General features: G+C 41.7%; 2 protein-coding genes across 2 annotated transcripts; one reads left to right on the top strand and one right to left on the bottom strand.

Annotated features, from left to right (window-relative positions):
• Positions 1-17,321: 17,321 nt before the first annotated feature.
• zfp64 (zinc finger protein 64 homolog (mouse)) lies at positions 17,322-40,754 on the bottom strand. Its single transcript, XM_055652459.1, has 6 exons — positions 40,312-40,754; positions 32,445-32,678; positions 26,157-26,327; positions 23,018-23,080; positions 20,567-20,818; positions 17,322-19,533 (listed from the first exon to the last, which is right to left on the bottom strand). Exons 1-6 carry the CDS (start codon positions 40,352-40,354, stop codon positions 17,921-17,923), a joined length of 2,376 nt encoding a protein of 791 aa, XP_055508434.1. The 5' UTR covers positions 40,355-40,754; the 3' UTR covers positions 17,322-17,920.
• An 11,069-nt stretch (positions 40,755-51,823) lies between these two features.
• Positions 51,824-71,422, top strand: LOC129707428 (1,25-dihydroxyvitamin D(3) 24-hydroxylase, mitochondrial). The gene is made up of 12 exons (XM_055652457.1): positions 51,824-52,126; positions 52,352-52,542; positions 53,551-53,644; positions 55,029-55,125; positions 56,313-56,404; positions 58,057-58,168; positions 62,873-63,018; positions 64,788-64,954; positions 65,596-65,674; positions 67,118-67,315; positions 67,421-67,533; positions 70,352-71,422. Exons 1-11 carry the CDS (start codon positions 51,905-51,907, stop codon positions 67,529-67,531), a joined length of 1,509 nt encoding a protein of 502 aa, XP_055508432.1. The 5' UTR covers positions 51,824-51,904; the 3' UTR covers positions 67,532-67,533; positions 70,352-71,422.
• Positions 71,423-72,089: the final 667 nt, after the last annotated feature.

Here is a 72,089-nt window from a genome sequence, read left to right as displayed (position 1 = left end):
GACTAACCCAGAATGTTAACTTGGTCAACATGTTTACAGTGGGTCAAAAAGCCTGCTTCTGTGCTAAATAGCTCTATCGCTCTATGACCAATCTGTACAGGGTCAAATGTTCATTAGAAAATTTGTACATTTTCCCCTTGTTAAGCATTGCTCATTTCAGGCCATTCCTCTCCTCGCTGCTGTCACTGGCAGGTGTGAACCTGATGGAGTGGGACTTCACATAAGTCTGAAGGCCAATACCACCAGGTTCAGGAACAACTACTTTCCTACGAATGTCAGGTTCTTGCACTGACCCTGATCTCACCTCAGCAACAGAGCACGATGAACCACCTTTTGCACGACCATAGATATGTTTCCTAATTGTGTTTTCCACTAATGTCTGTTTTTGTGCTTTTTTTTCTTTTCACTGCATAGAATTTGTGTAATTTATGCACAATTTATGTAAAAATTGTGTATAATTTAAGTATAATTTATATTTTGCATGTTGTCTGAGCCTATGTGCTTGTTGCTTCAGGCAAGATTTTCATTGTACCTGTATCTCACCGTACTTGTGCATATGACAATAAACTCAACTATACTTGACGATGTGTAGGAAGGAACTGCAGACGCAGGTATATACCGAAGGTGGACACAAAGCACTGGAGTAACTCAGTGGGTCAGGCAGCATCTCTGGAGAAAATTTCGGGTGACATTTCAGGTTGGGACCCTTCTTCAGACTCAAGAACCTCAAGACTGAAGAAGGGACCCGAACTGAAAGGTCACCCATCCTTTTTCTCCCGATGTGCTGCCTGACTCTCTGAGTTACACCAGCACTTAGTTCAGTTTCAGTTTAGATTATTGTCACCTATACCAAGGTACAGTGAAAAGCTGATTTGTTGCGTGCTAACCAGTCAGCAGAAAGATAATACATAATTACATTTCATAAGGCACTTTGTATCTAACTTTGGTAAACTTGACTTGACTTGCTGCCTCTAGAAAAAATAAAGCCCACTCAACAATCTAAAGAGATTGCATTTCCACAGTTAATAATGGTATCTCCTTTACCCATAAACTCTAAATTGTTAATCACATCTGTCTATAGTATAGTGTCCGGCACTAGAATGCAGGGCAGCGATTTATCTGGTTAGATGACATAGTTGGAGCTATGTAATGTCATATTCGTGCTATACTTGAGGCAATAAAGCAACTTGCATTTGTACACAATCTTTCATCTCCTTAAATCCTTCACAGTACTTTTAAACCGTTGACAAAGAGAAAAACAAATTCATTTTAAAAAGATCTCACAAAGATTTAAGGTGAAGGGGAAAAGATTTAATAGGAATCTGAGGGGTAACCTTTTCACACAGAAAGTGGTGGGTGTACGGAACAAGCTGCCAGAGTAGGTAGTTCAGGAAGGGACTATCGCAATGTTTAAAAAACAGTAAGACAGGTACATGGATAGGACAGGTTTGGTGGGATATGGTCCAAACGCAGGCAGGTGGGATTAGTGCAGCTGGGACTTGATCGGTGTGGGCAAGTTGGGCCGAAAGGCCTGTTTCCACGCTGTAAGCCTCCATGGCTTCAAGAGCAATTAAATAAATAATAAATCAATGTTTTCCTAATGTTGGCTGAGATACACATGAGTCATGGTACAAAGCAAAGTCTTTTTTTCCCCCCACATAATATAGAGGGACCTTCTCTATCCACTTGAACAGGTTGCCAGGACATTAACTTAACAACTGATCTGAGAGATGATAATTCTCAAAAATGCAGTAACTCTCTTGAAGGAACACTGAACTATCACTTCTGGAAGCCCTGGATGTCATCAACTTCTTCAGTGAAACTTTAACTGTGGAAAACACAGGTGGAAATATTGCTACTGGGGAATAGCAGCATTGAATAAACAATTGAAAAATGTTTCTCCCTGCTGTAGAAATTATTTTTTTGTAATTAATCAATATTGGGTTCTCCATTTTAAATTTATCATTTGCAGATTGTGCCTGATTTTCCTGTGTCCTTAAATCACCTTTGCCCTGTTCTTTCAGTGCAGGTCCTGTGAAAAGAATTCTCTCGGGGGGGGGGGGGGGGGGGGGGGGGTTTCTTAAATTCCACGAAATGAACAGATTTAATAAATCACCAGCTTCATCAAATAAAAGGTTAATTTTTAACTTTCCGAGAGCTTTATGCCATTATTAGGATAATTCCCACTCCGGAGACGTAACCTGATGAACAAGTCTAACACGACAGCACCATGCAGTGGCAGGTGATGGATCTGCAGCCATGATCATTAACCCATTGTCTCACGTAAGAAAGCAGGGACAATTTAAAAGCAATTAATCTTCAGCTTGGGCTATAGTTCATAATGCTACAGTTTTAGCAGCATTAGTAGTGGTTGCCACATTGTTGCCACAGTAGCTTCAGTCAAAGGGTTAAGAAAGAACTTCAGATGCTGGAAAAATCGATGGTAGACAAAAATGCTGGAGAAACTCAGCGGGTGAGGCAGCAACTATGGAGCAAAAGAATAGGCGACTTTTCGGGTCGAGACCCTTTTTCATCTGAAGAAGGGTCTCGACACGAAACGTCACCTATTCCTTCGCTCCATAGATGCTGCCTCACCCACTGAGTTTCTCCAGCATTTTTGTCTACCTTCAGTCAAGGGTGGTAGATATTTATATGGAACAAGCTGCCAGAGGACATATGTGTAGAAAGATTTATACCGAAGATAGACACAAATTGCTGGAGCAACTCAGCCGGTCAGGCAGCACCTCGGAAAAAAATGGATGGGTGACCTTTCAGTTTGGAACCCTTCTTCCGACCAGAAATATCACCCGTCCAGAGATGTGCCTCGTCCTCTGAGTTGTTCCAGCACTTTGTGTCTTTACTTTGCATCCATCACAGCTGTGATGAAAGCAGGTACAAAAACAGTGTTCTCTAAAACTGCACTCTGTACAGATGTCAGAGATAGTCAAAGCCCCCGGCTAGAGATGACGATAGGCCAAAAAGCGGCAAAAGGAGCACACCGGGTCTTGATGTTGGAGCCCCCGGCGTGCACCGCAGAGTCCCGCGGCCATTCCAAGCCGCGCGGGGGCGGTGAGACAGGCCCCGCTCCAGGAGCTCAACCCCGCAACTCGGTGGGGGTTTGCAGGAGCCCTGAAAAGCGGTCTCCCTCCAGGAAAGCGGGCTCTTGCTATAGAAACCATACCCCGCAGTTGCAGCCTCCGAATTCCGGAGGTCGGGCCGCAGATGCAGCGCTCCATCACCACTCCCCCGATCCGGAGGCCAGTCCGCGACGGGGCCACACCAGAGTCCCCGAATAAAGGGAGGCCGCTCCACATTGCAGAACCGTGAGATGAGAGAAAAAGTTTTTCACACAGTTCCCACCCCCCAACCATACACACCCCCAACAAAAAATAACAAAAAACTACATAAAAACATGGGGAGGGGGTAATAAAAACGGGGGGGGGGCCGCTGCTGACGTGAGTCGCGCCGCCTACCGGATCCTTCTTCCGACCAGAAATATCACCCGTCCAGAGATGTGCCTCGCTCTCTGAGTTGTTCCAGCACTTTGTGGTCTATCTTTGCCAGAGGAGATGGTTGAAGCAGGTACAATAACAGTGTTTAAAAGACTTGTACAGATACATGGATAGGAAAGGTTGAGAGTGATATAGGCCAAACGCGGCAAATGAGACTAGGGACGATGGGGCATTTTGGTCAGCATGTGCAGGGCCCTGGTTAGACCACACCCAGAGTATTGTGGGCAGTTTTGGTCTTCTAATTTGAGGAAAGATATTCTTGCTATAGAAACATATAAAATTATTAAGGGATTGGATACGCTAGATGCAGGAAACATGTTCCCGATGTTGAGGGAGTCCAGGGGCCACAGTTTAAGAATAAAGGGAGGCCATTTAGAACTGAGATGAGGAAAATGTTTTTCACACAGTTCCAACGCAACCCATTCCCCAACGCAATATGGGGAACACAGCAGGGCGGAATGTGGGGGGAAAACATTTGGAGGGCCCGCGGGCACATGGGGGGGTGTGGGGAACGGGGGGGGGGGATGTGGGGGGATGGGAGTTTGGCAGATGCAGCTCACCCCGCACCTTCAGGCCTTACGCACAACTCCCGGTCCCACTCCGACTTCAATCGGAGGCTTCCAGCTCAACTTGCTCTCTGCCCGCATGAAGCTCACAAACTCAGCCCCGCCTCTGGGACTTTATTCTCCGTGGGTGCCGGAAGGGTGACTGACAGGCGAGAAAACCAATCTGCTGATCTCACGATTTTTTAAACATTAATAACTTTTTTATTATTTCATCGATCGGAGAAAAACTTGGAGCGGTTGAGGGAGAGGAGGACGGTGAGTAAGATGGCAAAAAAAATCATAGCGATATAGGGTGCCATTTTTTCTAAAATATATTTAGAACGTAGACAGGAAGTGGTCAAGATGAGACTTTTAGTAATAGTATAGATAGTAGATAGATAGACGAACGTATTAAGCCGAGGTGTCTGTTTCCGCGCTGCATAATTCTACACAGTGAAATGCTTTGTTTTGCATACAATCCAGTAAAATCATACGTAAGGAAAAGAATGCAACAATTTCTCATACATCTAAGTCAGAAAGTTATCAACTTGACCTATTTGAGTACATAACCCAGTGCATGCAATAACAAGTTAATTAAAAATGTCATCTTTTCACTGATGGCATGGATCAGATTGTCACAGCTTTTAGGTTTACGTTAAAGATGCACTGATACTTTTCACTGGTGAGGATAAACAGTCAATTGTCAAACAACATTCCTCCCTTAAATAAAGCTACAAAACAAAAAATTCCCAGGTTTTACTGCCATTTGTGGGAACTTGCAATGCGTGATCTGAATACCTTTGCCTTCATAAAGGTGACTGCATTTCTTGGGGAAGTGATGACCGCTCACACAACCACAAGATCCTCCTCGTTCTCCTAGGCCATTCACTGGTGAAGCTGAGGGTTGGAATTCACTGGCCACATGGGATGTATAAATCTACAAACAATGTACAGGAGGACTGAAGGAGGACTGGCATCCATAAATCCAACTTTAGCTTCAGGCAAGAAGAATGGAAAGAAATCTAAAGGGAATCATCAGAACTGTAGCAAGGTATCAAATATAGGAAAGTACCTGATTTCAAAAGAATCCTCGTTTCAACATGCTTTTAACATGAAAACCCTTCAGATTAAAATTTTGTGCTTTATGAATAAGGTTATTTTTTATTTAGTAAATAGGTCAGAAAGCACTCCAGATTAACCTGGAATGTGTCTGAATGCTTCCAATATTAGTGCAATGTTATCAAATGCTAGTATCTAACTCCAATAAGATTACAGGCTGGAGCTAGTCCACATTCCTGTACTCGAGAAGCTGCACCATTGAATGTCATCAGATACATTTTTTTTAAAAATTATCTAAATTTGGTACATTTATTGGCTCTGGTGCATTCTTGATATTTTGAATCATATTGTTCAAGTTATTCTTGCATTAATTGTGACAAAAATCCACGGCCCACAAACCCTTCTCATTACTGTACTACGGAATGCAGGAAGCAAAAACTTCAACATTGACCTCAGTAATTGCTGGTCATTAGATGAGGAATTAGTTGGTGTTTTCATCACCAGGGAAGGTGAAACATCTAGAGGAAGCGCATCATCTTGGATCAGATAGCATCACATCCTACAACTCGTAATGTCGTTTTCTACAAGTTTAACAGGCTTATCTGATGTAATTCATAATGTTTCATCGGTCCTGATTTGTGGTAGAAATGGCAGGGAGGCTATCAGTGCTGGTAGTTGTTAAGAAGTAAATCATTAATAATTTATCCCTTCCCTCCTTTAATTCCACCTTCTCTCTCTCTCCTCACTCTATTTTACTTTCAGCGTATAATATTATTTAAATTGACCATATTTATAACACTTGCTAGTGTTGGGGATTTTTGATTCAAATTGTCTCTTGCTTTAATCACACAAGAGCCAGATATCCTGTTATGAGTGCTGCATTGTTTCAAACTCCTGAGGACTGCCAATTTGCTCACCATTGCTCACCATTGACCACAGTAGGGCAGCACGGTGGCGCAGTGGTAGAGTTCCTGCCTTACAGAGCCAGAGACCTGGGTTCGATCCTGATTACGGGTGCTGACTGTACAGAGTTTGTACCTTCTCCCCGTAACCGTATGGGTTTTCTCTGTATGCTCCAGTTTCCTCCCACACTCCAAAGACGTACAGGTTTGTGGGTTTATTGGCTTCCGTAAATGGTAAATTGTCCCTAGTGTGTAGGATAGTGTTAGGGTACGAGGATCGCTGGTCGGTGCAGACTCGGTGGGTCGAAGGGCCTAGTTCCACGCTGTATCTCTAAACTAAAAAAAAGTGTTTGAACCATTCACTTTGTACTATGTAAATGACAAACAAGGCAGTATGAATGTGTTGTGAAAATGTTCTGCAAAATGGGCTGCATAGCATTGTTTTCTCCACAATATAGCTACTGATTCACTTTCAACCTATTGTTCATATTGCAACTGCACAGCATTTGAGTAAACTTGTGCAAATCCACAAGATTAGATGACACAACAGCCCATGTAACAGGTATGACACAAAATGTCACCCATTCCTTCTCTGCATGAAGCTGCGAATCCCCCTGAGTTACTCCAGCATTTTAAGTCCCTGCAGAGAAAGCAGCTGTCTGAGTAAGGGCCCCGACCCAAAACGTCACCTACCCCTAGTATTCCATTGCTTCTCCTGATCACTGATTGTTATATTAGGTGGCATTCTGATGTATCGAGGCTGCCTCTTTCAATCTATGGGTGTAATGTGGAAAGGCCTAAAGCATGGACATGGACATGGTGCTGTGTGGTAAACCTACAGTATGTCTATCGACATTGCAAGCAGTCCACTAACGTCAGGATGCCTGTTCATTTTTATTAAATTATTTGGCATACCAGTTCTAACCACATTGTTTTGTAACTGAGGGCTAGTATCATGAGTAGCTGGCTTTATTTAATGTTTTGGGCTGTTTAATTCTAGTCTGCACCTCTCCCACACAGGGCAGCAAAGAGTTGCTGCCTTACCGCGCCAGAGACACAAGTTTAATCCTGACTACGGGTGCTGTTTGTATGAAGTTTGTATGTTCTCCCCATGACCGTGTGGGTTTTCTCCAGGTGCTCTAGTTTCCTTCCCACTTTCCAAAGATGAACAGGTTTGTAGGTGAATTGATGTCTATAAAATGATAAACTGTCCCTAGTCTGTAGGATAATACTGGTCAACATGGTGATTGCTGGGCAGCATGGACTTGGTGGGCCTGTTTCTACACTTTTACTGCTAAAGTAAAGTAAACTAAAGCACTTCAAGTTAAGAATACTGAATTGCAGAAGACAAATATTGGTGGGTTGAGAACTGACCTTGCTTGTGCAACAAGAATTAAAGATGTGAATGCAAATGTATTTGACGACTAAAGTGGAGATAATATCAGTACAATTTAAGTCCAACTAAAGCCAGAGCTCCCACGAAAACAAAGAGATAGGGAAGGAAAGAAAGCAGAAAACTAGTGTATGTTATTGAAGTCAGATAGAAATATGAAGAGGGAATGTGAAAATAACTTTTAAGCTAACATAAAAGAGTCCAAAAACTTTAGACAGGCATGTAATGGTAAACGGTTAGCCAGAGTGAGAGAGAGAGAGGAACTGTTTTGGGACCAATATGCCAAAAGCAAATTTTGGGATTAGTGTAGATGATGGCTTGATGGCCAGTGTGGATTGGCAGGCCAAGGGCCTGTTTACTCTTTGGATCCAAACAGGGCCATCTACTAATGGATGTAAAAGGTATAGATGAGTACATGTATTTTGAACTTAACTTCATCAATAAAGAGGCTGACTAAAGTAAAAGTGGTAGTTGAGATGCTGAGTGGGCCAAAAACTAATACAAAGGAAACATTAGTAATGCTGACTAATTACATTTAAAGTCTAAAGTCATGCCAATTGTTAACCTAATTTGTAACTCAAGAGGTTTCAGAAAGGTAATTTGAAACATTTTATGCAGCCGATTAGCAGGTTCTTTTAAATTATTAAAACTTTTTCAATGCCTGAAACAGATCCTGAAGAATCTCTACACACCTACGTTAATCCATCACTATTTAAGTACTGCATCAATCATTTATGTTCCCTCTCCTCCCCTGGTGTCTGTTCCACTTGATGCATTACTGATCTATCTGATCCTCTTGTGCTTCATCCACATCAAATTCTTCATGTGCGAGCCCCAATAGTGAGCATCGATGAGTTGTTAGTAGATCAGTGAGAAAAATCACAGATAATGTAAGTCCTGTCGCAATGCAACATTCACCCATTTGTTTTCCAACACGATTGAGATGGACAGTACGGGTAAGAACAACTTACTCGTCAAAAATGCTTTTGTGCACTTTGGCCTTCATCAGTCAGACTATTGAGTATAGAAGTTGGGAGGTCATGTTGCAGTTGCATAAGACGTTTGTGAGACCGCAATTAGAATATTGTGTTCAGCTCTGGGCACCATGCTATAGGAAAGATATTGTCAAGCTTGAAAGGGTTCAGAAAAGGTTTACAAGGATGTTGCCAGAACTAGAGGGTGTGAGCTTGCAGAGGGTTAAGTAGGCTGGGTCTCTGTTCTATGGAGCGTAGGAGGATGAGGGGAGATCTTATAGAGGTATACAAAATCATGAGAGGAATAGATCGGGTACATGCACAGAGTCTTTTACCCAGAGTAGGGGAATCGAGAACTAGAGGACATAGGTTCAAGGTGAAGGGGAAAATATTTAATAGGAATCCGCGGGGTAACTTTTACACACAGAGGGTGGTGGGTGTATGGAACAAGCTGCCAGAGGAGGTAGCTGAGGCTGGGACTATCCCATCGTTTAAGAAACAGTTGGACAGGTACATGGATAGGACAGGTTTGGAGGGTTACAGACCAAGCACAGGCAAGTGAGACGAGGGTAGCTGGGATATTGTTGGCCAGTGTGGGAAAGTTGGGCCGACGGGCCTGTTTCCACACTAATACAAAAAGAAAGAAAAAAGAAAAAAGAAAACTTAAACACACATTTTCCCTTTGCCCAGGCACACCAAATGTAGAGACTTTGCAACTGTTTCAAATGCAAGTGGTCTTCCTTGGTACTTACAGCTCAGAGGCACAAAACAAGTAGGATTCCACCTACAGCATTTATGCAATGTCAGAAAGGCAACTGGCAGGTTAATGGCTAGTGTGTAATATCCAAAGCAAATACTGGTAACAGCAATTATGTGCGGCAAAGTGGTGCAGCGGTAGAATTGCTGCCTTGCAGTACCAGAGACCTGGGTTTGATCCCGACTACGGCTGCTGTGTCTACGGAGTTTGTACATTCTCCCCATGGCCGCATGGGCTTTCCCTGAATGCTCCGATTTCCTCTCTCATTCCAAAGACGTGCCCTAATGCGTAGTACAGAACTAGTGTACATGTAATCATTGGTGGACGTGGACTTGGTGGGATGAAGGGCCTGTTTTCACTCTGTATCTCTAAACTAAACAATGAAGATGCAAATGAATGAATATTTATTTCTAATTTATACGATGTTGAAGGGGGGGGGATTGAAATCAAAGGATAATTTACAGTAAGAGAAGCCTCAGAATCAGTTTGCAGTCAATTTGGATGTGATTATTTAAGTGAGCATTTGCTGTACTTTTTGTTGGCTGCAACTGATTGCTGAGCTGAACTATTTTCATATCTGAAAATTTGCATTCCAAATTTTGAAGCGCAAAGCCATAACTCTTTGCGCACATATCAAATTATTTTGCAGAATTAGCAACTTTACTGCCATTAAAGAAGTTGCACAGGCAAATTGGCAGCAACCCCAGCAGCAATTATATATATTAAAATAAAGCAACATCTACAGTCTAGTTTAGTTTAGTTTAGAGATACAGCGCGGAAACAGGCCATCCTGCCAACCGTGTCCGCACCAACCAGCGATCCCCGCACATCAACCACTAGGGACAATTTCTACGTTTACCATGCCAATTTACCGACAAACTTGTACTTTTTGGAGTGTGGGAGGAAATCGAAGATCTTGGAGAAAACCCACGCAGGTCACGGCGAGAATGTACAAACTCCGAACAGAGAGCCTCCGTAGTCGGTATCGAACCCGGGTCTCCGACGCTGCATTCACTGTAAGTCAGCAACTCTACCGCTGCACAACCATGACCACCAACATCGTGCAGATCAGACACGGCCTGCAGCTGCAAGGAGCACGGAGCGTTGGTGGAAGACATCAACCTCACCTGACCCGTCCAACCCCTGCAACCACGACCCAGTGCCACCGCCAGGGCAACAGGTCTTTATGTCCAAGTTACGACTCCACATTTTTAACAAGACTTGAGTAATACAAGATGGCATCAGAAACGTGGCGACACTTGTATACTGTTAGAGCGACCTGCGATTCTTAATTCTTGTACTCAAGTATGATTGAACCAAAGTAAAGTGTGATTTATGCAATAATGCAATAAAGTGTGATTATGCAATAAATTCCACTCTACTAAGGTACATGTGACAATAAAATACCATTGAACATGCAGTCCAGGTGCACTCTAGGTGTCAACATGGTGCAATTATTTTAAAGCATCCACCAGCATGTTTGCAATACAATGTCTTATGTGATACGTACCAAAGAACAGAGAGAACGTTCTGATCAAATTATACCATGAAGGTTTGAATACAATGTGCACTTTTAATGATTGAAGCCATAGAGAGAGTTTTTAGGAGACACGATGTCCCTAGCTACACAGGGAGTAAGTGAAGTGGGGTCAATACACGTAAAATTATGACTAAGAATGAGAAGGAAGCTACAAAGAAATGAAGATAGTGAAGATAATGAAGAAGAAAACGAAGAAAGACCTTCTTTGGATTGAAGGGTCTCAACCCGAAACGTCACCTATTCCTTTTCTCCAGAGATGCTGTCTGACCTGCTGAGTTACTCCAGCTTTTTATGTCTATCTTCAGTTTAAACCAGCATCTGCAGTTCCTTCCTACTATCTGGGCTACAAAGAAATTGTTCTATAAAGAGAGAAGTCAGAGCAGAGAACAGGTTGCCTGGGGAGTTAGCTGAAACCACAAACATGCAAAATAAAACCATTGAACCATCAAGTTCCATCTGCTCCCACCTCTCTCTCTTCCCTTTCCAAGACAGTGTATACATTTTCCTGGAAGAGGGGGGAAGTGTTTCTACATCTAACCAAATAGCTAATTTAGGAAAAAAAATCTTAAAGACATACATCTGGGTTCCCTGAAGGCAATCTTTCAAAGTTCAGGAAATTGTGGTTACAGCTGCTCTAGTTCCAGTTAAACATAGAAACATAGAAACATAGAAATTAGGTGCAGGAGTAGGCCATTCGGCCCTTCGAGCCTGCACCGCCATTCAATACGATCATGGCTGATCATCCAACTCAGTATCCCGTACCTGCCTTCTCTCCATACCCCCTGATCCCCTTAGCCACAAGGGCCACATCTAACTCCCTCTTAAATATAGCCAATTAACTGGCCTCAACTACCTTCTGTGGCAGAGAGTTCCAGAGATTCACCACTCTCTGTGTGAAAAAAGTTCTTCTCATCTCGGTTTTAAAGGATTTCCCCTTTGTCCTTAAGCTGTGACCCCTTGTCCTGGACTTCCCTAACATCGGGAACAATCTTCCTGCATGTAGCCTGTCCAACCCTTAAGAATTTTGTAAGTTTCTATAAGATCCCCTCTCAATCTCCTAAATTCTAGAGAGTATAAACCAAGTCTATCCAGTCTTTCTTCATAAGACAGTCCTGACATCCCAGGAATCAGTCTGGTGAACCGTCTCTCTGCACTCCCTCTACGGCAATAATGTCCTTCCTCAGATTTGGAGACCAAAACTGTACGCAATACTCCAGGTGTGGTCTCACCAAGACCCTGTACAACTGCAGTAGAACCTCTCTGCTCCTATACTCAAATCCTTTTGCAATGAAACCTAACATACCATTCGCTTTCTTTACTGCCTGCTGCACCTGCATGCCTACCTTCAATGACTGGTGTACCACGACACCCAGGTCTCGCTGCATCTCCCCCTTTCCCAATCGGCCACCATTTAGATAATAGTCTGCTTTCCTGTTTTTGCCACCAAAATGGATAACCACCTTTTACTATTCAGGATTTTTACTTCAGACTTAGTTTAATTTAGAGATAGTTTAGACTTACAGCATGGAAACAGGCCCTTCGGCTCACCAAGTACGCGAGGACACTAGCACCAGCCTATGCACACTAGGGACAATTTACAATCTTTACTGAAGCCAATTAACCTGCAAACCTGTACGTCTTTGGAGTGTGGGAGGAAACCGGAGCACCCGGAGAAATCCCACCCGGTCACGGGAGGAACTTACAAATTTCGTACAGACAGCGCCCGTAGTCAGAATCGAACCTGGGTCTCTGGCGCTGTAAGACAGCAACATTACTTCCGTGCCACCGTACCGTTTCATTTCTTCCATTTACCTGGCTTACTTTGGGGGAGCCAGAAAAAATGTCACTCACTCACCGGGCCAATTGTTGCAGAAGTCGACAGCTCTTTCAGAATTCACTGCACTTAAAAAAATTTGAAATATTTCTATGGTTGATTGTAGGAACAAAGAACTGCAGATGCTGGTTAATACACAAAAGGACACAAAGTGCTGGAGTAACTCAGCTGTTCAGACAGCATTCTTGGAGAACATCATTAGGTGACATTTCGAGTCGAGACCTTTCTTCAGGCGGTTTGTGAGGGGAATGGGCCAGGGGCGAAGAAGAAAGTTAGGAAAGGATCGAGGCAGGATATAGCGTGGCAGGTAATAGGCCCTGTGGATGGTCAAATCGGGAGCTCGCAGGTCCCTGGTAGGAGACCGGTTTTCGGGAGCTCCCTCAATGGTAACTTCGCCCGCCCCGAATCGCGGGATTTGAATCGGCCCATCACAGGGCCTTACATCGCCCGGTGCGGTTTAATCAGCCGCGGGACTTACCATCGCCCGCCGAGGGCTTTAACATCAAGAGCCTCGACGCAACAGTTTGACTGCCTGACCGCGGGAGAAGAACAAAGAACAGGGAAGAGATATGTCGCTCTTCCAGGGAGATGCTAACTGCATTTCGTTGTCTCTGTACTGTACACTGACAATGACAATTAAAGTTGAATTTGAATCTGAATCTGAATCGGATAAGACCTTTGCCTTCCATCACAGTGAGGAGGTGTTTGGAGATTCACTATGATGGAGGTTTGTGTGGAACTGCGCTAATTGTGTATTATGTTTAGTTTGCTGTTATGACTGCAGGGAACACAATTTCGTTCAAAAGTTTGTTTGAATGACAATAACGGCATTCTAATTATAATTCTTCTAAACCATAAGAAACGGGGTGCTTTAATAGGTAGATGATTGGAACAAAGGCCAAAGATAAGAAAGGAAGGTGTGAGACGGGTTTAAAGAGTTGCGGCTTGTAAAGCCAGAGGGAGTAAAGTGGAGGGGAAAAAATAGGTAGGGTACAGGGGAGGGAAGAGGGAGGGGGTGTGAGGGAGAAAGGGAGGAGCAGTTGGAGAGGGGGGTTGGAGAGGTCAGTGTAAGGCCACATGTAGACTGGAGGAACAGTGCCTCCTATTCTGTTTGTGAGTTTACATCTCAATGGTATGAACATTGAATTCTCCAATTTTAGGTAACTTCTCACCAACTCCAAACCTAAACCCGCTACTTTTCTCCTCACAACGTGCCCCCCCTTGACTTTCCCCATTGCCACACCTGGACTCTCCTATTTCTCCCCTATACTTACATCGACCCACTTTCCTACAATTGGCCCTACAAACTGCAACTCTTCAAACCTATCTCACACCTTCCTTACTTATCCCTCGCCTTTTTCAACCATCTGCCTATAAACCCCCCACCCCTCGTCTATGTTGACCTATTACCTGCCGCACTTTGTCCTGTCTCTCCCCTTTCCAGCTTTCTTCTCCCTCCCACAATCAGTCTGATAAAGGGTCTCGACCCAAAACATCACTGATCCCCAGGGATGCTGACCTGCTGAGTTACTCGAGCACTGCATGTCCTCTCTGGCTCTTTGTAATCCATGTTGGTACGAATCTATCCTATTTGAAAGAAAGTTGTGTGAAAAGAACATGAATATGAATTCATTTTAGATTGGTCCAACAAAGAGCCAGGCCAAACACTACAGACTTCATGATGTTTTTCTGTGCTGCAACTTTCAACGATTCAACATTATCCCAGGGGAAAATGCAGCATTCTATTATAAAAAGGGTTTGTTAATACTTTGTGGATGGAATGTCAGCATTTTAATTCACCAAAATAACAAAGTTTATTGATAGTGATGGAAAATTGCTACTATAAACTTTAAATAGTAAATATTATGCAAGTCAGACCCAACTATAAAGCTTTTAACTTACGGTTATGCATGTGAGCCAGACTTACATAAATCTCAAGAGGTATGAGTCAGTTAAATGGTCCATAAAGTTGACTAACTGGAACTGGACATGGCAGCCAGCCCACCCTAGTGAAATTTTATTCCAGGAAACAATCTGGAAGGAATTTAAGAAGCAATGTCTCATCAACTTAATGTCATGGCTTATATTTCAAAACGATCAGGTTAAATTAATAGCCGCCTAAATCCTGAATGATGATAAGGTGATTTTATAGTGGCGAGGCTTATTTCTACTGAGCAGGTTAAAAATGCCTAAGGATTGCATTGCGGAGTGCTGTTTACTTAAGGATAAATGCACTTAAAAATCAATTTTACCGTGAGTATACTGCACGGCCGATCATTCCCTGGTGAAGTCACACCAATCATGAAAAAAGACCCGACATTTTAGTTTGCATATCTTTCATTAATGTGTTCCATGTACCTCTTCAAATCTATTGTTTCCCATCACCCCTGACTCAGTCTGAAGAAGGGTCTCGACCTGAAATGTCACCTATTCCTTGCTCCACAGATGCTGCCTGACCCGCTGGGTTACTCCAGCTTTTTGTCTCTATCTTCGATATTAACCAGCATCTGAAGTTCCTTCTGACACAATTGAGTTTGCAAACCATATAAGCAAGTCCATGCCTCTCCAGGAATCAAGGACTGGCCTAATGAGTGAATCATTTGTAACTCACTTCTGTTCCCCGATCTACGTGCATCGTGTTCAGCTCTTGTTTTTCTCACTGTGGACACTGCGGATATCAAGAGAATTGACGATAGAAAAGAGTAGCTGCAGATGCTGGTTTACAAAATAAGACATAAAGTGCTGGAGTATCGCAATGGGTCACGCAGCATCTCTGGAGAACAGAGAGATCACCAGAGATGCTGCCTGGCCCGCTGAGCTGCAACAGCACTTTGGGCTTTTTTTAAACAAGGGAATTGACTGGGCAGCTTCAGAAATGTCTGCACTCAGAGGGGAATGCAGCAACCAAGAGGGAGCTTCTTGCTGGAGAGCCTGGCCAAGTGTGGAATAAGCAACACAGGTCAAACTGAGATAAAGAGCATTCAGGAGTAAAGTGTTCCAATGTTGTAAAATCATACCTTTACAGAAGGATGGGCTGTTATTACTGTTGTTATCCCAACCTGAGCACATCACTGCAGTAGGTCCACAGAGCAGAGTCCACCTCAGCTGCTTATCACTGATCATCCTTCTGCTACGATGAAATCAGAAATGGGGATGCTGGAGGGTGATGATGCAATGTTTAATTCCATTCATGGCCTTCAGCAAATAATCCAGTCTCTGCAGGCATGTGACGATACCCAGGCAACATTCAAGCCATGGGTTGGTAAGCGGCTAGTCATATTTAGTTTAGTTACGTTTAAACGTATGGTGCGCAAACATGTCCCTCGGCCATCAGGGTCCTTGCCGACCAGCGTTCCCCATACACCAGAACTATCCTACTTTACTGGCTTTATCTTGCACTAAATGTTATTCCCTTATCATGTATCTGTACATTGTGAATGGCTTGACTGTAATCATGTATGGTCCCACCACTGACTGGTTAGCATGGACCTAACACGTTTCACTGTACCTCGGTACACGTGACAATAAACTAAACAGAACTATCAGGACTGAAATCCACAAGATTTAGTTTAGTTTAGAGATACAGCGTGGAAACAAACCCTTTGGCCCACCGAGTCCGCGCCGACCAGCTATCCCAGTACACTAGCTCTATCCTACACAGCCTACTAACCTGTACGTCCTTGGAGTGTGGGAGGAAACCGGAGCTTCCCAGACAAAACCACTCTGGTCACAGGGAGAACGTACAAACTCCGAACAGACAAGCACCCGTAGTCAGGATCGAACACAAGTCTCTGGCGCTGTGAGGCAGCAAATCTACTGCTGTGCCACCATGCCGCCCTTAGTACCAAGATGGTACCAATCATTCCCCATTCAAAGAAGGGGACACGCTATTTTACTGCCTGCCCCAGGTTTTCTGCAGAAGAGCTTGAGATGTCTTTGCACAAAGGATTTGATGGGTAAGCACATTTGACAGAAGTATGTAGTTCTACAGGTAATTTACATGAACTCAACTTTTCTAATCTTTGAAGATAATTAAGTAATTTATATCCAGCTTAAATAATGATTTAGATAAGGATGCTGAGGTAACTCCAGTGAATATGCCTATGCCAATTAGTCAGTAACACAAATTTCCATTTCTCTTGCAATTGATCTTTGATAATGCATTTTACAATGATTACAGTAAAGCTCTAATTTCAGAATGATGCTTAACTGATGCGGTGGCACTCACAAGATTATATTTCTTGCACTGGTAAACTTTCATTATCTGCTTGAGTTGTGCGACTGCATTCAGAGAATTGCAAAACTCAACATTTACCAGATCTATCTTAATTAAAGTGTAATATTATTAGTACATTGTTCCTGCACTTCATCTGACTCCAGCCTACCGATACATTACGTAATTGATCCTCTCTCAAGAATAGTCAGATGGTTGGTTGCTATAATTTACCAGTTAATTAATTTTTAAATTTAAATTAATTCTATGAGAGAATGATTGTGTTCAACTGAATTATTAGATTCAATTAGAGATTGTACAAAATAATGAAGAGAAACAAAATCATGAATCTTACCCTGCCTGCTGCAGACTCTTAATTTTCTGCACTCTTTATCTCTTCTGCTATAACTTCATCTTCCTCCAGGTGGTGCAGTTGACATTGGTTATTTAGGTACAATCATTTGACACCAGTTACTATGATCAAATGAAAAATCATTGTTTTTGCTGGAACATTTTTGCTCCTGAAGAACCCTACCCTGAGAGCCAAGACAGCAAAAGATGATGACGATATACCACATGACAAACACATACCTACAGAAGATAATGATTTAATTGTTGGATCTCAATTGTAGCAGCACTTCGAATGTTGATTTATTTTACATCAACTAACTCCACAGGGATCAAAGCTGGAAAGGCTCCCAAACCCATACTGCTTCTCCCCAATCCTACTTAGCATCCTCCCTTTCTCAATCAATATGGTTTAACAGTAAACTCTTTGTTCAAAGGAACATAATGTGATTCAACGTCCATTTTGCATCTCCCCCAAGTCTGGAGTGTTCCTTTGCAATGAGATACTACGTATAGGACTCACCCAAGAACAAAGTAGTTAATGTTTTGAAATATCAATTAAGTAGAAGATGTGTATCTGATCTCTGCTAAGTTCAACAGAGGCTCCAAGGCAAGTTCAAGGTGACATTAACTGAAATAATTTATCCCAGCAGTGGTCCCACCTTAAAGCCTCAGAGCAATCAGACTTGCCAGACGAGTTGCCTATAGAACACACTGTATTCTACTTCATCGCTGCATTTTACTCAATGATAGTTGATCTATGTTTTGATTTTTAGATTCCACTCGGAACTCATTGATAAAGAACACATTTTTACACAGGGGTTCCAACATAGTCCACCTTGACTACATTGTCCATCCTTGACTTTCATTTACAGAACAGGTAGGTTGAGTGCTATTTGCTCCAGAGGTGAGGTGCATTGATCGTCTATCAGAGAGCTGTGAGGTGTCCTGGAGGACTAAGGCTGAGGGAGCTCTGGATTCAGAGTAGAAAGCCCTTTGGGAGAGCTGATCGTCAGATGGCTGTTGTTGTGCCGTGGAAACCATTGGCAGACTCTGTATAATCACTCCCGAAGTGCTGATGCCAATGCTGGATACCAAAAGACTGTTTGTTTCCTCGGATTGGGAGGGAAATCCGGTGGCTGAAGAGTTGTGAGATGGGATTTGTAACACCGAGCAAGTAACACTGGATGAACCTGCCGCTGGAACAATAGAGTAGGTTTGCTTAGATCCTTGCATCTGAGGCGATGAGGAAGAGAAGATGGGTGACGTTGAGGATGATGGGACGATTGCAACAGTCTGGGTACAATCGCTAACTACAGTGACCTCTCTGCTTTCCTCTTGAATGAGGGCATTGAGGCCATCCAGATCTGAGCAGTTGATGGTAGAACCAGTGATAAATGACTGGCTGCTTGAAGTTCCCTGACCAGCAACTGTGGTGGTCTGCATTAGAGCCTGATGGAGGGTGTCTGTAGCACTGGAGCCCATGGGGCTGAGCAAACGTCCTTCCTGCTCCAAAGACGAGTTAGCTTCAACTTCATTCTGGGATATTGCCTGTTGGGTTGGGGCAATCAAGTTGACCTGTTGTAACAGTTGCAGCTGGTTGCTGGAGGCTACGTCATCCCTGACCGGGTTTGGTTCAGACACCAGGGAGTCTCTTACTGTGTGATGTTCATTTACTGCTGCTTGAACAATGGAGTTGGTCGGATTTAGTTGGTGGCTAACTATAATATTCACCTCTGCTTTGCTAAAGGATGCGACTGATCTTGACTGAAGGTCGCTAGGCATTGAAGAATTGCTTTGGCTTTCGTGATGCATCTGCAGTTGTAGAACTCCGAGTTCACCGCTTTCAGTGCTGTGGGACAAATCACGATGCTGGTTCTTATGGCTGCGTAGCGAATCTTCTCGGACAAAACTTGCCTCGCACAGGTCACACCTGAAAGGCTTTCTGGCGTCTAGTTTGACCACCAACCTTGAACTGTTTTGCTTTTGCCCATCAATATCTTTCTTCCCTGAACCCATCTTGTCCTTGCCTACATGATGTTTCTTTACGTGCATGAGCAAGTTGCTCCGTTGCTTTGAATCAAAACAGCAAAATTTGCACCGGAAAGGTCGATCTTCGGAATGAATTCTTTCATGTACCTTCAGCGATCCTTTACTGGAGCAGGAGTAGCTGCAATGCAAGCATTTTATCGGCTTATCCGGCTGGTGAGACCTTATGTGCTGCCGCAGTGTGGATTTATTGCCACATTGGAAGTTACACTGCGGGCACTTGAACGTGTTCTCCATGCTGTGCTTCACACGGACATGAGACCGGAGGTTACCCTTCATGGCACAGCGGTAGTCACAGTAGTCACACTGGTAGGGCTTCTCACCAGAATGGATGCGCATGTGTCTCTTTAGGTCGGAGTTGATTTTAAACTTGGCGTCACACAACTGGCATTGGAAAGGAGCATCACCTAGATGGCAAAACAGAAATATGCACACAAGGTTATGCAAGGCACACCATAAAGTAAAGTTAACTGTAAAGTAAAAGTCACCAGCAGATTAATTCCAGTCAGATTTCACAATTAATAATTTAATTATCTGGGGCTAATGGTAGTTAATCTATGATTTGATTTTTAGCTTCTGCTTGGAAATCATTGATAAGGAACAGATTTATGTTTCTTGGTATATCATTTTTTAATGATGACAGTAGATTGGAAGTGACCAATGCAAAAGACTTGAGTTCGAAGAAGGGTCTCGACCCGAAACGTCACCTATTCATAGAAGCATAGAAACATAGAAAATAGGTGCAGGAGTAGGCCATTCAGCCCTTCGAGCCTGCATCGCCATTCAATATGATCATGGCTGATCATCCAACTCAGTATCCTGTACCTGCCTTCTCTCCATACCTCCTTTTCTCCAGAGATGCTGTCTGACCCCCAACTGAGTTATTTCAACTTTTAGTGTCTGTCTTCAATGCAATAGATTGTTCTGGACCAATAAAATGTACCAAGTAAAAGAACGCGCTTTTCCCCCTCTATTTCAGCATCCTGGTGTCTCAAATGTTCTTACGCCATCAAACTGCACGCTCTACAAGCAGCATTCAAATACCGTCAGCAGAAAATTTGCACCGGTCTCTCTAGGAGACAGTGAATAGCGAGAGATAAATCACTGGACAAGAAAATGCGATTTGGATAGATCACAAATGGAAATGGAAGAAATAAGATTCCATTAGGTTTGTACAGAGGTGGGACTTCGCAGTACATGAACAAGGAAGGAACAACAATCAATGATGTCAAGTAAGACAGCACGCTGCACTAACAGAAGCGAGCTCAAGGCATAATCTTTCTGCAAGTGAGCATATCAGGGGATTGATGCTTTCAGAATCAGCAGATAACTATCTAATAGAATTAAACTCATTCCTTCCATCCAGAGATGCTGCCCGTCCCGCTGAGTTACTCCAGCATTTTGTGTCCACCTTCGACTTTCTGATTCATGCACGCTTACCAGTGTGAGAACGAAGATGGATAATGAGCTGGCTGGAACTATGGCTGGCATATGGGCATATCTGGCATTTGAATGGACGCTCATCGGAATGGATCCTGAGGTGCTTTTTCAGGCTGCTGCTGTCAGCAGCGGCATAGTTACAGTGCTTGCACTTGTGTGGCTTCTCTCCAGTGTGTGAACGATTGTGCATCTTCAGCTTATCCAGACGACTGAATCTCTTGCTGCAAATATCACATTTGAATGGTTTTTCACCTGAAAAAACAGAAGGTTAAAATGACATGTTTGGAAAAGAAAACATGCCTATCTAAAGTCCACATGTCTTATTTCATGTTGTATGTAGGCTCTTATGAGGTAGGGAAAGCACATTTTATTAACTATTAGAATGAAATAAGAAGTAATCAAATTCACAGACGTTATCATTAACAATTCAGTCTCAGCGTACTGCTCGATCCTATACATAAGAGAAGAATGAGATGACAGGCCGAAAGAATGCAGCTTCCAAGTAAGAAATAGTACACTGAAATCCCTCCCAACCTGTAAGAGTCATAGGAAATATTTTAAATGTATACTGCAAAAAATATGCAGGAAGAGTGTAACGAATTTGCATATACGAAATCATGAACTAAGTTTATGTATATGCTTGAAGTAGGGTCTGAAGAAGGGTTCCGACCCAAAACACCACCCATTCCGTTTCTTGTTTATCTTATGTATATGCTTTCCAGGCACTTTGTGAAACAGACTTATCTCACAATATTTAAAATATTCCCCTCCCATCTTCAGGCTTTGTGCTCTAGTATTTGACATGTCTAACTTTGGAAAAAGACTGACAATCTATCAAGTTCAAGTTTGTGTTTTTTGTCACATGCACCAGTTAAGGTACAGTGAAATTTGTGTTACCATACAGCCATACTAAGTGAAAAGCAACAATCCACACAGCCACACAAAATAAAATTTAACATAAACTTCCACCACAGCGGAATCCACATTCCTCACTGTGATGGAAGGTAATTAAGTTCAATCATCTTCCTCCTTTGTTCACCCATGGTTGGCGATTTTGAGCCCTCCTCAGTTAGCCGCTGCCGATGGTCCGATGTCCGAAGTCCGAAGTCCTTGCGTCGGGATGATCGAAACTCCGGCGTCGGGATGGAATGGAACACCTGAGCTCTCTAGTTGGCATCGTCTTACTGGAAGCCGCGGCTTCACGGTGTTAAAGTCCACAGGCCCCGCGGTTGGAGCTCTCTGCAATCCTCGGCAAAGAAGTGCAGCTCTCGAAGTTAAAGTCCGCGCAGCACCCGCAGCTTGAAGCGCCGGGCCGGTCTTCAGGAAAGGCCGCACCACTCCATGTTGTTAGGCCGCAGGGGGGACGGAGATTCGACACGGAGAAAAATCGAATCACCGACGAGTTATGTGACTGAAAATGGTTTCCCCCCGATTCCCCCACCCCCCACATAAAACAGACTAAGAAACACTAAACCATATTTTCAAAACATACTTAAAGTAATAAAAACTGAGAGGGGACAGACAGACTGTTGGCGAGGCAGCCACCCGGTGTTTCGGTGTATCCTATTACCAATAAAGGCAGAGTCACACAACACAGAAACAGGCCCTTTGGTTACATATAAACAACAGAGGAACAGAGGTTCCAGCACTGATCTTGCAGAACACAACTGATCATAGACATCCAGTCAGTATTACACCCCTCCACCACCACCCTTCTTATTCTATGGCTAAGCCAATTTAGAAACAATAGGTACTGTAGCTGAACATAAGGAAGGCAATAAGAAAACCTCCGGAGAACTTTAAAGCAGGTGTCAATTCCTCCTAAATCACTAGCTCAAGTTAAAGGGTCAAAATAAAGCGGCGGATTGTATTTATTTTAGAGATACAGCACAGAAACAGGCCCTTCAGCCCACCGAGTCCATTCTAACTAGTCATCACCTCGCACAGCAGCACTACCCTGCACACTAGGAACAATTTACAATTTACCTACATACCTGTGCATCTTTGGAGTGTGGGGAATAAACCGGAGCACTCAGAGAAAACCCATGCCTTCACAGGAAGAATATACAACCACTGTACAGACAGCACTCGTGGTAGGATGGAACCCGGGTCTCTGGTGCTGTAAGGCAGCAACTTTGCAGTTGCACCACTGTACCGCCCTCATAAGTAAAGTCATAAGATTTAATGCAATCTGTGACCATTTGAGCAATTAAGCTACAATAAATAAAAAAACACAAAATGCTGCAAAAATGCTCAGGTGGTGAGACAGCATCTGTGGAGAGAGAAACCGGTGATAACATGTCATGTTAACATTCCAAATCGATGTTCAGTACTCAGTCCAAACTCCACAGATGATGTCTGACCTATTTTCAGCATGTTCTGCTTTTATATTAGATTTCTAGAATCTGAAATGTTTTGTTTTTCAAACAATATTCACGGATATGATCTTACCTGTGTGAGTTCTTAAATGACGATCTAAATCTTTATTTCCATGGGATGTTTTAAAAGCACAACCTAAAGACAAATGGAATAAAATTTTCATAAATTACACGAAATACCAGTAACTTTTTTTCTTCTCCCAATGACTCGGTAGTTAAGCATTGAAACATTTAAGATTATTAAAGGATTGGACATGCGAGTGGCAGGAAACATCTTCCCGATGTTGGGGGGTGTCCAGAACAAGGGGCCACAGTGTAAGAATAAGGGGTAAGCCATTTAGAACGGAGATGAGGAAAAACCTTTTCACCCAGAGAGTTGTGAATCGGTGGAATTCTCTGCCTCAGTAGGCATTGGAGGCCAATTCTCTGGATGCTTTCAAGAGAGTTAGATAGAGCTCTTAAAGATAGCGGAGTCAAGGGATATGGGGAGAAGGCAGGAACAGGATACTGATTGTGGATGATCAGTCAAGATCACAGTGAATGGCGGTGCTGGCTCGAAGAACCGAATGGCCTACTCCTGCTCCTATTGACTGGTGCAGGAGTAGGCCATTCAGGGGAATATGGCCAAGGTTTACAGCCAGCGCAGCTCTGCGCTAGCTCCACGACTCCAGGCTGGTTTCCCATCAGTCCAGGCAGAGCTGTAGGTTAACCCGGTGAGACAGGCAGAGTTGAGCTGCATTTAGCGCTGGATTGAGCCTCCGAAGTCTCACGTGTGTGTGAGTGTGCGCATGCGGGTGCGGCCACCAAGAAATCGAGTCCCCCCCTGTCCCCCCACATTTTGAAAGCAATTTCCGTGCCTGTCAGTGACACAGTGGATCAGTTGGTAGAACTGCGCCAGAAAACCCAGGTTCGATCCTGACCTCAAGTACTGCCCGTGTGGAGTTTGCACATTCTCCCTGTGACCGCATGGGTTTCCGCCAGATGCTCCACTTCCCTCCCACATCCCAAAGATGTGCAGGTTTGTAGGTTATTTGGCCTCTGTTAAAAATTGCCCAGAGTAAGTAGGGAGCACTTGCGAAAGTGGGATAACATAGAATTCCTGTGGACTGATGTGTTGGAAGGAACTGCAGATGCTGGTCTACACTCTAGACACAAAAAGAAGTAACTCAACGGAGCAGGCAACATCTCTGGAGAAAAAACTTAGGAGACATTTCGGATCGACATCCTGCTTCAGACTGAGGGTCAGGAGAGAGGGAGCTGAGACAGAGCAAATTAATGAAAGATATGCAAAAAGACAGCAACGATGATCAAGGAAAGATGTTATCCACAATGGTCCATTGTTGGCTGTGGGAAAGGTGATGACGAGTGATACAAACAGTGAAACAGCAGGACAAACTGATGATTAATGGTTATCTTGGACTCATTGGGTGGGCCAAAGGGCCTGTTTCCTTGCTGTATCTTTCAATTTAATTTCATCCTTCCACTGCAACTCACACATCTTGAAAGCGTGGCTATAATAAATATATTTGGGAGAACAATTTGGGGCAACCGCAGGAAATGCTACACTTGTTCCTTTACCTCTCCCTTCAACTCCATCCAAGGACCCAAGCAGTCTTTCCAGGTGAGGCAGAGGTTCACCTGCACCTCCTCCAACCTCATCTATTGCATACGCTGTTCTAGGTGTCAACTGCTCTACATCGGTGAAACCAAGTGCAGGCTTAGCGATCGCATTGCCCAATACCTCCGCTCAGTTCGCATTAACCAACCTGATCTCCCGGTGGCTCAGCACTTCAACTCCCCCTCCCATTCCAAATCTGACCTTTCTGTCCTGGGCCTCCTCCATGGCCAGAGTGAGTTCCACCACAAATTGGAGGAGCAGTACCTCATATTTCGCTTGGGTAGTTTACACTCCAGCGGTATGAACATTGACTCCAATTTCAGGTAGTCCTTACTTTCTCCCTCCTTTCCCACTCCTTCCCAGCTCTCCCACAGCCTACTGTCTCCACCTCTTCCTTTCTTCTTCCCGCCCCATCCCCACATCAATCTGAAGAAGGGTCTCGACCCGAAACGTCACCTATTCCTTCGCTCCATAGATGCTGCCTTACCCACTGAGTTTCTCCAGCATTTTTGTCTACCTTCGATTTTTCCAGCAACTGCAGTTCTTTCTTAAAAATCTCACACCCACTGTCCAATTTCCATTTCCTTGCAGTTATATTGAGCATCTGGATTGGACAAGCTAAAAGGAAGCACTGTACTGTGAGAAAACTATTCCAATTTTGTATGTGAAAGATTTAAGCCAAAGCTGAGTGTTCAGTTAACGCACTTAAATACATTTATAGGTCCACCAGGGGGCGCCGCACAATGGCAGCCTCTCCAACAGTCTGTCTGTCGTTTTTTTTTTTTTTTTTGTTATTTTTAGTGTGTTTTAAAAGTATATGTTATTCTCTGGTTTGTTTTACAAACCAGAGAATAACAGGGTGGGGGAGGGGGGGGATCGGTGGAAACTTTTTAAATAATATGTTAGCTTGTTTTCTGGATCGTATCTCCGGTCACTCTGTGGCCTAACATCATGGAGCTGGCGGCCTTGCTCGGGACTGACTTTGAGGCCCCACCGCGGGCCCGTGGACTTACCATCGGAGCCAATCCCTTGCCTGGGATCGATGCTCCAAACGCGGCCTGCAGATTTCATCATCGAGGAGCTCGCTGTCTCGGGTAGAGACCGATGTCGGGAGCTCCAAACAGCGCAGGTTTCGACCAGCCCTGACCCGGGGTCAGATCGTCCAGCACAGGGGAGCTGAGAATCCCCCCCGATGCAGGAGCTTGATCGCCCAGATGCGGAGAGCCCAAACGCCGCTGGCTACGGGAGTCAAGATCGCCCCGTCAACGGAAGGTTCGAGGCCCCCGAACGCGGGAGGGCAAAGAAGGGAAGAGATTTAACTTTTTTTCGCCTTCCATCACAGTGGGGAATGTGGAGCAGTCACTGTGGTGGATGGTTATGTTAAAATGTATTTTGTGTGTTCTGTTGCTGTTTTTTGGTATGACTGTATGGCAAATGAAATTCCTCGTATGTTGTAAAACATACTTGGCTAAGAAAGTATAATTATGATTATTATAATGATTATGACGATGATTATGAGAATTATCAGAAATGGGATTTTATAATATCAATATCTAATCCAAATGATGAATCTTTTAAGAAGGCCTATACATACCTGGGTAACAGCATGTTAACTTCTTCAGTGATGTCGAATTTGATTTTGATCTTTTTGAAGTTAGTCTTGTTAGTCCAAGGGATAAATTGGCAATTTGACCCGTACCGCTGGTGCTCGGTAAATAAGTCTGGTATCCTTGTTCAAAGCCAAACTCCGACATACTGTTGGAAACTATGTAGACAAAATTAATATGATTTATAATTAAATGTTCTCCATTTCTTAGAAACCTTATAAGTTACAATAATAATTCTATTTTGCTCTGTACAAGTAAATGTTAACATCAAGTTATCAGCACAATATAAATGTAGGAAGCAGCTGACACCCGATTTTGGCATTGCCTTGCTGCTATCAGTATTAACAGGGCTAAAAACCTAATGGCAAAACTCACTGCTTTCTCTGCTGAAAATCATTTCACTTGAGGCGGCAAGGTGACACAGCACTAGAGTTGCTGCCTTACAGTGCCAGAGACCCAGGATGCTGCCCGTACTGAGTTTGTACGTTCTCCCCATGACCTGCGTGGGTTTTCTCCGGGAACTCCAGTTTCCTTCCACACTCCAAAGACATACAGCTTTGTAGGTTAATTGGCTTGTCCCTAGTGTATGCAGAATAGTGTTAATGTGCAGGGATCGCTGGCCGAAGGGGCTGTTTCTGCGCTGTATCTCCAAACTAAACTAAACTAAAGACCATCTATACATTCTGAGAAAGAGAGGCAATTTTATCAGAATAGTGTTTGAATAATGATTTATAAAAGATGTCCCCCTCTAAACCTCAGATCTATGTTGTTGAATGGCATAATAATGAGAGCAGTACAATAAAGGTTACAAAGCTATCAGGTGGAGAATAAAAACAGCGTACGGTATTTGGTTTACTCTTTTCGTCACAAAGCAAATCTACAAAAGCCAATATTGTCTTTACAATTAAAGGAAGAAATGGTGGCTCATTCTGGTCTCTACACTTTCTCCAAACATGGCATTCATTTCCAGAGAAATGTCACAAAATGCCACTTGCAAATTACTTACAGACCCTAACAGACAGATCTAATCTACCCGGGCCAGCTGCCTGCCCCTTTTCCGGGTTTACGTCCGTGCCCGGGTGGGATTAGAAAGGGAATACGCCCTGTCTGTGGGCACCCTGAGGGAGTTCCGGGACCGTTGGGCTCCGCAGGGTGTTGAATGTATCCTCAATAAGGATTGTATCATAATTGTATAATAGTTTATTATGGATATATGTTTGTATTGTATTTATGGTGGTGAGTTCTGGCTTGTTTTATTGTAGTGTAAATATTATTTTTTAAGAATTGAATAAGTTTTTTGATTAACTAAAAAAAACAACAAAAAAAACAGACAGATCTAACAGACCCAAAATGATTACTGCAGAGCTGATCACAATAAATGTGTATTGTTATCGACTTCAATGTGTCACCATGAAAGTGTAGGCACAAGGAACTGCAGGTGCTGGTTTGTAAAAAAAGACTCAAAGTGCTGTCATAACTTAGTACGTCAGGCAGCATCGCTGGAAACATGGGTGGGCTTAGGACCTAAGGGTCTCGACATAAAACATTGCCTACCCATGAGCTCCAGAGATGCTGCCTGACCCACTGGTTACTAAAGAAGAATCCTGCCACAAAATGTTGCCTATACATGTCCTCCAGAGATCCTACCTAATCTACTGAGTTACTCCAGCATTTTGTGTCTTTTTGTTACCAAGAAAGGCCTCCTTCACATCTATTTGCCTTTCTTCAAACCTTCTGTCCCTTCTCAAGAACAATGAAGCTCACTGAGGTATTGTTTGATAGCTTCAGTCAATTGGCCACTTTTCATGGACAAGGATATATATCGATCATCAACAAGCTCTTTAGTTTTGATGCACGGCCATTCGATAAACTAACCAGTCGTCAATGCTGCACAGACACTCGGAGAAATGCACAAATTATCCAACAGTCAGGGAAAAACTTGACTGATACTTCCCTCGTTTTTTCAGCGCACAATCATAGAATCCCAAGGGATCCTCCGAGTACTCTCTCCAAGGATCATATTGGCTGTATAATGCCTTCAATGGAGTCTATTAAGCACCATCCAGGAGAAATGATGACACCAGGCAGAAAGTACTTCTGTGATTGATCATTTACGAAATTTTCAGCAGTCTTGGCTATCATGAGATTGGAATCAATGGCTTGTTCATATCATAAAAATCCCATCTTTCCTTTTGATCTTTAAAATTGAATCTTACTTAAGCATTTCCGTCCCTCGCACTAGAGTCTTCTTGCACTACTAAATGTTTCTGTTCTATGACAGGAACAATTGTCATTCCTGGGACATTTTGGTCTACATTCCTCTGGGATGGGGAATTATGCACAACTGATCCTGTTAAGAGTGCAAGGGAAATTCATTCTAGGAATTTCCAGGATGAATGTCTCGAGAGCATGAAACAACCCCAACACAATCATTACTGAGTTACACTCCATGTAATGTCAAGTTTCAATCATGTAACACTGAAAAAGACTACATTATGCGATAACTTTCATTGTCTTTTGACTCCACAGTAGGCTTTAAAATAGGTTTCAAATTTTTTGGGGTAAAAAGTTTTTGTCAAAAACATGGACGAAGGGAGTTTAAGTTAGAATTATTCTACATGAATGGCAAACGTACTCAAATAGGACAAAACTGATCATAAAGTAAAATCGGCGTCTTAGTGTCTGCTGAATGTCATTTGTATGTCGGAAGGAAGACAAGTCTTCCAATCCAGAGCGATCATCTGGAAAAATACCAAGTCACCATTTTGTTGCATTCTTGCGAAAGAAGTATAAATCAAGATGATTTGTTATTTTATGTTTAATATCTGCAGTCTTAAAATTCTGTGATTAAGGCCACAGAATTAAAGAAGTGTATCCTAATGCCCCTGTCCCACTTAGGAAACCTGAACGGAAACCTCTGGAGACTTTGCGCCCCACCCAAGGTTTCCGTGCGGTTCCCAGAGGTTGCAGGTGGTTGCAGGTAGTGGAAGCAGGTAGGGAGACTGACAAAAACCTCCGGGAACCGCACGGAAACCTTGGGTGAAGCGCAAAGTCTCCATAGGTTTCTGGTCAGGTTTCCTAAGTGGGACAGGGGCATTACTGACTATCTTTAGCAGCTAAACACCCAAGGATGTTCAGACCTCCGTTTCAGACCTTCTCAGACTAATTAACCTAGGCCGCTGTGTTTTTCTTGGTGTGAATGACATCAGGCCCAAAGGTCCTAAGTTTCAAGTATATATTCAGTCAGCCAAATGGAAAACAACATCTTGACAATAAAATCAATTATCAAAGAGGATTTCAGAGATAATGCTAACATGATTCATGTGAACTGTTTTTTGTAAACATTAAATTCAGGAAACCAGCAATAAATTTGCCGGCAGGGGAAAAAAAACTGTCGTACTATAGATCACCAACAATGAAAATAAAGATCAATACCAGGATTAGCGATGTACTACAACAAATAAATAATTCAGCTTGCATTCAAAAAAAAAACGACCCAGAGCCCAAAGCACAGTCATAGTTTTTAAAATGACTTCTTGGATTCACTAAGTGCAGTCAATCTTCAGCACAATGTCTTTCCCCTTGGGAATTAAGTCAGAGATATTTTCAGCATGACCCTCATTCCCTGCTTCCGAAGACCTATTTAAGACCAGTCTTTTGGAGACACTTCCAGTGAACCATGTCATTTTCTGCGTCTTCCAACTGATGGTCTCTGCTTGTTTACCTGCTTGTTCACTAAATACGCAGAGATAACTTTACAGTATTCCCAGTGCAAATGCTGGACAGCGTCAACGTTAAAGTCATTTTTACCACAACCATTGGGAGTTTCCCCTCTATTTTCTCCCAAAGACAATAATTCTTGCAAAGATATTGGTCTACAAATACGTTCTACAAATGACAATCTTGCAAATATAGAAATAGGCTGCAGACAACCACTAACACCTAGAGCTCGTGGTAGATTACTTATCCATTTCAGACCATGAACATCTAACCTCAATTTGGTTCTAATTCTCATCGGATATCTACATTTAACAGGTCAGGCAGCATCGTAGAGAGAGGAGGAGTTAATATTTCAAGCTATAGAACCAGGAAAGAAAGAACACCTTCCAGCCTCTCGTGTTATCTCCAATCTTCTCTCCCGACCCTCCTAACTATATCCAGCTAGCTCCTGCCCCCTGCACCACCCCCCCCCCCCCCCCCCCCCCAGGTTCAGATTCATTTATCTCATTTCAGGTAGCCCCGGCATTCCCTCTCTCTCTATTCCCCCCCCCCCCCCCCCACCACCTAAGTCGCATTAGGTTCTCATTCTCATCCTACAAACAGCTTACAATGGCCTGTTTCCTTAATCATCGTTACTTTTTTGCATATCTTTCAGTCATCGTTCTTTATCTCTCCCCATCATCGTATATATCTCATTTCCCTTATCCCTAACTAGTCTGAAGAAAGGTCTCATCCCAAAACATCACCCATTTTTTCTCTCCAGAGATGCTGCCTGTCCAGCTGAGTTACTTCAGCTTTTTTGTGTCTATCTTCAGTTTAAACCAGCATCTACAGTTTCCTACGCAACACACTTAACATTATTTTCACACAATATCTCAAATGTCTTCCAGTTACATTCTTAGCTTTTGTATCCTATTCATTATTGGAGAAACCCGAATGCACTATAGATATTGGCATTATACCAAAATAGTCACAAAGATCAGTTTTAAAAGGGTCCATTAATGCCACTTGAAGCAAGTGTTTATATATTGGTATATAGTGATATTTTTCTTATTTTGGCTGGAGTTCCAGAAGTCTCATTACCCCATCCATCAAAGGTGAGAGGAGGGGATACAAAGCACAAGCACAACAATGCACAGTATTTTGCTGCTTACTGTTACTGCCATTTAGGCTCAAAGTCAATTCAATAACTCAGGTATTTTTGTAATCTTTTTTTAAAGCTATCTGCGAGTGCCAATTTTATTGAATTCTATTAATTGTAAATTTAAATGAATTAGTTCCAATCAAAAGGTTTTAGGTGAGGGAGAAAAGATTTAATAGGAACCGGAGGGGTAACTGTTTCACACAAAGGGTGGTGGGTGTATGGATCAAGCTGCCGGAGGAGGTCGTTGAAGCAGGTACTATCGCAAACATTTATACAGGTACATGGAGAGGACAGGTTTAGAGGGTCGGATATGGGCCAGATGCAGGCAGGAGGGATTAGTGTAGATGGGACATGTTGGTCAGTGTGGGTAAGTTGGGCCGAGGGGCCTGTTTCCACACTGTATTACGCTATAAAATTAATTGACTGATTATGTGAAGGTTGCTTTATCGGCAGATTTGGTACAATACTGCCCCCTAAAGGAACATTTTGCAAAGCGTTACTCATTCATTATATTGGTCCATGAGCAACATCTTGCATAGACAACAGATGTGCGTGAAAGGGAGAGTGATGCCAATCATTAAGCAAGCATTTTATTTTGACTCTATGCTAATCCATTTTATTCTGCCCACATTCCTATCTACTCCCTCCAAACTCTATCACTAATTTACACACTGGGGGCAATTTATAGTAGGTCATTAATGTGGTGTACTAGTCAGGATTCTTCCACCCGTTCCTCCATCTCCCACCTCCTCCTCCATTGCCTTTCTGCCCCCTCTCCCATTCCCTTTCGGCCCCATGGTGTTGCTGTCACCACCACATTTTCACCAGTGCCATCCATTTCCTTCAGTAACCACGTTTTAACTTGGGCCCAGTTGAAAGCCCTTGTTTGATGACTCTGGAAGAGCCAAGCAGAGGTTACAACATAGAACAGTGCAGCAATAGGCACAGGCTCTTTGGCCCACAATACATGATGCCAAAATAATCTCCTGTGCCTGCAGAGATCAGCAAAAAAAGTTCACAGCACTTTAGAAATGAGCAAAAGTGTTTAAGATAGGAACACGAATGATTATGCAAGAAACATAAAAGTGAATTGTAAAAACTTCTACAAATATATAAACACATAAAACATTTTTAAGGTGAGTATAGATTCATCAGAGACAGAAATGTAATAATATATGAGGGATTTTATAATACTGCAATAATATATTAACTGTATAAACATATTAATATTATTTAAATTTTCACTAAGATGACATGTTAACTACGACTTTTATTCTGTTGATATGATGACACAAATTTCAGTTCAGCTACAACCAAGACTGTACTTCAGACAAGCATTGTTAATAATGAATACCATGCCATCATTATTCTGTTTCATATTCAAGTAGAAATCTGTTTGCCTCATCCATACCAGAGATGGTCTGTGTCTGTGCAGTGATGGTACTTATAGCCGTTGGAGTCTGAGTAGCTGGTGGTGCTGCCTCTGTCACAAACTGGACCGAACTAGGACCTGCGGCCGTACCCAGGTGGCAGCCATGTTGTTTGTGGGCCACAAAGGTATCCAACGTGGTGTACTGTTGCTTGCAGATGCCGCAGATGTGGATATCAGCACTCACCTCCACTAACACTGTGGCCCCTGTTGAAACTATGTAAAAAGAAAACATTAGGGTACATTGCACGACAAAGGACTTTTTTCACCCCCTTCTATAATGTTGTTCTTATTGTCTAAGACAACATGAAAAACAGCAGTCTTTTAAAGATTTGTTGTCTTTAAGAAAATCATATTTTGTTAGAAAATGTAATTAGTCCAAGACATGATACTCAAAACAATCTAGAACCTAAGTAAGGTAAAACAGATTTCTCCTGCGGTGATAAGATGTGCTGGGATATGATTTCATAGTAAGCTTTAGCATCAATCAGTTATACACAGCTGAGCTCAGTTTAACATCCTTTTACAGGCTGTCCTTGGATTACATAAGGGTTCCATTCCAGGGAACTGTCCATGTCGATTTCTCTATGTCAAAAATTTATAGAGTTTGCGAATAAGCAATGTCGCTTATTATATATGCACTCGTTTTCTATCGTTGTAAATACACTTCTTGTAACCCTTTCATTTCATGTAATAATCATGACAACAGCATCCACAATTAAACTAATGGAGTATCTACTATGTGCAGTCACTATTGAATACCTTGAAATATTTTATCGTTATTGCTATTGCTAACTTGAAAAATGCATGGGAGAATTTGAGTAAAGTTCATCCTACTGCTGTGTGGGGATGTTTTATGTCAAATTCCATAGTGTGTTGTGTTCTTTGTTTTTATTGTATGAGAATTTCATTTCACTGTGCCATCTGGCACATGTGACAATGAAATGTATCTTGTATCTTGTACTTCTACCATTGATCTTGTGAACCTTTCTAGTGTCGCCATCTCAATCAAATGTCATGGAATACAACAACACTAAGCATTTTTAACTTAGTGAACGATCTTTTAAGTCTAAAATTGTCACCACTGTTCACTTCAACCTTTCAATCCACATTTTCTCACCTTGAATATGAGAAGTCATTAATAATCTGAAAAATAAAAATTAGCTCCTTGGAAGTAAAAATGTGTGCAATCATAAGTGACATAAATGCCTCCTTTGTGTTCCAAACTTAATTTCTTAAACTTTTCTTAAACTACCTTTTTCTTTAAATAAAACATGGGTTCGCAAGATCAATGTTAGGAGCAGAAGAATAAATGTTACAAAATATATCCCATGCACTTTTCAAGTTATAATAGCAATAACAATAAAATGTTATTTTGCAGCAGTGGGTTCTTGTCAAGTATTGTGCTATCATTTGCAACATGACATGTGGTACAATAATGAGCTCAGAGCCTTCAGTGGCTAGCTTGAGTATAAAATATGCACTAATGGTGGGGCAAATATACCATGGAGTGGCAAGAAATCGATGAGATCCAGCACCACACTCAGATGGCTGCTAGGGTACTGTTCCCCAGAGCAGTTACTGTGAAGGTCAGAGTCCCTCAGGTAAATAGATTGATGGAATTACCTTGAGATGGACACATTCAACACCAGCCAGCTTGATTGAAGGCATCAGTGCTCCAGCCCACTCAAGAACCCCAGGCTAGGTAAGTGTTGCCTCTGTAATTGATGCCTGAGCAGGTTGCGAACCGCCAGTGACAAAGGTATGCTTCATTCCAAGACCCACTGTTTGCAAAATACCCCCCTGTGGTAGGATTTCACAGCAGTGACATCAATTACACAGAATACACTGAGTGGAATCACTGCCGTGCCCAGCGGCCTTTGTGTCCAAAGACATCGTCCACATAGAAAGCCACTCGACGAGTCTGAGGAAGGGTGTCGACCGGAAATGTCACTCGTTCCTTCTCTCCAGAGATGCTGAGTGCCCCACTGGGTTACTCCAGCATTTTGTGTCTATCTTCGGTGTAAACCAGCATCTGCTGTTCCTACTTACAATATCCCACCTCATTCGTAGAAGGGCCGATCTCATTTAGCAACTGAATTTTGCAAAACATTCCATTGTGTAGCATATAGAAATATTGTGGCTCACATTACTACTTTTAGCGACTTCTCATTCAGTTTAGCATCAGCAATGTTGTGAAAGTTTGTCCACAACTTATTTTTCCACATAGGATTCAAATTGCACATAAAAGCCTCCCTGTGTGTGTGTTCAACATCACTTGATCTTAAGTTAAATGCACAATTTAACTGTTCGGTGTAGCCAAAAGACAGTGGACAGCCTCAGCACCCCATTTCCTTCTAGCTTAACACATCATCTGAACTCTGAAAAAAAATAGTGGCCTGACATAATGTGTAAGGAGGAACTGCAGATGTTGGTTAAACTGAAGACAAACACAAAATGCTGGAGTAACAGCGGGTCAGACAGCATCTCTGGTGAAAAGGAATAGGTGACATTTTGGGTCCAGATCCTTCTTCAGACTCTTCAGAAGGGCTCCTCAGACTCTGAAGTCTGAAGATGGGTCTCAACCCGAAACGTCACCTATTCCTTTTCTCAAGGATGCTGCCTGACCCGCTGAGTTACTACAGCATTTTTGTGTCTGTTTGTGTCCAGAAGTGTTCTGCTTGTGAATTGCACTTGTACAAACCATGAAAACATATAACAACATAAAACATAGCCCACAGATTCCAATAATTTGCATACAACCCAAGATAGAGAAGAACAAAGAAAAACACAGGATCGAAATAATCTGCAATCCACTTCGCAGTCATCAAAACAAAATCCTAATGTCCTGAAATTCTCATCCAATTTTCATTATAATTTTTTCGATATTTCAAATATTCAGATATACGAGTGTTTATTCTGTTTCAGTGTCATATAATTCAATATGCATCACTAACCCAGTTTTTGATCCTTCAGTCAACGTTAATGACCCGCCTCCCTGCAATCCACATCTTACACTCAATTTACAATTTTGTTTTAATGTATGCTTTAGACATTTGAGTGCAGATAGGAATATTAACTTTTTCTTTTTCACTTTACACCAACTCAAGCCATCAAGTCACCATTTCTAAACTAATCACCTCTTTCACATCTGCTTCCCAGAGGTACTGCCTCCTACTCTTAGTCTTTAACTCTACCTTGTTCAATTGCTATATTACTGTACTTCAATACCTTTTCCCACAATTCCCCCAACCCACCACTTCCCCCAAAAATCCTTCAACAAGCTTTACAGATCACAGCGATGTATTTCTTTTGAACTCACAACATTCTACATCCAACAATCTGCCTATCAGAGAATCCCCTTGCCTGTGATTTGCTCAACCCCCTCTTTGCTCCCAGTTTTTCCCCCACTCCCAATAGACAATAGGTGCAAGGTAGCCAGCACCACCATTCAATGTGATCATCCACAACCAGTACCCCGTCCCTGCCTTCCCCTCATAGCCCGACTCCGCTATCCCATCAGCAATCAGTCTGAAGAAGGGTCCTGACCTGGAACATCACATCCATTTTCTCCAGAGTTGCTGCCTGACCCGCTGAGTTACTGCAGCTATTTGTGTGTATCTTCAGTATAAACCAGCAACCGCTGTTCCTTGTAATTGGAAGATAAATGGGTTTTTGGTCTTTCTTAAAAGAGAAACTCATCAGCTTCACTTCTATCCATGAATTGAATTTATGATTTTTTTATATTGGAACCATTCAAAACCACAAAACGTCTTAAAGTGTTTTTTTTCTGCCAAATAAGATTTTTTTCTGAATTACAGTTATCCATTCCTGAAAGACATAGTTATCCAGTGTGGATAACAATGGTTAACGTACTAAGTGCTTTTGAACACTGCGCTATTCACACAAAAACACAGAAGGCCGTGCAGGGCGCGTCAATGGGTCTTTTTAAGGCAGAGATAGATTCTTGATTAGTACGGGTGTCAGAGGTAATGGGGAGAAGGCAGTAGAATGGGGTTTAGGAGGGAGTGATGGATCAGCCATGATTGAATGGCAGAGTGGACTTGAGGGACCGAATGGCCTGGTTCTGCTCCTATCACATAACTTCCTTCATGAGTGAAGAACAATTGATTAAAAATTATACCAACCTTATATTTCATCATTATTTAAGCGCTTTCTAACTTTAGAGATATGAAATTAACAAAAAAGGTATAAAATTATAAAATGAACAACTAATTTGTTATCTCTAAATTGTGAAATTGCCCCTACTCTGCATCCAAAGGGGCAGTTAAACTTCCCATTGTACAGACTTTTCACCATGACAGAATTAAGAAGGTATCTACTCCAACACCAGAGGGAGCTCTTCATCTTCCTCAGACATTTTCATCACTATTAGTACACACAAGTATGTTTAAGAATCCATGTTGGCATTCTTGTCTGAATTGGAAAGTCAATGAAGTGGATATGTCACGAAAAATACAAAGGGAATTTATAATGCAGCTTTCATATCAAACTGCATTGCTCTTCACGTTCAAATTACTGCATTTAAATCCAGTCGTACTTATGAACTAATACGACCATGAAACAAGTCCATGTATTTTTATCTCTCGTTTCCCTTCCCCCAGACTAGTCTGAAGAAAGGTCTCGATCTAAAACATCACCCATTCCATCTCTCCAGAGATGCTGCATGTCCCGCTGAGTTATTCCAGGTTTTTGTGTCTATCTTCGGCTTAAATCAGCATCTGCAGTTCCTTCCTACACATGTTTTTTTATGATATTGGTTAAGTGCAGCTTTTAAGACTGATAGATAAGTTATCTCTGTTGAACAGTGCCCCACAGAGTCCTTTAATTACACCTAAAATACAATCACAATATGTGAGACCATGTTCTAAAAAGGAGCTGCAGATGCTGGTTTCTCCTAAAGATAGACACAAAATGCTGGGTAACTCACTTCAGTTGAACATCTCAGCTAGCTAACTGGATAGTGAATTGGTTTCATTGTGGGAGGCAGAGAGTGGTGGCAGTAGGTTGTTTTTCAGACTGGAGGCCTGTGACTAGGTGTGCCTCAGGGATTTTAATGACAAACAAATGGGTCGGATACAGTACAAAGCATGATTAGTAAGTTTGCAGATGCAAATAGGTGGTATCAAAGACAGCGAACATGTTCATCAAGAATTACAGCAGGGTCTTAATCAGCTGAGCAAGTTGGCCAAGGAATGTACTGTGAGGCGGTCATAATGCGAACACCATCATCAAGTTCGCTGATGACACCACTGTTGTGGGACGTATTACTGATGGGGACGAGCCAGAATATAGAAGAGAGATCGAACGACTGACCAAATGGTGCCAGCACAATAACCTGGCCCTCAACACCAGCAAAACCAAGGAACTGATTGTGGACTTTGGTAGAGTTGCTGCCTTACAGCGCTTGCAATGCCAGAGATGCAGGTTCGATCCCATGTACGTTCTCCCCGTTACCAAGTGGGTTTTGTCCGTGATCTTTGGTTTTCCCCCATACTCCAAAGACGTACTGGTTTGTAGGTTAATTTGGCGGTATAAGTGTATATTGTCCCTAATGCGTGTAGGATGGTGTTAATGTGCTGGGATCACTGATCAGTGTGGACTCGGTGAGCCGAAGGGCCTGTTTCCACATTGTATCTCTAAACTAAACTAAACTGAACTAAACACCCGGAGAAAAATGACAGTCACAGAGAGAACGTGCAAACTGCACACATAGAGCACCCAAGGTCAGGATTGATCCCGGGTCATAGAAACATAGAAAGTAGGTGCAGGAGTAGACTACTCGGCCCTTTAAGCCAGCACCGTCATGCTGATCATCCAAAATCAGTACCCCGTTCCTGCTTCTCTCTCCCCCCCCCCCCCCCCCCCATATCACTTGATTGGTGCAGCTGGTAGAGCTAAATCTAACCCTCTCTTGAAAACTGGGCCTCTAGCCCTGTGAGGCCAGCTCTACCAGCTCCACCACAGCATAATTTATATATCCATAGATATTTTAAGTGTTTGTTTTGAGATTATACACAAAGTTGCCTCAAAATTAATTTTCTCTCTTCTTAAGAGCTTTTAAGATTTTTATTGTTCAATCCAGAAAACCTCCCGATCCACTTCCCTATCACCACTTTGTCGCCCTACTTTTTCAATTTAATATTATTATTGACTTCTTTAATTAACCACAAAATGTGCTTCTTTCATATGGAATCTCTCTTTCCAATAGGGATAAATTCTTGCTGAGTGTTACAGACCAACAGTTTGAATATCTGCCGTTGTTCATTTACTACATTCTCTTAGCTTATTTGCCTGGTCCACCCGAGACAAAAACACTTTTGTACCATTATAGCATCCTCATTTATACTGAAAGAGTTTTATTCCTGTGTTTTCACCTACATCCTCAAACTTTAATTATCTATAAAGTGCTTCAGACATCTTCGTCATGAAAGGTGATAACAACAGGTTTCTTCTCAAGTTTTTAGTTGGCGTAGAATTCAAGCTAATGCTTCTCATTCAAAGTCTGAATACAACGAGGGCATATTCCTGAGGGTTAACAGAATCAAGGGATATGGGGGGAAAGCAGGAACAGGGTACCAATGTTGGATTATTAACCATAATCATATTGAATGGTGGTGCTGGCTCGAAGCACCGAATGGCCTACTCCTGCACCTATTTTCTATGTCTATACCCGAACATCAACTCAATGGAGACACAAGGAACTGCAGATTCCTTGCAGGAACTGCACCAAAACACTAGGTGCTGGAGTATCTCAGCTGGTCAGGAAGCATCTGAGGAGGGAATGGAAAGGCAACATTTCTGGTTTCAGAGAGGTCACGATCCAAAAAGGACCTATGCATTTCTGGTTGCGAGCCTTCTGCAGCCTGAAGAAAGATCACAATGTGAAATGCCACCTATCCATTTCCTCCGCAAATGCTGCCTGACCTGTCAAGTCACTGCTGCATTTTGTGTCTATCTTTGGTGTAAACCAACATCTGCAGTTCCTTCCTACACACTTTGTGTTTTGCTCTATATGTCAACTCAACATAGATTGCACCCTGGACCCTGCGCATTGATACAATGGGCCCCGATAGTACATTTTGTTCTATCAACAGCTATCAACAATTTGGTTTGCTTACTTACACGCGTATTATATTACTGCCCTGCCCAGCCCAATTGGCAGCAATGTTTCTTTGAATGGGTGCATTGTTAGTTCATATAACATAATAAATTTTCTGGGTACTTTGTTGACTACTCACCTGCCAAACTAAAATGACAATGTGTTATTATTTAACGTAGCTGTTCAGATTTCATTGAAACAACAAGTTATAATTTGAAGAGCAGGCACAATCGCACCTTTGAAACACCAACTTTTATTGGAAACTAATGCATTAATTTGCAGAAACTGCTAATTTTTTATTATTTATATTACTTATTTATTTTACTTTTCTTTTACATCGGTTGGAAGCTGCATACTAAATCACGTTGCACTGATGTGCAATGACAATAAAATATATTATTATTATTATTAATACAAATTATTATCAAGTTAAAAAAAGGACATCGTTTTTAGGTGCACAGTGTGCTTAGAAAGTTGTAATTTCCAAGGGTGGTATTGACTAGAGGGAACCCCTAACTTTGTATATCATATACTGCCTTGCAAAGCCCTGGAACCTGAGTAGTACACCTCCCCGCCTTCCGATAGCCAGGTTCCCGGGTGGGACGCTACTCAGGTTCCGGGGCTGCCCCAGCGGCTCATGCAGCAGCGCCACTCTCGGCCTAGGCCCTTCCCCCGCCGCTTGCAGCCGCCCCGACCCCTGCATAGAGAACACGGCCGACTACTCACACGGCACCGGGCCGAAGTTGCCGCTCTGCCCGCCCGCGTTCATGGCGGAGTACAGGACCGGGAGACCCGCAGCCCGCCTCCTCTCCTTCCCCGTGTTTTATTGACAAACAAACGGGTCGGAGGCCGAGGAGCAGCTCGGGCCTTGACTGAGGGCGGCGGAAGCGGGCACGCAGCACTTCCGCCCGGTGTAGACCTGAAGACCAGTCAACCTGATGGTCCTACACAAACCTCAACAAAGTATATGCTGGCTACTCCTCTGCACAATGTGTAGCCCAGGCTCCTGTGTTAAAGTCAGCTCTGAAAATACTTCTTTTAAATGCCTGGCCATCTCAACTGTCAATTTCTCAAATGTTTTATCCCAATTAGACAGGTCAAGGATAACATGTCAAGGAAGGAACTGAAGATGAAATGTACAAGAAGGAACTGCAGATGAAATGTACAAGAAGGAACTGCAGATGAAATGTTCAGGAAGGAACTGCAGATGAAAGGTGCAGGAAGGAACTGCAGATGCTGGTTTGAACTGAAGATTAGGTACAGGATGGTACACAAAAAAAGCTGGAGAAACTCAGCGGGTGCAGCAGCATCTATGGAGCGAAGGAAATAGGCAATGTTTCGTGCCGAAACATTGCCTATTTCCTTCGCTCCATAGATGCTGCTGCACCCGCTGAGTTTCTCCAGCTTTTTTGTGTACCTTCGATTTTCCAGCATCTGCAGTTCCTTCTTGAACATTAGGTACAGGATACTGAGTTGGATGATCAGCCATGATCATATTGAATGGTGGTGCAGGCTCGAAGGGCCGAATGGCCTACTCCTGCACCTATTTTCTACGTTTCTATAGACACAGAAAGCTGGTGTAACTCAGCGGGACAGGCAGCATCTCTGGAGGGAAGGAGTGGGTGACGTTTTGGTTCGAGACCCATCTTCAGACTGGTTAGGGATAAGGGAAACGAGAGATATAGACCAAAGATCCTATAGACGGTGATGTGGAGAGATAAAGAACAATGAATGAAAGATATGCAAAAAAAGTAAAGATGATAAAGGAAACAGGCCATTGTAAGCTGTTTGCAGGGTGAAAATGAGAAGCTAGTGCAACTTGGGTGGGGGAGGGGGAGAGAGAGAGGGAATGCCGGGGCTTCCTGAAGTGAGAGAAATCAATATACCACTGTGCTGCAAGCAGCCCAAGCGGAATATGAGATGCTGTTACTCCAATTTGTGTTTAGCCTCATTCTGACAATGGAAGAGACCAAGACAGAAAGGTCTGTGGAATTGGGAAGGAGAATTAAAGTGTTCAGCAGCCAGGAGATCAGGTTGGTTCATGCAGGCTGAGCGAAGGTGTTCCGCAAAACAATCGCCCAGTCTGCGTTTGGTCTCACCAATGTCCACATCTTGAACAACCGATAGAGTAGATGAGGTTGGAGGAGGTGCAAATGAACCTCTGCCTAACCTGAAAGGACTGTCGGGGTCCCTGGACAGAATCGAGGGAGGAATATAGCGACAGGTGTTGCATCTTCTGTGGTTTCAATGGGAGGTACCTGGGAAGGGGGTGGTTTGGGAGGGAAGGGATGAGTTAACCAGGGAGTTGCGGAGGGAATGGTCTCTGTGGAAGGTGGAAACGGGTGGAGATGCTGGTTTACACCAAAGACAGAAAATGCTGGAGTAACTCAGCAGGTCAGGCAGTATCTCTGGAAAAAACAAAGGGCTGAATGGCCTACTCCTGTGCCTATTTTCTATGTTTCTATAAAATCCGTCTTCAGACCAAATAGTCTGAAGAAGGGTTTTGACTCGAAAAGTCACCTATTCCTTTTCTCCAAAATGCTGCCTGACCCGCTGAGTTACTCCAGCATTTTGTATCTATCTTTAAGGATAATATGTCAACTGTTTCATCCTTTTAGCTATTAATTTCATATTGTCTAGCATATCAGTAAAATGAAATATAATGTAAACTCTATATGTTTTTCAACAGTCCGGACTGCCCTGCCACTGGGGTTATCGATTTGTAATTCGAACCATTTAGTTAAAATTCGAAAAGCATTACAGAAGAATACTATGAGAAGTCAGGAGGAAACTCGGGAAGGTCTCTATGCCTGAGTTCATACAAGCATGCAAGCACACAAGTGTAAATGTGCCATGTGGCACCAACGCATCTACCCATCAATATGTGAACATTAATACTGATGTAGCAGAGACTGATCTTCAATTAACTTGGTAGATAAAAATGCTGGCAAAACTCAACGGGTGAGGCAGCATCTATGAAGCGAAGGAGATAGGCAATGTTTCGGGTTGAGACCCTTCTTCTGACTGATGTGAGGGTGGGGGCGGCGGGAAGAAGAAAGGAAGAGGTGGAGACAGTGGGCTGAGAAGGGGAGGAGAAAGCAGGGACTACCTGAAATTAGAGAAGTCAATGGGATTTGAGGAGGTGCAAGTGAACCTCTGCCTAACCTGAAAGGACTGTTGGGGTCCCTGGATAGAATCGAGGAAGGAAGTATAGCGACAGGTATCTGGGGTGTAAACTGCCCAAGCGAAATATAAGGTGCTGCTTCTCCAATTTACGGTGGTCCTCACTGGCCATGGAGGAGGCCCAGAACAGAAAAGTCGGATTCGGAATGGGTGGGGGAGTTGAAGTGCTGAGCCACCGGGAGATCAGGTAGGTTAACTTGGTCTCACTTGCTACTGACTGCAGACTTTGTTGTGCAACAATGGACAGGTAACTTCCAAAGCATAATATGAAGTTCAGGACATGGAATTTCAAGAACATCAAGAATGAGTACATGGACAATCCCAAAGTAGCCTTGAACGTTGGTCTGCTATCATAATTCAGGAGTCAGATGTTTTGGCATTGATATGATGACATGTCCAGGCATCAGATGCAATGGTGACATCTCACCGGCAGCACCATCAGTTTAAAGGATAAGGTGGTTGTTATTCCTTAAGGATAAGCAAATTGGAAAATAAATATCATCTTCATGAAGTTGACTTCACCGTGAAGAATTATCTATACAGTATTATGACAGCGCCCCTGCAGAATTAATGAATGTCTCATCAGTGCAGACACCCATATCTTGGTAACATCACATGAGGCCAAGAAGGACTTTTACTCCCAAAATTGGAAATATATTGGTGCATGCTTCAAAGAGAAAACAGATCTTTCCAGGTACTTTCAGCACCAGGGTGGGTTAAGAGACACAACACAAAGGCAAGGTATGATTGGCAATGAATGATTAGGGAACACCAACTCCATCAGGAATCTCCACCTGAAAAAATACTTTGAGTACAGTTTTATCATAACAAATACCCTTATTTATTATAGTAACAACTGCAAGAAGTTATGACAGTGCTGGTAGTGCCAAGGTTTGCCACCTGCTAGATTATATTCTCATGCAGGTGAGGAAGTACAGAGATGTCTGCATCTAATGATATCTACTGATTGGCCAGTGGCTAATCTACTGTCCAACAACATGGCTTCAAAGCAGCAGCTTCAGCACAGAAGGTCAATAACAAAGCTGTCAAGAGCTCTACAAAGATACACACAAAATGCTGGAGTAACTAAGCGGGTCAGGCAGCATCTCTGGAGAAAGGGTAAAGGTGCCATTTTGGGTTGAGACACTTCTTCAGACTGAGTCGGGGAAAGGGAAACTAGAGGTATGAAAAGGTACAGAACAAATCACAGCCAGCACCGATGACTCAAGAAAGGTAGAGCCCATAATGTGGGCTGTGGGAGAGGTGGTAACAAAGGGATACACATAGTGAAACTAGTATGTTGACCAGGGTGAGGGAGGGACCTAGAGAGAGGGACTGCAAGGGGCACCACAAAGGCAATTTTTTCTCAAAAATACTTCACATTCAAATTGTTGACCAAGTGACAGGAGCCGTACTCTGTAACTTAAAGGCTGGCCTGAAGTCTGTCATACTTGGCACTGTGAAGAGACTCTAGTTTTTTTCTAACAAGAGGAACCAGGACTGGTTTAATAGCCTGGAGATCAAGGAGCCAATTAACTGCAAATGTGAGAAATTGTTGGATTGGAAGGTCCACCATTTCCTAAGGAAACGAAACAGCTCTGCACCCTACTGAGGGCAGAGGTCCAGCAGAAAACCCATGACCTAAAAGACATGGTGAATGAAAATTGTCGAGGAGATTGGTTATGACCCATGTCATATACGGGCTCTTCAATGACCTATGACCCCAACAATAAATGCTCCACAGTGAATCGTATCTAGGTTCTTATAAAGTACATAGATGACTATCACATGGACGACAGATAGTCAGAGGAAATTAGTATTTTTCAGGCCTGATATAACGTGAAGTGTCCCAAGGATTAATTCTTAAACCCAGTTATTTACTATTTATATCCATGATCTGAAGAGTGTTTTGCATCCAGGTTTGCTGATGATATGACAATAGGCGGGAGGGCATGGTGCAGTGAGAAATTTTTGGACTCGACAACAAGATATAGATAGGATGAATGAGTGGTTAAAACCATGGCAAATGGAGTTCAATGTTGGAAAGTGTGAGTTCATGCACTTTGGTAACTGGAATCTAAATGCAGACCATTCCCTATATAAAGAAAGAGAAAATTAACTAAAACACAGGGGGAAACAACATTTTTGTGAGCATGAATTGTAAAAGGTTAGGAGGCAGGTGCAGCAAATAGCTGGGAAGGCCTGTTTCCGCCCTGTATCTCTAAAATCTAAAGAGTTCTACAACAGCAGACTCTGGCTCAATGTCAACTAAACCAAGGAACTAACTTCAGAAAGGAACTCGGGAGACCACGCTGCCAGTCAGTGATGGAGAGAGTCCACAGCATCAACTTTCTGATGGCCTTTTCTGGTCCCAGCACATAGACATAATCATGAAGAAGGTGTGCTACCATCTCCACTTTCTTACAACTCCTCTGTAGATGCCTCAAGAAGGCACATCTTTTATCAAGGATTCCCCACAATCTGGGCATGCCCTCTTCTCATTGCTGCCATAAGGCAGGAGGTATAGAAGCTTGATCTCCCACACCATCAAGTTCAGGAATAGTTACTTTCCTATAACCATCAGCTTCTTGAATGGATGTGCACAACCCTAATCCTACCTCAGCCACGCAACACTACAGACCACCTCTTGCACTATGATGGACTTATTTTCTAATTGTGTTTTGCACTACTGTCTTTTTTTATGCACAGTCTATTCACTGTCTTGGAGAATTTATGTATCGTTTATGTTTTTGTGCATTGTTGGAGTTTGAGCCAGTGATGCTGCTTCAAGCTAGACTTTCATTGTACTGGTACTTCACCGTACTTGTGCATATGAAAATAAAGTTGACTTGACTTGGGAAACTGGCACAGAAAAGAAGGTAAGGCCATATTAAATGGCTTGAGAGCCAAGGTTACCTACTCCTGCTCCTGGTTTCTTATGTCCTTCCTATGTTCAATTCAATTCATCAATCTAATATGCATTGTATTCAGTAGGTTGATTATCTGTGCTTGTGTGCGCACACATTCAAGCGTGTATGTGCGTATGCATAGTGTGTGTCTACATGGGCACACACGCATGTGTCTAGAATACACTCGGTCAGGAATTTATAACTCATTGGCAGTAGATCAAATAATGAGATTAGATGCTATCCATTGCATTTGGTGAGTAAATAAAACATGTCTAGGTCATGGAGGGCAATTTGGCTCATCATGCTTTTAGTAATGACGCTGGTAGTAATTTCACAAACCCCTCTTAGCAAACACTTTCTGATAGTGCAACTTACTGGAAAGAATCCAGTGACCTGATTGAATATCTTCTAAACCTGCTCATCTGCTTTGTCTTGCCAGATGGAAAGAATGAAATCACAGACCCCTTCATTATTTCTAGATTTTTTAAATATATAATTTAGGAAATAATATACACCACATAATTAATGAATGTCCACATAATAGTATGCAAAGTTTGCTCACAGAAAAAGTAAATAAAATACTTTGGACGTTAACGTGAATAAGGAATTGCAAAATCCCCATTCATTGTTTTAAATGATTGCTTCACATAGCCAGAGCTCCTACGCTTCTGTTTGGCTAGAGGCATCGCCAAAACTTCCAATATTGTGAGAGACGAGGTACTACTGGAGAAGGTATGCATTTCTTACATTGTAGCTGTTCTTACACTACCTTGCAGCAGGATATGGTGGATTTTTTCCAATGTTAATGTTCAAAGAATGACTACCCATGCAAGACAGTGAGCAGCAGGTAACAATGCCCTGCACACTTCGATGCAAATAATGAAACCAAAAGGTGATTTGGAGGGCGTACGGGTGGTAGAAGGCCTCTAGAAATGTGCTGGTAACAGAATAGAAAGAAGAAAGAGGTTAAAGCCTGGAGTAAGGCTCCAAGACCATAGATCAAGTGCAGGTAGAGTTGAACAATCTGGATCATATAAGAACAAACAGTAGAATACAGGAACAGTCTGTTTCACCCATCATGTCTGAACAACAATGATGCCAACGTAATTAATTGAAATTGCCTGCTCATTGCCTACATGTTCATGTGTCTGTCTAATGCCTCTTAAATGTTACTATCATATCTGCTTCTGCTTCTACCACTTCCCCAGGCAGTATGTTCTGGCACATACAACCTTTTGTGTAAAAAAATTGTTACCTTGTAAATGACCTTTAAACATTCCCCTCTCACGTAAAACCTAAGGCAGTGAGAATGTCCGCACACTATAGCTTCCTCTCTTTTTACACTTATTCCTAATTCCACAATATCCTATAATTTAGAATCTACAAATTATGGATTCATTCTTACTATCTCCACTTCCCTTACGATAATCCAACCTTTTAATCTTTTTAATTTAATGTACTCAAAGACTAGAACGTTCCTAGTCAGCAGGTGAAGAGAAATATGATGAAAACAAGATGAGTTGAGCACTCAAGGGCAGCACGGTGGCGCTGCGGTAGAGTTGCTGTCTTACAGCGCCAGAGACCCAGGTTCGATCCTGATTACGGGTGCTGACTGCACGAAGTTTACACATTCTGACCATGTGGGCTTTCGCTGGTCGCTCTGGTTTCCTCCTGCACTCCAAAGACGTACAGGTTTGTAGGTTTATTTGGCTTCAGTAAAGATTGTAAATTGTCCATAGTGTGTGGGATAGTGCTAGTGTACAGGGATCGCTGGTCAGTGCAGATTCGATTGGCTGAAGGATCTGTTTCCGTGCTGTATCTCTAAACTAACATAAACTAGTAACAACCTACAGTTTTATAATTGAAGTTTATATCATATTTTACAGGCTAAGATGGAGGAAGGGTCTGAGAATATACCGGCAAGCTCGGCAGATTGTGCTTTTTTTGGCAGGTGTGTCAGTTGTGCTTTTTGGAGCAGACCACAGAAGAATGTTTGATGTGAATAATCAAATATTTGATGGACTGGAACGCCTGCCAAAATGTTTCAGCAAAAATAAATGAGTATGGGAGACTCCTGCACTAAAATGGCATGTAGTTTTGTGCAGGTGTAGAAGCAATTCTTTCCAGCAAGCAACCGGTGGCAACACAGTGGCCCAGTGGTTAGAGTTGCTGCCTCACAGAGCCAGAGACCCAAGTTCGATCCTGACTATAGATAAGGTGACTTTGTGGGTTTCCTTCCACATTCCAAAAACGTGGGTTAAATGGCTTCTGTCAATTTCCCCTAGTGTGTAGGATAGAACTAGTGTATGGGTGATTGCTGGTTTGCATGTACTTGGTGGGCCGAAGGGCCTGTTTCCACACTATTTCTAAGCAATGTTCATCTCCAGTAATCATCATATAGAAATCACCATGACACAGTGACAAGTAAATAATGTCACAAACTCTTTGAAGTCTAAGCATTACAGTAGCAATTTAGCCTGATATCTTACAATATTAAGTTGTTCTAGTCATGGGCCTGGATACCACTGTTCAAAGGGACTTACATGACATCACGGCAATCCTTCCATTTTGTTGATCATTTCAACAATTGATTATTCTTCCTATGAAAATACATTCTGAAGCTCTTCTCAGTTCTTCTGGGCCCAGAGCTATGGTTGTCCTCTAAGGTAGACACAAAATGGCGGAGTCATTTTGTGGTTCAGGCAGCATCTCTGAAGAAAAGGAATAGGTGATGTTTCAGGTTGAGACCCTTCTTCAGACTGAGAGTCAGGGGAGAGGGAAACTGGAGGTATGAAAAGGTACAAAGAACAAATGCATGAAAGGTACGAAAAGAACAAATCAAAGCCAACAATGATGATCAAGGAAGGTGCTGTGGAAAAAATGATAATGAGTAGATACAAACAGTGAAACTAAACAAGACATCAATGTACCTAGTAGGACAACTAAAGTGATGGAGGGATGTAGAGAGAGAGAGAATGCAAGGATTACTTGAAATTAGATAAATGACTATTCATACTGCTGGGTTGTAAGCTGCCTAAGCGAAATACGAGGTGCTGGTCTTCCAATTTGTGTTTGGCCTTACTCTGACACTAAGATAGTCTTCACCCATGCTGCAGCCATTTGGGAAACACCTTTGAGGCAACAGAGATAGGCAGAGGCATACAGAAGACAGACACTGAAGGAATGCACAAGGATGATCTTTTTATTGCTGATGAAATTAATTAATTTACAAAAGTTGATAGCAATGTGCATTTTTAATTGGTTTTATTTCTGAGTTGCTGAAAAGGAAACAGTGATAGACTGATATAATAAACAGTGATAGAGTAAGGGGGGGATTTGAATGGTTGGTGATCGGGGGGAGCGCTGAGATTAATGATGTTACTTGTAGATCTAGACAACAACTCTATTTTTCTTTGTTCCTTAAACATTGTTCTTTTGCTGGTTCTTTTTTTTTCCAATCAATTTTATGGTAGCAACGTAATTGTCTTTCAATAGTAACTTCATGCTACGTTCTTGCATTGTAATTAATCTTAATAGTTGCTTGGCTAAACCTTGTTGGACTCATCCAGAACAATCTGGACACAAACTTACTATGAAGTTATCATGGTTACTATAGCATTCCAATGGCATGTTTTTTTTAAATTATTCCTTGTAATATTTGACCGGTTGGTTCGAGGTTTGGTTCGACAACTTGTGCGCCTAGGAGCGGAAAAGACTACAAAAAGTTGTAAACAGTGCCCAGTCCATCATCGGCTCTGACCTCCCTACCATCTAGGGGATCTACCACAGTCGATGCCTCAAAAAGGCTGGCAGCATCATCAAGGACCCACACCATCTTGGCCACACACTCATCTCTCCACTGCCTTCAGGTAGAAGGTACAGGAGCCTGAAATCTGCAACAACCAGGTTCAGGAATAGCTCCTTCCCCACAGCCATCAGACTATTACACTCAACTCAAACAAAATCTGAACTTTAATTAGCCTACTGCACTTTGTATGTGTATTTATGTGTGTATATAGGTATTCATTGGTATATGGACACACTGATCTGTTCTGTATTATTTATGCCTGCAATATTCTGTTGTGCTGAAAGCAAAGCAAGAATTTAATTGTCCTATCTGGGACACATGACAATCAACTCTCTTGAATCTTGAATCTTCAGTCTAATATTTGTAGATCTGCTGTTCCTGAGTGCAACAGTATGACGAACCACACCAATTGCTGATAACCCTCCTCCCTTTTTAGCTATGTTAGGCTTCATATGTCAAATACAAGCAATACAGAATAGAGTGGTGAAGATGTCGCTGTTTAGAGCATATTTCACACCGCTCAACTGTGGTCTAACTACGGAAAGACAAGTCTGCAGAGACTAAAGGTTGCCTATAATGATGCAATGAGAACACTGCTAAGGAAACCTAGATGGTGTAGTGCTTGTAACATGTTTGTGGCTGCAGGAGTCAGTACCTTAGAAGCTATCCTAAGAAATCATATGTATAAATTCATTTGCAGGATACATGACTCTAAAAATGTAATTATTGTGGCCTTGTCAAACATAAGGTTTAGCACTACATGCTACAAACTCAGTTGTGGAGACACTGGTATCGCTGTCTCATTGTAGGACATTGATCATTCTTTTTTATTCTGGATATTAATTCATGTACAGGTATTGTGTTTTTTTTTAATATATAATTTATGATGCTTTTATAAGTGACATACTAAGATTTTATAAGTATTTTATGATGTTTTTAATATGCAATGTACTTTTTTGTAATGTCCCTTGTCTGGACCTTGAGTCCGAAATAAAGTTAATTAATTAATTATTCATACACCATATCTACAACATGGTCCTTAGAAGGTTGATACTCAGATTACTTTTCAGATATAAACGTTGAAGGAAACATTCCATGTCAAGTCAACATTCTAAGCTCAAAGAATATTCCTACAAAAACCTATTCAATTATTTGGCCAATCTAAAGAATTGTGCATTTAATCAATTGCAATCAAGTTACTATTAAGTTGACAAGCACTACACCCAATGTTGCCTATTTCAAAGAGTCGCTAGAATAAATAAGATGGTTCTTTAACATTGGTAAATAATATTGCCTCAGATATTGTGTAGGAAGGAACTGCTGATGGTCAGGCAACATCGAAGGTAGACACGAAATGCTGGAGTAACTCAGCGGGACAGACAGCATCTCTGGAGAAAGAATGGGTGATGTTTCGGGACGAGACCCTTCTTCATTCTGAGAGTCAGGGGAGAGGGAAACTAGAGGTATGTAAACGTACAAAGAACAAATGAATGAAAGATGTAGGAAAGAACTGCAGATGCCGGTTTAAACCAAAGATAGACAAAATGCTGGAGGAACTCAAGGGGACAGGCAGCATCTCTGGAGAGAAGGAATGGGTGACGTTTTGGGTCGAGACCCTTCTTCAGTCAGAAGACTGTCCCAAACGAATGAAAGGTATGAAAAGAACAAATCAGAACCAGCACCAATGACCAAGGAAAGGTAGAGATAGCATTGAAACTATGAGAAAGTGTATTTAACGCTGAATACACTACACAACCAGCAATCTATACCTTGTAGTCCCAAAGTACATAATTACCAATTTTAATATCGACAGTATTAAAAAGATATAATGACAATTGTCCACCAAAGTCAAATGTGCATTCTCAGAGCCTGATTTTGGGGTGACTTTCTTTTCTCGGGGACTTCCAAGACACAGCACAGAATTTGCAATGGTAATATATTCAGATTTGATTCAATTTATTTGATGTGGTATTTAAAAAAAAAAAGAAAAATTATAGCCATCCGTTTGCATGTTCTGGACATCAAGTATTAAAACAAAAGTTAATCCCAGTTGAGGGTTCCATCGCGATTCCCTTTTCTACTCAAAACGATTGCAAACTGCAGTGCCCCATGTTGACTGAAGCTGGAGCACTCCGAGTTAGGTGAGACGGCCAACTTGGAGAGGCTTAGAGTGTGCTTGAGTTCATTCCCAGAATCTGCCAGGCTCCGCACGTGTTCGCGAAAAAAAACCCCATAGTGGTAGGCTCGTCAACCACACCAACCAAGTGACGCCTTTGATTGGACACAGGTTGAGAGCTGTACCAGCCAATGCATCTATATATTGGGTGAGAAAATGCCATTGCAAAATAGAGCCGTCGAGACTGCTCATTTGTTCTCGGGGTTTATCATTGGAGGTTTTGGGGGTTTTATTTTAAACAAAATGCGATTTCAGGTTAAAAACTCAAACGTGTTCCTACAACTTTTCAGGAAAGGTGACAAGTTTAGGCACACCATTCCGATTTCTACACACGGCGGTGACTTCGAAAGAGCCCTGGTACCTTGTGAGCTCAACTCCATCCCGGGCCCCATCAGGTGGCCGGTGGTGGGGAGTTTGCTGGAGATCATGAGGAAAGGAGGGCTCCAAAAACAACACACAACACTGGTAAATGTGGCGATGCAGCCGTTTAGTACGAGAGTTATCAGCGGGGTTGTAGTATGGATGCATCATTGTCACCTGCAGAATGTACGGCGGCTAATGCACAGGGTCAACACCAATGTGTTCTTAAAGTTAAAGCGAACGGTAGAAATTTGTGAATAGAAGGTTGAGGAGCACCTCATTTCACCGCGCGTTTCCCAAGCGAACTCTAGCGCCCTTTTTCTGTTGCAGGTGGAATTTCATAAGAAGTTCGGGAAGATTTTTAAGATGAAACTGGGTCCCTTTGAATCCGTGCACGTCGGGGCCCCGTGCCTCTTGGAAGCTCTTTACCGCAAAGAAAGCAACTACCCGCAGCGCCTGGAGATCAAACCATGGAAAGCTTACAGAGACTACAGGGATGAGGCGTATGGGCTGCTCATACTGTGAGTACAAGCAAATCGTCGCTGCCAATGAAGATTACGACTCATATTGGAAGTATATACAATTATAGGAGGCATAGATAGGATGGATAGTCCGAACTCTTTCTCTCTCCCCCCCCGCCCACACACCCCACCCCCACCCACCCCAGAGGGGAAATGTCAAAGACTTGAGGGCGCAGATTTAGGGCGAGAGGAGTAATATGTAAAGATGTGCGGGGCACGTTTTTTTACACAGAAGTTGGTGGGTCGCTGCCAGGTGGTGTTGGTGGAGGCAGACACTATAGTGGCATTTAAGAGGCGTTTAGAAAGGTAAATGCTGGGAATGGAGGGATATGGATGATTTGCCTGCAAATTAGATGATTATGTCCCGCACGGATATTGTGGGCCGAAGGGCTGGTTCCTGTGCTGCACTGTTCTACACACAAAACGCCGGTATAACTCAATGGGCCAGGGAACATCTCTGGAGAAAAGGAATGGGTGATGTTTCGGGTCGAAACCCATCTTCAGACCCAATAGTCCTAAGAAGGGGTTCGACCGAAGTCACCTCTTCCTTATCTCCAGCGGTGCTACCTGACCCGCTGACTTTGTATCTATCTTCGGTATAAACCAGCATCTGCAGTTCCTTCCTACACACTGTACTGTACTATGTTTTATTAAATTATTCCTCGCAAAAAAATCCAAATACAACTAAACACCTTATATATTTTGTAAAACGTATTTCTTTGTGAATTAGTAATAATCGATATGTAGCATTGGTTTAGTTATTAATCCACATATATCGACATGAAACCGCAACTGAGCCTCGTTTAGTGCGAATAGATGCAATATGTGATGCCGCATATGTATTGGAGAATTCAGATGGAAGTTGAAAACATTTAGACTGATACCTGCCACGATTAATCAGTTATATATAAATCCTATGTTCCCAAAGGCAGGGCAATGTGTTTAATAATCGCGAGCGGCTGTGACTAGATTTCCTCCGTTTTATTTCGTTATCTTGGCTGCCTTTAGGGAAGGGAAGGAGTGGCAACGAGTGAGGAGCGTATTTCAAAAAAAGTTGATGAAGCCAACAGAAATAGCAAAACTGGACGGAAAAATCAATGGGGTAAACACACTTTATTGTGAACACCGGTCGCGCTCTCTCGCACACCACTGTTTATCATCACCACCTACCTCCGCGGGTTCATCCACAAGCTGAACGCAAAGTGCTGGGGGGACTCAGCCGCTCAGGCGGCATCTGTGGAGGGAATGGACACAAGATGCCGGAGTAACTCAGCGGGACAGGTGGCATCTCTTGATAGAAGGAATGGGTGACGTTTCGGGTCGAGACGCTTCTTCAGACTGGACAGGCGACGTTTCAGGCCTGGATCAGTCTGAAGAGGGTTCCGACCCAAACGTCACCTGTCCATTCCTTCCACAGATGCTGCCAGACCCGCTGAGTTCCTCCTGCACTTTGTGCTTTGCTCCAGATTCCAGCACCTGTGTCTCGAGATTTATTCACAACCTCTCCTGCTACCCTCAAATCAACCCTCGATTTCCAACTCTGATGTGAATTCGTGCGAATCAAATAAGAAAGACCTGCCCGTCCCACGACGGCATGCAATACAGTGCAGTACCCAAATACCACCAATAAGAAATGTTCTATTGTTACTTTATAAATGTTAAATGATTTAAACGGGAGAGCTGTAGAACTGTCTTCAAAACACATCGTTGCTGCCAACACAGAGATGCATTTATTTAATCAGGGCATTTCTCTCGAGACATTTCTGATTTCAGTGTTTATTAAAGTGGTGTACCTCAGTATATTTAACCCGGCACCTGATCAATGTTCAGACACGGAATCAAAGTTGGGTAGCGGTGATGTGAACAGCTATAACAGTCACTCGACCAGCAGAGTGCAGCGGTTTGATATCGGAGTTAAACATTCTCCAAGAAATCTCCTTTCTACCAAAGCGGCGATTAAGGAAATAAATCAAAAGGAGGGTTAAATGAGAAGCATAGACGCAAAACGTTGGAGTAGCTCAGTGGGATAGGCAGCACCTCTGGAGAAAAGGAATAGGTGACGCTTAGGGTCGAGACCTTTTTTCAGACTCTTGCGAGCCTGGGTTAAAACGTGGTCTGAGAGTCGGGGGAAACGAGAGAGAGAACAAGTTAAACGAACGTCCAAGAACAGGATAAAGGGCTGCATGGGAATATGAGGCGAATCTGGATCAAATGTAGGTTGGGGCAGAATGACGTGGAGAAGGCTCTAACCCCAGTTGACTGACGCAGCGGAGTCGCGTCCGTACTCGGAGAAACACACTTTGCGCTCTAAAAAATCGGCGACCTAAATCAGTTTAAATATCAGACTGACAGAGGTCAGGAATCCTAAAATAGACACAGAATGCTGGAGTAACTCGAATCCTAACCCGTGGGATCTATAATCTCGGAACTGCCAGGTGGAATATGTGCTTTAATTTGTTCTTTTAACTTTTCTGTATAATTGTCAGATTCTGAAAGATTTTATCCGAAAATTAGAGAGGCTTCGCGACGAGACAGGCAAAGTTGACGATTTATACCAGGAGCTGAACAAATGGTCCTTTGAAAGTAAGTTCTTTAGAAAGTGCTATATCGCATTTGTCTTTGATTTTTGGCAACAAATTAATATTGTTTTATTCACGGAATAGTTGTTTAGATAATATTATTTAGAAATTAATCTCGATAAAATTAGAGTAAATGATGTTAGTTAAGATTGTTTAACAACTTGGAGTCTATTTTATGGTGAAGTGTTCTAGTTATACACAAAAGCTGGAGAAACTCAGCGGGTCAGGCAGCATCTCTGGAGGAAAACGTTCGCAAATGAAACAGTTAATGATTCGAGGGAAGAGATCAGTCACACCATTTAATCATTACCATTGATCTGACCACTGTTGACACGCAGGGTTTTTTTTAAAGGCGTAGATGCAGAATGGGAAATGGTGTGTTTAATTCACGAGCAGAATACTGCGTTTCTGGAAATCTTAAACGAAAAAAACCCCGCTGGAAATATTCAGCAAGTCGGGCAGATGTTTTTCAGTGCAAAAAAAATCAACCTGAAACGTTAGTTCTGTTTCTCTCTCCCACAGATGCTGCCTGGGTATGTCCAACAAACTATGTCGCAAATGCTTTATCCGAGCCTTTATTCCCGGCTGTGGAGAAGAGTTTGTGATTTATACAGAGGTTACTGGTTTCTATTCAGTTATCGATTGCACCTGTGCAGCTTTGACTGAATCTGCCATAAACGGCACAAAAGTGGTTCGCGTTAACCTTGTCCCTTCATTTGGTACCGACTCTCTCTACAAACTCAAGAATACCCAGGACATTCACTATTCCCCGAAATGACGGTCTCTCAAACTCTTTTTATTAGTCAGCGATCAACTAATGGAAATTGTGTGATGGGCAAGAGCGCGATTATTTCTAACTATCCTTCCAACTTGTACCCGCGGTTCTGGGAAAGCAGTTGACCTGTGTTCAGTACTCCACCCACAGTATCTGAACAAAGAGGTTATTACGCCAAATAAGTAACTATGTACTATTAAATATTTTTCATATCTTGTCAGGCAATTTTTGTTTTGCATAGGTTGGAAACTATATATAGCGGTACTAGTAATCCTTTGCAAGTAAATATTTTTAGCCTTTGCTGAATCATTGGGATACAGAAAATGTAAAAGGCACAGTGCAATATAATAGATTGTGTATTTAGTGATGCGTCTGAGAATTGCATTATGCACTTATCAACAACTTTCTAATTATAGCTATTTGCTTGGTGTTGTATGATAAACGATTTGGTCTTCTGGAACAAAACGTGGGTGAAGAATCTTTGAACTTCATTCAGGCAATTAAAATTGTAAGTGCATTGCAGGATATGATTTTAACTTAGCTTGACAACCTGTAGTAACACAAATACTATTTCTATAAAACAATCCGTTTCACAAGTGAAGTATCAGATTCTTTAAATATAAAAATCCATTTGATATTCATAACAATTTAAAATTATTGACTGATGTATTCAAGATACAGCTCTTAGGGCTAATGGAATCAAGGGATTTAAGAGAGAGTTAGATAGAGCTCTAGGGGCTAGTGGAGTCAAGGGATATGGGGAGAAGGCAGGCACGGGTTATTGATAGAGGACTATTGATAGAGGATGATCAGCCATGATCACAATAAATGGCGGTGCTGGCTCAAAGGGCCGAATGGCCTCCTGCACCTATTTTCTATATTTCTATGATATGGGGAGAAAGCAGGAATGGGGCACTGATTTTGGATGATCAGCGATGATCTTATTGAAAGGGTTGAATGGCCTACTCCTGCCCCTATTTTCTATGTTTCTAAAATGATTATATATTGATCGGCCAAATCTTTGTTAACATGAACACATTGACAAAAAGAACATGTATAATCAGATGCTCATATTTCAAGATGAATAATGCATTTTAGAGGAGAGAATAAAACACAACTTTCCTAATTGCCACTGTAGCACTTCTGGTAAAGGTACCACGCACAATACTCTTGGGTAGGAGGTTCCTGGATTAGTCCACAAAATGCAGGATAAATCCAAATTAGTTGAATTAAGGTTTTGCCAGGATGACTGTCTCTGGACTGCATTACAATCATTGGGCCAAATATGAAACAAAGCTCCACCAATATTTAAGGAACAATATCATCTAATACATCGAGATGCAGTGTATACAATCCACAAAACACACCACTTATTTTCTGACAACACCTACCAAATCCAAGAGGTCGAGGTTCTTTAGAAACTTTAGAAGCTAACAATATCATTACTTGCTTGGTGCTCTATATGATAACATATAGAGGTGTATAAAATCATGAGAAGAATAGATCAAGTAGATGCACAGAGTCTTTTGCCCAGAGTAGGGGAATCGAGGAGCAGAGGACATGGGTTCAAGGTGAAGGGGAAAAGATTTAATAGGAATCTGAGGGGTAAGTTTTTCACACAGAGGGTGGTGGGTGTACGGAACAAGCTGCCAGAGGAGGTAGCTAAGGCTGGGACTATCCCAACGTTTAAGAAACAGTTAGACAGCTACATGGATAGGACAAGTTTGGAGGGATATGGATCAAGCGCAGGCAGGTGGGACTAGTGTAGCTGGGACATGTTGGCCGGTGTGAGCAAGTTGGGCCGAAGGGCCTGTTTCCACATTGTATCACTCTGTGGCTATGACTCTATCATTACTTGCATACTTCTTCCAAGTTGCAGGCCATTCCAACCTCAAAATGTATTGCCTTCCTTTCATTATTGCTGAGTCTAAATGCTGGAACCTCTTACTCAACAGTATTATTTTTGCAAAGGAACCACAGGGATTCAAATTGGTAGCTCACCACTAACTTCGTAAGGGCATTAGGGGATGGACAATAAATGCTAGCATTACCACTGACACTCACATCCTGAACAGATGAGTACAAAAACACTCAATAATAAGAAGGCAATTTAATCATTGTATGTAATTTGACTTTTCTTTAAATCTCTTCATATTTTAGATGATGAATACATTTGGTAAAATGATGGTGACTCCTGTAGAAATTCATAAAAGATTTAATACGAAGATTTGGAAAGACCATACAGAAGCTTGGGATAGCATATTCAAAACAGGTATATACCGAATTAATAATACGTATGGATAAGTTTTTTTTGCGGAAGCAATGTTGACTGGTTGATTAAAAGATACAGCATGGAAACAGGCCCTTTATCCCACTGAGTCCACACCAACCCTTGCTCACCCATTGACACTATCTGTGTTATCCCACTTTTGCATTCGCTCCTATACACTACGGTTAATTTATAGAGGGAAATTAACCCGTAAATTAGCATATCCTTGGAATGTGGGAGGAAACGTGAGCGCCCGCAGGCAATCCACGTGCTCACCGGGAGACTGTGCAAACTCTACACAGAGGGCAGCTGAGGTCAGGATCATACCTGGATATCTGGGCTGTATGGTAGCAGCTCTAACAGCTGTGTCACTATTCTGGCCATACATAAATGTTCCGAAAAATGAATGCTCCAAAGCCCAAAAACTGGAACATATTTCTGGAACAGATCAGCCATGATCACGGTGAATGGCGGTGCTGGCTCGAAGGGCCAAATGGCCTCCTCCTGCACCTATTGTCCATTGTCTATATTTCAATTAAAAAATGTTTATGCAGCTACAAATAGCTGAAATCACAATTTCAAAGCATTGTCATGGAGGTTTTGTCACTCAACTGTCAGTGAATTTGAAATATTTGAAATTAGAAGGAATTTCAGTAGGTTTAAATTCTGGAATTTTAGTTCAAATCTTATTGTAGATTGGCTTAATATCGCACTCTGCTCTCCCATAAGTTGATCCTGGGGAGAAAATGAGAAAGTTCGAGGCAATTTAATGTATTGTTGGCAACTTGATCAAGGGTGGGCGTACAATTTTCATATGCTATCAGGAATCATTTTTACCAGCAATTATGACTTGAGTTCCTTACTGTTTCTCATTTAACAAATCTGTTACCTATGATTTTTGTTCTATAATGATGTGATAGTTTAATATTTTTTGTAGAACTAAAGTTCTCAAACTGTTACCCGACAGCAATTGCTGCATATTGCAATGTTTTTCTTATTACATGTAATGCCCGTAGGCGGTATGTGAGTTACATACCCTGTTATTTTTATGATTCTCATTGATATTCCACCTTAATTAGGCACCAAATCAGTTTGGCCTGAATGCTATGACCATGGTGGTGTGCAGTAAGCAGCATTGCCTGCTCTGGATGTAATAGTTAATTTAGTTTTTAGTGTCACATGTACCAAGGGACAGTGAACAGCTTGTTTGTTGCGTGCTTTCCAGTCAGCTTGTTTGTTGCTTTCCAGTCAGCGGAAATATGAAATAATAGCAGAAAATGTTGGGACCACGCAGTAGGTCAGGCATCCAGATATAATGTATCGAGCTTGATCCAGATATTTCATGACGTACCATAACGTAATGGATTGAACTACCAATATATGCCTCTACCCTGACATCTATGATTATAAGTATGTGAGGACGTAAGAAAATTATATTTCTTCCAGTAAGTTAGTGGTTTTGTTTATTGTTACATATATCGAGGTACAGTGAAAAGCTTTTTGTTGCATGTTATCCAGTCAGCAGAAAGACTATACGTGATTACAATCAAGCCGACCACAGTGTGCAGATAGAGGATAAAGGGAATAATTTTAGTGCAAGATAAAGTCCAGTAAAGTCCAATTAAAGATACTCTGAGGGTCTCCAATGAGAGGCATAGATAAGGTAGACAGTCAGAACCTTTTTCCCAGAATGATAATTTCAAATGCTAGAGGGCATATCTTTAATGTGAAAGGTGACAGAAATGTAAAGGTGATGCACGGGACAGGATTTTTTTTACGCAGAGATTGGAGAGTGCCTGGAACATACTACCGGGGATGGTGGTGGAGGCAGGTACAATAGTGGTATTTAAGAGGCCTTTGAATAGACACAAGGATATGGGGGGATCTGGATTATGTGCAGGCAAGTAAGAGTAGGTCTTAGCATCATGTTTGGCACAGATATTGTGGGCCGAAGGGCCTGTTCTAATGCTCTACTAAGTTCTATGAAATATCACCTATTATCAAAGCATCAAGGTTTTAGTTAGTATTGAATTTAAAAACTGTAATTTTTAGGATATCATACCTTTTATTCAGTTCCGAAAGAGAAATTTAGAGTCACCTGTGTCATGTGGTTGACTACTGGACCTGGTGCCTCTTTACTGGAATGGCATACATGGGGTCAGTCTAGATTTGCACTAATAAACTGCATGAACTGGAACAGGGTACTGGAGCCAAGTATTTATAATAGTCTGAGGTTAACAGGAGGTATTGGCTGGGGTCACTGAACTGACAGGGATATGCAGCTCTTGTTACGCACATAGCTTATTCATTCGAGGTACTATTGACTGACGCACCTACTTTCCTGTTTCAGTAGTGAAAACAGCTGAGGCAGATTAGTGAGGATAAAACATTTTCAACATGACGAGCTGTAGATATTAACCCTCCAAAGTCCATCTGTTTTGCTTCCAAAGTAAACACCAGATTGCCGTCTCAACCCTTGTTTGCTTCTTTTATATAAGTCATGCAACAATGATATAACAAGACTAACGCCTAAAAACTTACCTGACTGTACAAAATTAACAAAATATCAAAAAAAAGCTTCCTGTTCAAGATTATCTCAGTTTGAAAGCCTATGATGTAGGAATAGAAATTAAAAGCAGCAATGTTTCATATAGATCATAGAACAGTACAGAACAAGAACAGGCCCTTCAGCCCATAATATCTCTGCTGAACATTATGTCAAGACCAACTTATCTGCCTGCACATCATCCATATCCCTCCATTCCCTGCATGTCCATGCTTTTTATCTATCCAACTGTCCCATCTGCCTAAACCACCACCCCTGACAGCATGTTCAAGGCACTCACCAACCACTGTGTAAAAACACTTGCCCTACACATCTCCTTTAAATTTTCCCCTTCAAACTTTAAATCTGCAGCCTTTCTTCACTCTGTTGGTGGAGGGAAGCATAAAATCCCAAAGGGGAAAATAAAATATTGATGGCCATGCATTTCCTGGTGAGAACAATCAGGGATCTGATCCCAGAGAAATATATTTTGGCTTAAAATAAATCTTCATCAATATTTCTTCAGGTTGAAGGCCGTTTGCTAGAACTGGGAATGGATCTTTGACCAGACGTGTAAACTCATGGATGCTGCTTGACTGATGTGTGTTTCTAGCAATTTCTGTTTTATTTCAGATTTTCAGAATATGCTCTTTTTAAATTTTCACGATTTAGATGGCAGAGGCTGGGATGGAGATGTGGAGATTGGGGATAGGTCAAAAAGGCAGACATGAAGATATAGAGATGGGGTAGGCTCAAGGAGGCCGGCATGAAGATGTTTGGGGTGGAGATGCTCAACAATAAAGAAAACAGGGATCGTAGATCAGGGATGGCCAAGAGTTTAGAGATATTTGGAAGTGGTTCACTGTGGGATGGGAAGATTGGTCGGAGATCCTGGGTAGGTTTCGCTCTTTACTACTGGTCTCACAAGCATTGTCCTAGGAATTCCCCACAGATATGCAATTTTCCATCAATGTTGAATGAGGTTGTCATGTGCGAGCTTAATGTGGAAATCATGTTAGATTGCAAGGTTGACTCATGACAGGAAGTGTCCTGGTGAATTTCATGATCACCTCAATTTGGCTCAAAAATGATGGCAAAAGTCATTCACACCTGATTGAATTGATTTTCAGTTGCACATTAATGAACAAAAAAAGTATTGTGCAATCAAAATTATACTGTAGATGTGAACGAAGACCATTTAGTTGAGCAGCTGCATGACTATGTGTATACTCCATAATAGCAACCCTCCCATTTTACTTCATTAGAAACCTTACAAAACAATTATCAGTTGATTGTTCCTCATTAACTTGTCCTTAAATGCAACTCCATTAGTTGTTTCAATTAATGACATGACGACAGGTTGCATCATCTGAGATGTTTCCCCTAAATTCATTCATGGATGTGTTGCTGACAAACATTTATTGATGACTCTTGGGGTTGCACTTCCCCTGCAGCTGTGTTGCATAATATTTTACAAGGAATTTATTATTCTTTGGGTCTGAAGAAGGGTCTCGACCCGAAACGTCACCTATTCCTTCACTCCATAGATGCTACCTTGCCCGCTGTGTTTCACCAGCATTTTTGTCTACCTTCTATTATTCATTCAGATAACTTTATCAAACTGAATCAAAATGGTTGATTCCATGAAACAGTTCAGTCAACTTATTTTTCTTTTTAGATCTGGCAGATGTAAACGGTTGCTATGAACAGGAAGGCAAAAAACAATAGAATTTATGCAGATGTTAACAGATTTGCTTGAATCAAAATGAATAGAGAAAACTTGGAATTAATTGTTGTCCTTTAACCAGTAGCATTGTGTTATTCATTTATGCAATCAGTTCACAAGTTCGAGAGGCAGAATTAGACCATTCGGCCCTTCAAGTCTACTCCACCATTCAATCATGGCTGATCTATCTTTGAATTTCTGCATCACATGAAAATAATGACATTACATGTTCAGGTATTCTGTCTGATTTGTTTTACCTCAATGGGTAATAATCACAGATTGATAAATGCCCTGCAAAAGACCATTACTTCCGCAAGCAGAATAAATTAACTGAAAAGAGAGACTGTTGAGAGATTACTATGCAAGGAATGATTTTAGCATTGTTTCCTACAAGGTACATTTGTAATTTATGCTTTCTCTGTGTATAACTTTGCAGCAAAATGCCACATTGATGGAAGACTGAACAGAGAGTCGTCTTGTCCTGCCAATGATTTTCTCTCCGATATTTACAACGGCAGTGAACTATCGAGAAAAGAGCTGTATGCTACCATCACTGAGCTCCAGATTGGAGGAGTGGAGACGGTGAGATGCTGACCAAAATCCATAGCTGATTCTGAAAATGATTCTGAAAGAAAAATGGGAGAAAGCTTATAGTTACAGTTGATCATTGTCATCTTGATCCACTGACAGCTCTCACACTTGGAGGCAGAACAATGATCATGTCCTTTTCCAAGCCTTGAACACAAAACATAAACATGACCATTTAAAATGCGGCACATACCATGTAGTTGAAAGTCATCTTGATTGGACATCAATCACATTGACTGGGCATCCATCTCATACCCTGCAAAATACCTTGGTCAAATAAAGTCAATGAATTGCCAATGTCACCTAAGCAAGTATCTGGGAGAAACAATGAACTGCAAATGCTGGTATTCAACAAAAAAAACATACAGAATAGTGAAAGGCTTGGACAGAGTGCTTGTGGAGAGGATGTTTCCACTAGTGGGAGCGTCTAGGACTCAGAATTAAAGAATGTTCTTTTAGGAAGGAGATGAGAGGAAATTTATTTTGCCGTGGGGTGGTGAATCGGTGGAATTCTTTGCCACAGAAGGCTGTGGAGGCCAAGTCAGTGGATATTTTTGAGGCAGAGATAGATAGATTTTTGATTAGTACAGGTGTCAGAGGCTATGGGGAGAAGGCAGGAGAATAGGGTTAGGATGGAGAGATAGATCAGCAATGATTGAATGGTGGAGTAGACCTGATTCTAGACCTGAATGGCCTAATTCTACTCCTATCACTTATGACCCTATGTCCTTAGGTCAGGCATCCTGATGTAATGTATCTAACCAATGGCACCTAATCAGGATATTTTATGATATGCCATGATTTAATTGATTGAACTTTCAACATAGGCCTCTACCTGACATTGTTAAAATATGTGTGAGTATGTAGGAAAACTATATTTCTTACAGAATAAACCTTTATTTGGTTGTTAAATATATTTTTATGCAGGGACTCAAAATGGCATTGGTTCTTTTCGTCGCAGCATGACCAACAATGTGGAGAGTTTATGTTACAAATCAATCCCTTGCAACAGTAATTTGTTTACTACATCTGAAATGTTAAACAACATTTTGAATTTGTTCACCATCCATCATCTTGCATCTTGAAATTAAATTGAAGTCAACTGCAATTTGCTTCAGCTTTTAGAGCCACTCTGCTTTAGTTCCAGCGATTATTCCATTCCCACAAGGTCAAATTACGAATTGAAAGTGAACCAACTGAAGCTATCCGACCTAGACAGTGGTGGACCATAAAGGATCAATATAATAAATCCTACAATAATATCGGGAAAATAAATTTATCAAATTAATTTAAATAGGATCTGATTATACCATAGGTGGGAAATGTGAGAACAGAATGCATTACATGATGTAACTTTTGATACATTGTTGGACTAGATACTGGACTTAATCAAGTGTTACTGCCTTCAATAAATGATAACTACCTCTGTAATTTGGTTATGCAAGCATCAACACAAAATAGTTCACAGAAATTAAACACAATAAAATTATTAATGATTTTGTGATGTTTAATTTGAAAGACAGCTCTTATAGATTTCTAAAATATGTAGCATATCCAAGATTTTCTATCAATTCATCTAACCATTATTACATTTAAGGAGGAAGTTAGAAGGTGGCTTTCACATATTTAATGCCTCTAGATAGAATGGGTCATATTTAAACTAGAAGATCTCCTTTTAAAATATTTGTAAATGGCAACAATTAATTAGATGAATGAGAAGTCTGCAAAATAAAATTAACACTCTCTAGTTTCTGTTGTAACAGACGGCCAACAGTTTGCTCTGGGCTATCTTCAATCTCTCTCGCAATACTAAAGCACAAGAAAAACTTTATGAGGAACTGCTGCATGTGCTACCTGAAGACCAGGCCCCATCTGCAGAAGATATTAAGAACATGCCCTACCTAAAGGCTTGTCTGAAGGAGTCTATGAGGTTAGTTTGACTTCATAATTTTGAGCTTTCTCTTGAAATTTTCAAAGTCAAATCACTTTTTCAATTTTGTTTGTCAGTATTACTCCCAGTCAAGAATGTCCTTAATACTATTAACAACTGCAAGAGAAATCACACCACTTTCCTAAATCAAGTTAACATTCGATAAGCCCCTTTACTAATCTAGTTTAAGACTGGGAACTTCACAGAATTATGAATGGAAGTAATTTTATAGGATAGTTTACCATTCTAAAGCTTCCACAATAAATTAGACTATTAAATAACAGAATTGATAGACCTCAGGTTATGAAATATGCAGCATTTTGGAAGTATATTTGAATTGAAAATCAGATTTAGCCAAGTAGAAAAAGGAAATGATTTGCCGTATATTGTATGTACAGTTATAATTATTTGCATTAAATTTTTAATAGAACCACTAATTGAAATTAAATATTTTCATCACAGGTAGCAATGACACAGGCCATTTTTGAAGATGACACCTTAATCTTGACACCATTATTTTATTACTTAGATTAAAATGTAATAATAGTTTTGAAGTTTTGAAAATTTAACATACTTGATATATATTCTGATATAACTAAGCACCTTAATAAGAGAATTACTCACGGCAAATATCTGTTTAGAATTACTCCTTCGGTTCCCTTTACAAGTCGGACCTTGGATGAAGAAACACTCCTTGGCGATTATCTACTGCCTAAGGGAGTAAGTATTCAGCAAAATTGCAGTTATTTATCAAGGATATATTATAGCTTCATTTGACTTTGTCGTTTGCCACTCATTCTCAAGTAAAACCATGACGTCTAGTTTATAGGGTTGCAGTGTGTATGAAGATGGCAGATTGGACCAAAGTAGGCTTGCATGTTCCTTTAAACACAGGTGACAGATGAGGAAGGATGACTTGCTATGGTTATACAGGGTCTTGTTGATACCATGCTTGGAGTATCGTGTTCAGTTTTGGTCTCCTTTTCAAAAAATATATTTACCATCAAAGAAATGCAGCTAAGGTTCTAATTCTTGGGATGACAAGTCTGCCATATGAGGAGATGTAAAGTGACTAGGTTTGTATTTACTGGACCTTAGGAGAATAAGGTGGTTGGGGAGCATCTAATTGATTCTGACAAAGCTAGAGAGACTGCAAATATCCTCTTGCTGGGGTATTCATAATCAGGGGGTTACAGTCTTACTTGATGATACAAGGAACTGCAGATGCTGATTTATACATTTTATAAGGAACTGCAGTGGGTGGTTTACACATTTTACAAGGACTCCAGCATTCTGTGTCACAGCTTTACATTGAAGGGCAAGAGATATGGAACAGAAATGGGAGAGAAATTTCCTCAACAGAAAGTGGTGGGCCTGGGGAATTTGATACCTATGGAGGCCAAGTAAACAAATAGATTTAAAAAGGAGATATTTAAATCTTTTGTCACAAAATGTATGTGGAGAGAGCAGGAGTATGGTATTGAGACAGATGACCAGTCATGATCATATTGAATGGTATAGGCTAAAACATCCAAAGAGCCTACCTGTGCTCCAGCTTTCTCTGTTTCGCTGTTTTAGTTCTAGTTCTAGAAATGCACCATGGAAACAGGCCCTTCGGCTCCGTGATTCCATGCTGACCATCGATCACCCATTCACACTAGTTCTATGTAATGTCAGTTTCTTATCCACGTCTGACATATTCGGGGAAATATTACTGAGGCCAATTAACCTACAAACTGCATGTCTTTGGAAAGTGGGGGGGAACCAAAGCACCCGGAGGAAACCTACAGGAAGAACATGCAAACTCCACACAGACAGCAACCAAGGTCAGGATCGAAGCCGGGTCTTTGGCGCGGTGAGGCCACAGCTCTACCAGCCTGTGCCGCCGTACACTCCCCTAACCTGTTCCCGACCTTCCCCGCCCCATAAGGAAACACTGTAGGGGCCCAGTTAGATATATGGACAGCACATTTTCCATTGTGTGCACCCTTTCTGGATCAATCTAGCCACATTTCAGAAGGAGAGAAAGCATATCTGCCATTATAATAATGTTTTAGTACGACTGATGGTGGGTGATGGATGAGCTTCCAGGCAGTTCTGTTTATGTCATGGAACAATTTAATGTCAAATATAAGAGAAAAGTGTCCATTCTTTTTGTTGCAGACTACTTTAATGATAAGCTATCATGCACTAGGGTGGAATGAAGAGAATTTTGATGACGGAATGCAGTTTAAACCGGAGCGCTGGCTGCAGGATAAGGATAAGATCAATCCCTTTGCTCACATGCCATTTGGTGTTGGGAAAAGGATGTGTATTGGCCGGCGATTGGCTGAGTTACAGCTGCAGCTGGCCCTCTGCTGGGTGAGTTGTGTGTGCCGAACATGGACATTCTCCCAAATCTTTGTTTCAATGCAACAATGCGCCATGGCCCTGGACTTTTCTAACTTGTGATGTTTTTCACTGCAGTTGGTAAGAAAGTACAAAATAGTGGCGACCGATGAAGACCCTGTAGAAGCACTGAACTCTGGGATAATGGTGCCAAACCGCAAGATCCCCGTGGCCTTCCACAATCGTTAACCGTACGTTCACAATTGTTTTCAATTCAGTGGGCATGGGCATGGGTGGCACAGTGGTGCAGCTGGTAGAGCTGCTGTCTCACAGCGTCAGAGGTTCGATCCCAACCTCGGTTGCTGTCTGTGATTACTTTGCACATTCTCCCTGTGACTGTGTGGGTTTCCTTTGGTATCCTCCCATACCTCAAAGATGTGCGGATTTGTAGTTTAATTGGCTTCTGTAAACTTGCTCCTAATGTGTAGGAGATAGATAAGAAAGTGCAGGGGCGGAAATCTCTATCAAAACATGGGGGGGACACAATTCCTTGGTGGCCCCGCTCACATGCAATATACACACGCGCACGCACACACACACACACAGACAGACACATATATACACACACACACACATACACACACACACACACACACGTGAGGCTTTGGAGGCTTCAGCCGTGGGCCCTGTGGATGGTAACATCAAGAGCTGACCTGTTTAAGAAAGAACTGCAGATGCTGGAAAAATCAAAGGTAGGCAAAAATGCTGGAGAAACTCAGCGGGTGAGGCAGCATCTATGGAGCGAAGGAATAGGTAACGTTTCGGGTCGAGACCCTTCCTCAGACCTTCTCCAGATGGCATTCCAATCCCATCTGGAGAAGGGTCCAAACCCAAAACATCATCTGTCCATCCTCTCCACAGATGCTGCCTTACTATCTGAGTTCCTCCAGCACTTTGTGTTTTTCATGGTTCCAGCTTCTGCAGTCTTTTGTGTTCCTTCCCTCCCATTTTTATGCATCGTAAATCACTTTTTTCCAGACCAATATATACACAGTGACCCAAGTTCTTATACTCCTCCCTTAATGAATTAATTCCTAACCCTCCTCTCCCTGTATTGTGCAACAAGCCTTCCTCGCTTACCTGTGTATTATCATTGAATTCCTCTCTCTGTATTGTGAACCAATTTATGATATTTCTTTCTGTGCATTGCACGTCAATGCATGACATCCCTTCTGTCTATTGTCAACCAACTGACTCACAACACAGAAATGAATATAATAACTTGGCTCACAATACACAGAACAATGTTAAGGATACCATTAAAACACATGGAGAGGTGTGTCAGAAATTGATTTGTTGCACAGAGTATAACAACTTAGATCACAACATACAGAAAACCAAACCTTTACTGTCTGAAATTTTGAGAACCAATCCCTGGGACACCTTTGTGTTTATTGGGCAACAATGCATGATGGGGTTCTAAATTGCTCCAGGAAGCATAAAGTTGATGCATTTTATTTCCCTTGTCAGCTCACTTTCCCCAAATGGGATTAAACAAAAACGACTAGAAATGTATTTTCTCTTTGTTAATATTGAAGTGAATATGATGGACAAATCACCCTCAAGCTTTCTGTACATTTTGCCTTTAAAAATTGGCATTTGGTCATCCCCTATTACATCTTGGGAGAAATCATCAAATATCATATTCATACACTCCCCGTCTTTTGCAATATGCGACTTACATAAACTTGCACTTCTGTAAACAACTCGGTACTCGGTCCCTAGGTCAATCTAGGCAGTTTATAATGTCTATAACAGTGTACAACCACTCAAGTTTGCATCACTAACAAGCCAGCAATGGAGGTAACGCTTACCCAGAAGGACGCGTGCCATAGAATGTGCCCTAATGGTGAGACAAAACTCAAGCCGGCAATGGTGGCAGTGCTTACCCAGAAGGCCACGCGGTGCAGAAAGTGCCCCAACAGCGAGAGTCAGTGATTCTGATTTGCATAAAATCTGACGTAAGTCAGGATTCACGGAATTAAACCCTTAAAGAAACATGCCTGGAAAAACATTTCTCAGAAAAGTTATAATGCTTTTCTCACTAGATTTAAAGCCACCACATGAATGAAAATGATTGCTGTTATTATATGTCGGATCTTCACTTAATAGCTATGATCTCAGTAAATAGTTGAACAGGATCAAAAGGCCGTTCACATCTTTCTGTCCTTGCAAAGGACAGGTGATCTGGTAATAGATCAGTGGGTGAGGAATGTAAACGAAAAGCAACATTCACAATTCAATATGTTGGAAGGAACTGCAGGTGTTGGCATACACCAAAGATGGACACAAAATGCTGGAGTAACTCAGTGGGTCAGGCAGCATCTCTGGAGAAAAGGAATAGGTGATGTTTCAGATTGAGACCCTTCTTCAGAAGAACCTATTCCTTTCCTCCAGAGATGCTGCCTGACCCACTGTTACTCCAGCATTTATGTCTATCCTCAATTCACTACAGCGAACCTATTTCAGTGTTCTGATACAGTAACTTAAGATGCTGCTATTCCCACATCACACCTACACTTGTCAATTACAGCTGCAAAATATCATTAAAAAAATTGTTGCAACCATAAATTCCAAAGATGAAATAAACTGCTTATTATCCAGATTTGCAAACAGATACACTGATAGGGAGATTTTTTACAGATGATTGGTATGCAGCTGACAAGACAAGAGAATAGAGAAAACACTCCAGAGAGTTTACTTTGATTAAAATAATTAACTGCAAAATAAATATTTCTCTAAAAATTAATCTCTGGTGAATGAGATTAAACACATCATCAAGTGGACGCACTGATCAAACTGATTTTTTTTTGAGTGGCACCATGTCAATGCAACTGTAGAATTGTTTTTAGTATCATTGATCAGGATTCTAGGTAATTGCTTCATATAATAAATGAGCACAATTAGAAGGCATTAAATAATGCAATTTGTAAATTGGAAATATTATGTGCATTTTTCTCTCTATTATTGGCATAGATTGCATCAGCTAATAGACTTTTTCCTTTTCAGGAGCACTGCGATTCTTCGAGAGCAGAGCCCAACCTACACTCTTGTTAACCTCAGCATTTTATAATCGGTCAAAAAGGTATCACAAGGCCAAAAGAATGTTGTGGGAATGGAAGGATTTCAACACATTTGCTGACCCACAGAGGATTACAGTCTCCGTTTGGCCTGATAAGAAATTAAGTCATTACAACCTTATTTTGACAGAACCATTCATTCACTGAGCAATAGACTTATGAGTAAATAGTGAAACAACACTCAGTGTGACATTTGATGCTTAATATCTTGTAAGGTTGAAATGCATTATATGTAAAATCATTTATCGTGAAGAAGTAAGGGTTTTTCAAATAACCAGAAAAAACTCCACGAAAACCTGACTATGTCAATGCACTGTAACCAGAGCTTTTACAGGCAGCTGCCAGTCCACAGAAGCTGGGTTGTTTTGTGCTGTTGCTGTGACCTGCTTCAGGTAGAAAATCTGCCCACTAAAAGCATCCACGTACCCGAAAGGTGAAGGAGGGAATTCCGAGTGGATTAAAGCATCTGTTTTTTTTTTTATACTAGCTGGAACAATTACACAGTAAAATATAATTGGTGTAGAAATGAATCTTGGAAGATAGTGGAAAACTGGATGCATCACATTGACTGCTTATTATTATTATTTTTTTACTTTTATCCTATACTCGATTGTGTAAAAACATAAAATAGTGGTGTACAATGTGCAATCTCCTGTTCTTCTCTCCTGTGTAAAATTAATCCATACTCTGTTGTCCTTGTTGCATATAATAATGTAAATAATTGAAACTAAGTTATATCACTATATATCAAATCATGGTCAACAATAATGTTTACATCTTGAAAGCGATTGATAAATTGACATTTGCAGAAAAATTAGCCTGTTTATGTCAAATGTTAAGCTCCACATTCATTTAAATGGATTTTACTTAAATTCAATTTAAAAATGAAAGGCACTTTGTAATGTATTAGTCAATCTGCACCGTTGAAGCAAATTTTACTACCTGACTTGTAAAAAGTTTTTTAATATGCTAATAAAAGGTAATACGAACAATTTAACAAGTGATTATTAATTGATTCAATTCCCTTTTCCAAATCTTTCATAATATTACTCGTAGTCATTGGGCCGTACATCACAGCAGTAACTCCTGATTCACGTTGAACAACAAGCGCCATTTACAAGCCTCACAATTGTCAAGAGTATTTGATTGTCAGATATACCAAAACTGAACGAAAAAAAAAATTATTTGCAGCAGAGCATAACTGGTCTGTAAACACAATACTCAATAGATAACATAATAAAGCAAATAACATTTCAATAAATAAGAAAACAATATTGGTGCAAAACAAAAAAAAAGTCCCTAGTGCAACCAAGAGTAGTTCGAAGTTTAGTACACGTTTGTAGTGATCAATAATAGCCTGATGGATGTTGAGAAGAAGCTGTTGTAAATCCTTTTTATTCTCCCCACATGCAAGTTAGTTTAGTTTATTATTGTCATGTGTCCTGAGGTACAGTGAAAAGATTTTTGTTGCGTGCTATCCAGTCAGAAAAAAGAAGTCTGTAAATGATTACAATCAAGTTGTCCACTGTGTACAGATAGATACATGATGAAGGGTATGACTTTTAGTGCAATTTAAAGTCCCATAAAGTCTGAGTAAAAATTGTTTGAAGGTCTCTAATTAGGTAGGCGGGAGGTTAGGACCGCTCTCTAGTTGGTGAGAGGACGGT

Source organism: Leucoraja erinacea, chromosome 21, assembly GCF_028641065.1.
Source record: "Leucoraja erinacea ecotype New England chromosome 21, Leri_hhj_1, whole genome shotgun sequence".
Taxonomy (NCBI): domain Eukaryota; kingdom Metazoa; phylum Chordata; class Chondrichthyes; order Rajiformes; family Rajidae; genus Leucoraja; species Leucoraja erinaceus.
The sequence above is the reverse complement of the archived record's forward strand: the minus strand, read 5'-3'. Positions and strand labels throughout refer to the sequence as shown.

Bases quoted from the DNA above. Each gene is read 5' to 3' on its own strand.
- zfp64 (XM_055652459.1), bottom strand. From the start codon at position 40,354: ATGAACGCGGGCGGGCAGAGCGGCAACTTCGGCCCGGTGCCGT. The intron at 32,679-40,311 runs GTGAGTAGTCGG...CTTTTTACATAG, and splicing joins CAACTTCGGCCCGGTGCCGT to TTTCAACAGGGGCCACAGTG. The intron at 20,819-23,017 runs GTAAGATCATAT...CTGTTTTTTCAG, and splicing joins TCATTTAAGAACTCACACAG to GTGAAAAACCATTCAAATGT.
- LOC129707428 (XM_055652457.1), top strand. From the start codon at position 51,905: ATGCGATTTCAGGTTAAAAACTCAAACGTGTTCCTACAACTTTTCAGG. The intron at 55,126-56,312 runs GTAAGTTCTTTA...TTCTAATTATAG, and splicing joins GAACAAATGGTCCTTTGAAA to CTATTTGCTTGGTGTTGTAT. The intron at 64,955-65,595 runs GTTAGTTTGACT...ATATCTGTTTAG, and splicing joins TGTCTGAAGGAGTCTATGAG to AATTACTCCTTCGGTTCCCT.